Below are 72,089 nucleotides of genomic sequence, written 5' to 3'. Positions count from 1 at the left end.
GTTTAAGGTTGTGATGGTTTGGGTCACAGAGATCCCATTGAGACTGTCACCTGATGAATTTATCATGCCACTGAGCCCATCTGTCTGCCTTCTGGCATGCCCCACCACCTGTCCTGCTGAGCCAGAAGCTCTGATCTCCCCAAGCAAAGGCACAGAGTTGGGGTAACAGTCCCCAAGTGGAATAACACAGACACTGAGAACAATTCAGCTCTGGGAGGACTCCGTTATGGAGACTTGAGAGCATCCAAGTGTACAACCCCTATGGAACCAAACTCCCAAATAAATCCATCTTACTTTGTATAAAAGTTTTACACAGAAAAAACTCATAACGTTTGCCCCCTTTATCAATGAAAGAGAGATATGCACTGCTGTTGTCCCCTCCCTTCCAGGTAGCACTGTGTTTGATAATAGACAAAATATTATTTAATTAAGTATAAAAAGTGGGATTTAAGTGGTTGCAAGTGATGACAGATCAAAATAAGCTGCTAATCTAAAATAAAATAAAATAGGCCAGCTAAGCCTAATACACTAAGAGAAATCATAATATCTAATCCTAATTTTTTTCAGGACAGAGCTGATCTTTTCCCTGACTTGGATCTAGCAGCTTCTCCCCTTGTTAGAGTTCTTTTATTTCTGGGTGCTTTCACATGTCCTTTTCTGGTGAGGAGCAGTCTGTGAAGCCAGCACAAAATGATCATTGTTAATGTCCCATTCCCTAAATAGAATGCTAGATTTCATTGTTCCATTCCCCCGACCTCTGTGGAAAAATACAAAATTCAAGATGGATTCCAACATCAGGTGGCATGGGCACGTTATAGAACCTACTATAATTCAGGTTTACAGGAATAACAAAACTATTTACAGATCATTGTCTTGAGCACCAGGCCATTAAGGCCCTGAAGTACCACTAATGGTTTTCACTACAAGACCTAGATTAATAAACATGTTTACAGTTCATATTTCTAACTTCACGTACAAAGATACATGCACACAAATAGAGTACAGGCAGTCCCCGGGTTACGTACAAGATAGGGACTGTAGGTTTGTTCTTAAGTTGAATCTGTATGTAAGTCGGAACTGGCGTCCAGATTCAGACACTGCTGAAACTGACCGCCAGTTCTGACTTACATACAGAATCAACTAAGAACCCCAGGCGTCCCCAAGTCAGCTGCTGCTGAAACTGATCAGCAGCTGATTCCAGGAAGCCCGGGGCAGAGCAACTCTGCCTGGGGTTTCCTGTAGTCAGCGCTGGTCAGTTTCAGCAGAAGCTGACTTGGGGACGCCTGGGGCAGAGCAGCTGGGGTGCTGCTGGGTTGCTCCAGTAGCGCCGCTCCTCGGTGCTACTGGACCAACCCAGCAGCACCCCATCTGCTCTGCCCCAGGCGTCCTGATTCAGCTGCTGCTGAAACTGACCAGCAGCGGCTGAATCAGGACCTGGGGCAGAGCAGCTGGGGTGCTGCCAGGTTGGTCCAGTAGTGCCCAGAGCGGGCGCTGCAGGACCAATCGGCAGCGCCCCAGCTGCTCTGCCCCAGAGTCCAAAACAAAAGCCTAGTCTGCTGGGGGGGGGGGAGCACACTAGCTGCGCCCCCCCCCAGCAGACCAGGGACACGGGGAGCAGAGCCGCAGCGGCAGCGGCAGCGGGGTGCCGCGCCTCTGAGGCTTTGCTCTGGCAAAGCCTCAGAGGCGAGGGACCCCGCCGCGGCTGCGGCTTCAGTCCCGGTGCCTGTGGTCTGCTGGGGACGGTCCCCAGCAGACCACAGGCACCCAGACTGAAGCGGCAGCAGCGGCGGTTCCCCGTGCCTCTGAGGCTTTGCTCTGGCAAAGCCTCAGAAGCGCGGGAACCTGCCCGGTGCCCCTGGTCTGCTGAAGACGGTCTCCAGCCGACCAGGGGCACTGGAACAGCTTACGAACGGGTCTTTCTCGCCCCGACCTCCGGGGCGAGAAAGCCCCGTTCGTAAGTGCGGATCCGACATAAGTCGGATCCGCGTAAGTCGGGGACTGCCTGTATACACATTCAGGAGACTACAAGCTCTTCAATGATAGGTCACATGCTCTTATTTGCATAAAGCATATTTGATGTTATGCATATTCGTATTAAAACACATTTCCATAAAAATATGAGGTCCAGCATCACAAAGGTATTGGACCTTTAAAGCACTAAATGGTTGGGGTCTAGATGTCTGTCTGCGTGCAGTATTGCAGTAGATAAATTATCTGATAAACTAGTAGAAATGGGAAGAACTTTATCAAAGCCTGACTTCATTGAATTTCAGGACATTCTACTTGCTTGCTTGCGTTCCCATACTTTTTTGCAGTGGTGGAGGGGGTTTTGTAGAAGGACGAGGATGGCTGAGACAGAGGAATTAGTGGAGGGAGTTTGGAGTTCAGAGTATTTGAACAGGGAAGAAATCAGTGCAGGTCTTTCTTTTTTGGAATAACATGTGCTGTTGGTAACAATGGCTATCTGGCTTAAGTGCCCTGTTCAGGACTTTTTTGTATTGTTGTTTTCTGGTACAACTGGTACAGAATTCTAATGAATTTGTTTACAAGTGGATTTTAAATGTAGGAAAAGTGTGTAATATGCCAATTCATATTATTGTGGTGTATATCAAACAACTCATACTTGAATCAAAGTGCTTTTGAAATCTTTACATGTATCTTAAAGGGGACTTTCAAGTAAGGGACCAAGTCATATACATTTAACTTCAGTAAAATTCCAAGTGATGTCAAGAGATAGCAGAACCAGGAAGTTCTTTTTGAATGTGGCCTTCAAAGGCATTTGTATAGTGGATGAACAGTTGTATAAAGTTATTTTTGAATTACAAAAGAACTTGTCACAGTAATTTTAAAATGGAGCTTGAAAAAGACTAGATGATTGCATGGAAATATGCTTAATCTTACTCAAATACATGCAATATTCAAGAGGCACAGATACGAATTTTGATTAGATTTTAATCTTAAATTCATGAGGATTGTTGCTATCAAGATTGCTAGTTGCTCTAGTCTGAATGCGAGTGAAGTTCAGGTAGGCCTGTTTCTGCAACATTTATAATAACCTGTTTTATGGTTGTAAATTATTAGATAAATATTGTTTGCAAAAAATCAGACATCATAGGAATTACCTGTCTTTCCAGGTAACTATTAAATTAGACTAAGAGTTAAAGTGCCAAATTGACATTGGTAATGTCCTTCCAGGCTGAAGAGAGTATTAAGGCATTGTAGACTCATGCACATCAAGCTCTGACCATGCAAATGAATTAACAGAGGAAAATCTGCTCTTTATACCAGTTTGTTTTCCTATTGCAATGCACACATCTTCAAATATTGGGTGAGTGTCCAATCCTTAGGGGCACATATTCTATGCTTTGGTCCTGATTTAGAAGAGAAAATGAGCACATGTATAATATAATCTTAAGCCCCCTAATTTTCAATTGGATTTAGGCATGGGTTTATGTACTTTTTGAATTGGGCCCTTAATTTGCAAGTGTAAGCAAATGAGCTCTCCCCTGATATATAGTGATGAACTAGTGGGGGGAAGTCTTTAGGACCAGACTGTATTTACAAGAACACATTTACTCTGCCTCCACTGACTAACCTAGGTTGCCAAAGTAATCAATTTTGGCTGGTGTTGGGTTACAAATCTCTTTAGTGCTGAATGCAGGGATAGTGAAATATTGTTATTTCTATTGTATAAGTAAAAGGCATCAGAACAATAGTTACTCATGCCCTGATTGAGAGGATCACCCTTAACTGAACTGCTCTTGCTAAGCAGGGGGTGGGATGCCAAATCCTAGTAAAAGGAAATAGGGGATGGGGACAGGTGTTCCTGCCTGATGGTGTGAGCTCTGCCTCAGAATCTTAGAATCTCCCCCTCTCTATTGTTTAAAGACAAAGCTGAATACTCTCAACCCAGAGCCCTTTGATTTATTGTGATGGCTAGAGCTGACACCACTGATAACCAGGTTGAAGTGCTCAGTCTCACACCTGCTGTGGCACAGTGTTTCAGGGAAAGAGATTCCACAGCCTGCACTAGCAGTGAAGTTCCTCCACTCGCTGCTGAAATCACTGAGAGCTGAGTGGAACCTCCAGATGTGGCATTATGAAGGTGGCAATAGAGATGTAAGTGACAGCAGAGAACGTGACAATGCAGATGCCTATGACCTTCATAGTGAATGATGGTGCAGAGGTAGGCGGCAGCAACACGGAGGGAATGGCAGTGACTGTGAACCAGTTGTAGTGCAGTGATGGCAGCAACAGTTGAGATGGGTGATAAATTTACGTGCACACATCTCTGATCTTTTGGCCTTTGCTGGCCTAGGACAGCATCTGTGAGTTGGGTGCAATAGAGGGAGAAGGGAGTGGGGTGGGGTGTAAAAGATATGTTTGCTTGTTGGCCTTTCTCACAGCAAGGTGAGAAACTGAGGCAACGATACCACCCAACGCACTCTAGGGCTGTGTCTACACTGGCATGAATTTCCGGAACTGCTTAAAATGGAATACTATTCCGTTTTCAGTTTTTCCGGAAAAGGAGCGTCTACATTGGCAGGCTGCTTTTCCGGAAAAGCCCTTTTTCTGGAAAAGCGTCTGTGGCCAATGTAGACGCGCTTTTCCGGAAAGGAGCCCTGATCACCATTTTCGCGATTGGCGCTTTTTTCCAGAAAAGACTACTGGGCTATCTACACTGGCCCTTTTCCAGAACAGTGTTCCGGAATAAGGACTTATGCCCGAGCGGGAGCAGAATAGTTTTTCCGGAATAGCGGCTGATTTTGTACAGTAGAGCATCGTTGCTTTTCCGGAAATTCAAGGGCCAGTGTAGACAGCTCGCAGCTTATTCCGGAAAAGCGGCTGATTTTCCGGAATAAGTGGCCCAGTGTAGACACAGCCTTCGTGTTTTGCTTATGATCACATGTCTTTTGACCATAGTTGTGGTGTTTTCCCAAACTATTGTTTGGTTCCCTTGAAATAAAAGTTCTCATTTGTTATATGCAGACTCCAGGCTTGCAAGAGGGTACAACTACCTCTTAGTGGTACCCAGGGATTCTGTTACATTTTCAGATTAATGGCTGGGAGCTAGAGCCAGTTCTGTTTTGCAGTGCCAAGAGGACTCCCCGCCCCCCCAGTAGTGAACCTGGCCCTTGTTGCTACTGACTTCAGCTGGCAGAAATGTTTTGCAAGCAACTCTCCAATGTCTGTGGGAGAGCTGTGCAAGGATAAATTCTGATTCCACTGACAACAGCTTTACACCGATTTAACTCCTCTGAGCACTTGAGAATCTCTCCCACCTTTGCTGTTGCCTGAATGCACTGAGGTATGTAATTGAGGTATAGATTAAAAATTCTGTTTTTAAAACACTTCATTTTTGTTTCCAGCTCACCTTCCTCCTAAAGCATGGGTAAGCTTTGAGAATCAATAGTTCAATGTGTGCAGCGTTAATATGATTTTTCTATTAATCTGTGACAAGCCTTGAAATATAATTTTCAGGCATGACCACCCTATGATGTCTGCCAGCATTGAGCATAACTGACATGGGGCCAGAGCACGCAATTCCAAAAATTACCTCGATGTCTTAAAGTTATCTTACTCATTTGTGCAATCCTCTTGTTAGAGATGTTTCATTAAAGTGTCCTTTACACATGTTTGAAATGTTAATTTTAACAGAAAGGAATCTAATGGATTTATCCCATTAACTTACACACTTTTAATACGTTATTAATTAGATACTACCATTAGCAGGCCGGTTACAGAAATTACAGTATGTTCTATTAAAAATTCAAGAACTTGAACGTTATGGGTCACATCCTCTACTACACTCATTTGTGCTGATCATAGGGAAGGCAGTAGTGAGCTGTTTTTGACTTCCTCTTTCTCTCGCCCAGCCCTGACTCTAATACAAGCTAGAGCAATTTGAAGGCTTCTTTAATTAACATCAGAACTGTTCACCCATCCTCATGAATCCCATGTGCTTTTCAGCCCTTCTTGGAAATGTTTATTGCAAAAGGTACTAAAGAATTGATTGCTGAGGGCCACGCTGATTGCTCAGGGCTACACTGGTTCTTGAGCAGGAATTAGGGTTATGATACATCCCCTTATTGTCACAACCAGGTTTCCCATATCATACATCACAGTATGGGGGACAGAAGGCTCTGCTCAAGACTGATGAATGGGTGCCCATTTATAGGCTGTGGGGAAAGATTGGGAGGCCAGAGTACTGACACAGTTATTTTTGATGGGATTCACAGTGGAATGTAGGAAACTGACCTACATGAAGGAACCATAAATCTTGGTTGTGTTTTTTCCCCTCTTTGACAAATTGTACTCTAATTAAACACGACGATGCAGATGGTTTCATTTGGAAAATGCGGTGTATTTACAATTAAATGAGAAATTATGTTTGTTTCTAATTTGGCAGAAATGTTTTCTCTGCAATGCGGTTCATTTTCTAGATTGTAACTCTTGATTATTTGATGTGAAGAGTCTCTTAAATATGCTGAATGGGCTGCTGTGCAAGCGGAGGGAACAGAAGTAGCTGGTGGATTTTGGAAGTTTAAGTATAACTAGGTCTCCTTTGGTCATTCTGAATGTCACTACACTACAGTATGTCATGATGTATAGTTAACAAGTCTGTATCATTGAGCTTGTCATGCTCTCTAGAGACACTTATGACACGAGTGCCTACCTCAGGGCAAACTATCAAAAATTGGACAGACACCCCAAGCTGATGGGATGTTCTATAATTAGATTTCACCGACTCAGTAACAAATGTAAACGCATGGATCGCTCCAACTGTCTTACCATGGACTCACTGTCAGTTCCTTGAGTCTCTCCAGTCTAACTTGCATTCACACAAGCTGAGCTTAGTGATAGTCACTAAACCCATAAAATATTCAGGTTGCTCCCAGCCCCAAGAGACAAGCCATTTACCCCAGAACAATTGGTTCCCTAGATCTTACACCAAGGACAATGTCTGTAGACAATCCTGTAATAAACTATTGTGACAGACCCAGACCAGTTGTCTGCCATACATTAATAGAGGGAAGACATGTTGGAGCTTGGGGTCACCATCTTTCTCTTCCCTGGATAACAAAAAGACAAGTCTAAGTGCAGCATAATAAGGCAGGCACCTGGGGTCAATTAGACACCTGCAACCAACTAAGGCATGTGGTGCTGCTTTAAAAGGGCTTCCACCGGGCAAAAGACAGGAAGTGCTGTGTGGGTGTGAGCTGAGGACTGATGAGCAGGTACCAAAGGAAAGGTGCTGGGAGGGATTATTTGGTGAAGTGGTCCAGGGAAAAGTTGCTAGATTGAGTGGCAGTACCCCTGCCTGTGGCTGCTGCTTTAGGGTCCCTGGGCTGGAACACTGAGTAATAGGCAGGCCTGGGTTCCCCCAACCTTGCCAGGACATCACAAGAACCTGCCCCCAAGAAGGGAGATCAGGACTCCAGATTTTATCCCAATTTATGAACTAGCCTGTGGTGAGTGTGGCTTGTTAAGCTGTGGCTCCTGCCTCCAGTAGAGAGAAAGAGGCCATGTGGAGGGCCACAGCGAGCCTCTGAGGCTAACACAATCCACCAATAGTGAGAGATCCACTGGGAACAGCTGGAGCTTTGCCACACTATATAAAGGTTTACTAAGTAGGAAAGAGGCGTGAGAGTTGTTTACAGATTAAAGCAAGCATATAAACACACATGAGTTACTAGCTAAATCCTAAGTGACAGAATTGTGTGATGTCTCAAATTAAGATGTATTTCAGGGCAAAATGTGGGGGATCTCTCTTTTCAGTTTACAGTCTGTAGGCCCTTTGAAAGTTCAACAGCAAAGATGACAAATTTTCTTGTGTCCTATTTCATTATTTACAGTGGCTTTCCAGTTCATGAGGTGAGCTCCCTTGCACATAACATTTTCAAGGTGAGATAGGACCATACACTGATCTTTTGTATTGTTCCTTAATGTGGGGAGAAGGGAGCTGGGTGGAGAGGGGTGGACAATTCTCATGTCTGGGTTCATATATTTGGTGGAAACACTTCTACATTTTATGATGGGGCAGCTGCCCTGTCACTTGCCCTACCAAGGGTTAAATGCAGCACTGGGAGAGGTATGGGGCTGTGAAGCCAGCAGCGCTGCAGATAGCAGCCAATTAGAGCTCAGCTGGAGATGTATAATTAGGGGCTACTGGAGAGGAGGGAAACAGACATTCTTGCTCTAGCTGTGGGAAGCTACTGGGGAGCTCTGGCCTGACTCCACTCCCAGGCTGCAGGACCTGAGGCAAGGCCTAAGGGTCCAATGGCTGTGGGGAAGCAGCCATGGCAGGAGAAGGCAGCAGGTCCACCCCCTTGCCAATGATGAGAGGCCATTTCAGACTGCAGTTTGTCCTGAGTCAGGGGCTAGATGACTGGCAATGGGACATTGAGGCAAGGTGGCTATAGGGGGCTGGGGTTCCCTGGGAGGGGAGGACTACAGGGTGCAGAGGCATTGCAGTAGGGTAACACTGTGAGGAAAGGGCACTGAGAGCCAGTACAAGCAACAGATAACTGAAGGTGAGACTTTGGCCAGCAGAAGATACTCCAAAGCTGGAGCGCTGATTCCCTGAGTGAGCAGAAGGAGGTGCCGTGGCGGTGAGTTATGACCCATTACAAAGTTATAAAATAAAACCTATGTATTCCTTACAGTGTGGAATATAAATGTTACAAGTGAAATTAACAGACTCAGCAACTGATGAGCATTTCACAAAGCGTAAGCATTAAATACCTTCTTATAAGACCAATGCCTATTTTGAACAAAACTAGCCTACAGGTGAGCTGGTTTGTTTTCCAGCTATGAGTCTGTTCTTAGCTAACACCCAGGGCCTGGGCCAGAGCAGGCACTTGGCTTACCAGCATCCCATAGGTGTATTAGGAATGCCTGAAGGAGGATGCTTGGTTTGTAAGCATGTATGTAAAACTGGTAAATCCTTTGTGTCATAAATTGTGCTTAAGAACATAAGAACAGCCATACTGGGTCAGACTAACAGTCTATCCAGCCCAGTATTCTGTCTGCCAAGAGTGGCCAACACCAGATGCCCCAGAGGGAGGGAACACAACAGGTAATCCTCATGTAATCCCTCCCCTGTAACCCACCTCCAGAGAAACAGAGGCTAGGGACACCATTCCTACCCATTCTGGCTAATAGTCATTGATGGACCTAACCTCCATGAATCTATCTAGTTCTTCTTGAACCCTGATAAAGTCCTAGCTTTCACCAAATCCTCTAGCAAGGAGTTCCAGAGGTTGACTGTGTGCTGAGTGAGGAAAAACTTCATTTTGCTTGTTTTTAACCTTCTGCCTATTAATTTCATTTAGTGACGCTTAGTTCTTATATTTGGGAGTAAGTAAATACATTTTTCTTACTCATGTTTTCCACACGAGTCATGATTTGATAGACTTCTATCATATCCCCCCTTACTTTCATTGCATGAGAGTAAAGTGCATAGTACAGCCAACTTAGGAGAACTTAGGAAGTTTAATTCCCCAAGATGTATAGTACTATACTTATGCATTATGGGGGATTAATTCCATGAGTGGGTTTTAGTGACACACAAATGGAGCCTCTTTCTCATATCATTCAGATTTAGAACTCTCCTTTTTACCTACATGCATCTGACGAAGTGGGTCTTTGCCCACGAAAGCTTATGCTCCTACACTTCAGTTAGTCTATAAGGTGCCAAAGGACTCCTCGTCGTTTTTACCTACTGTTGCTTTCAGCACCTAATTGACCTTCCATTGATCTTCTCTTCATTTTGTTACAATCTCTTTTCACTCCTCTTTGTTGGTAGAGATACCCAGCACTGGTTAAAGATCTCCAATTTACTTTTTGAGGAGCAACAGCCATCTGTTTCAGTGGAAGCATCTGATCTTCTGCTCTCAGAGCAGATGGTCTTCTCTTATAATGGCCGCCTCCTACTGCTCCAGTTTCTCTTCATTTGTTGTCGCTGTAACACAACAAATGCTTGTGTTGGCTGGTTAAGTCTCCTTGTACATACCATAACACTGCATCTGTGAATTAAACATAGCTGTATACGGCAGTCTAAAATATTATATTCTGCTTACACTTGCCAGAATACTACAGTAATGTAGCACCTTAAACTTCTGAGTGAAGCTAGCAATTGAAGATATTCTTTGCCAATAAAGAGAAATGCTATTTCTGCTCCACTAGTTAACCCAAGAAGTGAGTCAGTCGCTCTCGGAAGAATTTTTTCCTATTTTGGCGTTGGAAGATAAGGCTTCAGACTCCTCTGGTATTTTTCCACTAAGACTTCTGGAACTCTGAGACATCCATTTGCGGATCATTTTACCAGAAAAGCTAACGTTATCATTTTTGAAGAGAAGTTATTTACTTTGACTACTGTATTAGCAGCAGCAGGGAACACGTTTCTGTGATAAGTTCTGTGGAAGAGTGCCATCTTCTGGTTTGTTCATTTTTGGGGAAATCTTACTTCTCTTGTATGACGAGGGAACCTTGACAGCAAATTTGCATAAGCCATCACATGAATTGCTGAGGAATTAATTTAAAAATATCCAGACTCTCCCCAAGGGCACGCAGTGCTTTGAGACTCCTTACCACCATATGCCCTGAAAGTGAAGTAGCCTTTTCTGTGCCTGCTGTAACTAAGCTCCCTGAAACCACCAGCACAAACGCTACCTTCCAGGACTTGCTCTCACTGTACAGATAAGGATAGGCCCACCACTTCAATCTCTCAGAAGTTCCACTAGTCAAATGTCAGTGCCCCTGTCTTTCAGTGGAGCTGAAGCCAGCTTTGATGGCCACTATTACCCTACTTGTGGAAATGAAGATGTGCCTGGTACGATGGCCACCAATTCCCAATGTTGTGAATAAGCTTGAAGTCAGGCTGTCCTCAGGAAGATGGCAGCCATTCTTGGTGAAGAAACTAGATTAGATGCCATAAGGAGCAGGATTGTGAGGGACAAAAGCCAGACAGAGGGGTACTTTGAGATTTGGTGTTGACAAGAGAGACTGAAATGTGTGGATGACTGAGGGAAGCAGAAACACTGCAGCAGGTGCATAGTAATGTGGGAAGTAGGGAGGAGACTGAGGAAGGAATGCAGGGGAGTGTGGAGAATAGTGTGTATATGTGTGTGGGGAGGAGGACGACTGAAGTGGCAAGGGAAAAAGCCTTAGCAGAGAGGAGGAACTTAATGAGTAGAAGGTAGAGTTACCAATTTTGGTTGGATATATTCCTAGAGGTTTCTTCAGTTGACAATCTTTAATTAAAGATTAAATTGTAATTGCTGAGACTCCAAGCCAGTCCTGGTGGGTTGACAACCCTAAGGCTGTCAGAGGAAAGGGAAAGAAATAATGTAGTCTATTGTGGGGCGGCAGGGGACAGGTGGAAGTTGGGCAACATGGAGGGAGATGAAAAGCTACTTATCCTTTCTCTTTAGGGGGAATGGCCATTCCCTACAACTCATGGGATAAGAGTGGTTAAGCAGAGTACTCTCCAAGCAGTAAGGGTGGGTTGGCTTGCAGTTTTCAGAATGTGTCTGAAGCTGAATTTTGAATCTGAGATGATCACAGAAATTGAGGGTGGGCATCTTCTCCCTAAAGGGGAAAACATAAAAGCTGGCGGAAAGCATGGGTGGTTCCAAGGGATGAGAGAGCCTGACTGAATGCTAGTGTCAGGAGCTCGCACCCTTCACACTCACCCATGAACACAGGCCTGCTTCTATGGTGAGACAGCAGGGTCCATCCACATTCCCTCCCAGCACTGATTCTTTAAACTCTAGGCTGCAGCTGGAGAAGAAGGCACTAATAGTGTGAGAGGAGCTGCAAGAGTCCCAAGCTATATAGCTGCAGCTAGGCACCTCCTCTTCTGTCCCCCCCCCCCTCCTCCTTCTCCTTAGGCACTGCTGGGGCAGTTGGCAGAGGGGGACAGTGCAGGGACTATGTGGTGCCTCTTGCATGTGGTCCTCATGATACTGCTAGAAGACACAAGGGGCTTCCCATGGCACATGACATCAGCTCAGTCCCATCCTCAAAGTGGGTTAAGGATGTTAATAAGCAGATTGGCCAGACCTGTGAATTTTTTGCTGTTGTTCCCTTCTTCTATCGCACACAATTGATTCCTGTGCAGCACTGTGTGCATGGCCAGCTTGTAGTATGGTGACTGGAAATGGGAAAGGCGGTTGAGATTTCAGGAAGGACATATATTAATGGGACACTGGAATCTGTTAAATGCAAGAGCTGCTACTTGTTCTGGTACCAAGGTTACCAGGAGAGCTGAAGGGTACAATCCTGGCCTCCCTGTGTGTATAATCAAGTGCAATCTCTTCGAACACAGCATGCTTGCTGCATCTCTAGCTACTGAACTAACACAGCCTGGGGACATTGAGGATGATGAGTGAGTTTACTCTTTGGGATACACCCCAAAACTTGCCATTTTTCATTCTACATTGAATGTGTGTGGTATAGGGGTAGCCCTCCCCTTTCTGTAGATGCAATAGAGCCCCGTAACTTGTTTCCAAGCAGCTGGTTCATATTTCCAGGACTGTCTGTGCAACTAGCCCCATGCTCTTTTTTTTTTTTTTTTTTTTTTTTGTCATTGAGAACTATGATTCTCCGACCTGTATCCCAGAGGGGATGGGAGGGTCATGGGAGCACCTGAGCTCTTCAAGGAGATAGAGGGGACTTTCAAATCCAAACTTATACAGCCCCTGGCCTTTTCTCTTTACTGCCAAGCTACTGGCTACACAGGAGCTAGTGAAGCCAGAGGGAGTGTTGCAGAGAGAGTGGCATCTGTAAGTCTGCTCCAAGTGTCCAGTGTGGTATTTGTGTCTCAAGAGGTGCAGCATTAGGAACAGCACTCATTAGACTCAGTTTTTGAGAACAGATTGATTGGTCAGGGGATGTGGAGTTTTAGTCCCGTTCCTGGTAACATCATTAACTCCTCCTGCAACTTGTCAAATAACAATACACTGGAGTCCCTGGCTGGAAAGCCCAGCAGCCAGACTTGAGACTAATAGTCTGACATCATTTGTCAGGATAAATTTGCAGTGAAAAATATTCTTACTGTATATCAACTCCGAGAGACCATCTGTGAATTATGCCAGCATAAATTAAAATAATAAGCAATTGGGCATAGCCTCGTGTGAATTGATAGTGTTTTTTCTGCAATGGGAGGATGCTCAGCTATTTTTCAGTGATAAAAATAAATTGCTGAAGTTTTATGCATCTTTTAGTACCAGTTGCCTCGTAAGCTCTGGTGGAAGTGGATTAATTCCCACAGACTTCAGTGGGAATTTTATCTATGGGCATCGGGTCTGAATTTAGTCCTATGTTATCAGTTTATTGACCAGTTCAGTGTCCTCTTCTAAAGGGAAGACTTCTGTTTTGACACAGATCTAAGCTCTGGATGTATGTCAGCTGGCATTGCACTCCAGCTACATTAACTGCAGCTCACCATCACACTGCAGGGACACTTGAATGTGCTCAGAGTGTCAGTGCTCATAGATGACAATAGTGCTTAAGAAGGAGGAAATAGGACCAATTTTTTGTTTCCTTGAGTCACAGCAGCTCATGATGATGTGGGGAGTCCTCAAACCCTGCCATGAAAGAGAAACGTAACCATTCCCATTAACAAGCCATCCCCATTATGAAAAAAGACTCATATGGCAGAGAAACTGGTTGTTTCCGCCCTTCACCAACATTCAAAGGCAGACTCTCCTATACACATCTGCATTTGGTTTAGGGAACAATGCGGCTTGCCTTTCCCGCATGTTAACAACCAGAGAGAGAGAGTTGAGCACTATTGTACACTCTTGACCATAATAAATGTAATGGCCGGCCCCAATAAAGCCAGGAAAAAAAACCCAGTGCTTTACAGGATTAAAAACAAGCAGAGGTGGGTGGGGGGAGAAAGATTGAGCCTTTCCACTCCCTTTGTCTACAGGGATGCACGTATGTTTTGACTGGAGATGTGTGCGCTTATAATCACTGGTGATTGCTGTAGCAACAGATGGGTGGTATGGATCCATCTATATACATGTGAACCATGGCTGAAACTCAAGGTATACAGGCCAAATCAGACCTGAGCAGAGAGCTAAAAATCAAACCCAGTGATGATACATGTTGGACCTGACTGGTCCCAGAGGAGGGTTTTTTTCCAGACCAAGGGAAGTCAGTGTTCCCCTGCTGACTGCCCCGCTCCTGGGCTACTCTCCCTAGGGCTCTCTTGCTGCCCACCCCATTAAAGCTGGACTGCCATGGCTCCCCACCTTGCTGCCCACCCACTACCTCAGTCACCCAGATTGAGGCCGTCCTGCTGCAGCGAGGCCTCCTGCCTCCGCCAGCCCCACTTCAGCAGGGGGAGCCCCAGCAGAGGATGCCCGATCACCCCACTGTCACCAGGGGTTTGCAGCTTTGCTGCAGCTGGGGGTTCCCCAGGTCGGGGGGAGCTCCCCGGCCACTGCCTGGCTCATTGATCCTGGGGGTTCCCACCAGGCCTGGGGATCCCCAGATGCTGCGTGGCCCAGCCAGAGCTCACCAGCCCCTGCATTGCTCCAGGGATCTTTGATCCAGCAACATCTGTGGCCCTGCCAGGCCATGAATGTTGCTGGACAAGTGAGTCCCAGATTTGGGAGGTTCAACCTGTAGTTGTTTTATGGCTGTTTGATGTATAATGAGTGAATGAGGAAAAGGAATCAGTCTACCTAACTGGTGTAGACACTGAATAAAAGGAAAAGTTTAAAAGACCTAATTCACTGAACGATGAATCTAGGAGACAGAAATATACATGATTAATCTGATGCTATAAAGTTGCTTAATGAAAATCCTTTCACATGTAATGGACATGAAAATCAGTGATGCAAAGTTAAACTGCATTTTTAATAGTGTAGCTTATACCTCTAAACAGGTTAGCCAACAGTAAGCTGTTTAAAACGAATACAGTTTACCGTGATTAATGCCTCTCAGTCTCACTTTTTGCACATGCAATGATGTATTTTTGGTTTTTATAATATCTACAACATTGGAAAAATATAATTAATTTGTAAAATTCATCTGTGCACAATTAATGATCTGGATACTTATTTCATGTACCAGATGTGGTTTCTTCTAACTGGCTCCTGAAAGACCTCATTAGGGTAGATCTCTTTAGAAACATACATATTCTAATTTTTGTTAATTAGATCTTCCACCTAATTAGTTTGTACATTTAGGATGTTTCAATTTGCATCTGAGCTGAGATTATAGTCTGATAAAGAAGCAAACTTCCTTTTATTGAAGGCAAAACATCTTACTTTAGTACCAAAACCCGGGATTGCTTACAATTTAATAAAGCATATACAAAAATTAAAATGAGGGCAGCAAGTCATAAACTGCATGTCATCTGATGAAGTGGCCTATGAAAGCTTATGTTCCAATAAATCTGTAAGTCTATAAGTGCCACAGGACTCCTCGTCACTTCTGCAGATTCAGACTAACACAGCTACCCCTCTGAAACTAACAACAATTCACCATCATGAGACCTGTCCAAGAAAAGCCATAGGATGTAATGCTAGTCGACAGTCATAAGAGGAATGGGTTATGTCAAGAATAGGGCAGGGTTTGTGGGCAAATGCAACAAGATAGCCTGAGAGGTAAGGTAACTCATGCACTCTCCAGCAACAGAGCACAATAATTACAGACTTAAGATTGTGCTTCCACTGAATTGTGTTAGCAGTATCACACTTCAGGTGCTGCAAAATACTATATCATGAAAATATCCCACCCCATCAAAGGATACAACAGCCCAGATCACTTCCTAATAACCCTTAGTTCTGTCATAATAGTTGGCATTCATGAATGCCACCAAATAAGTTTGACCTGAGGTAAAAAGACATCATAGCACACACACATCACTTTCATAAGTTAATAGCAGACCCATCTTTTAATCACTCTCCTGTTAAGGAATGTCAGAGTGAAATTTTTGGCCCAAACCTCTGGCATCACAGGCAATCCTGTTGACTTCAGTGTGGTTCTGCAGATATCCGTTAAACCAGAATTTGGTCCTTAAGTTCTGTGTTGCATTCCCTGTGCAGGTAGTTCTCTGACATGCATCACAAACAGTAAATGATCTGGATTATTTTTGCTACCTTGTAGCCTCCCAGTAGGAATTCATTCATACAAATTCAGCAATCACTAGGAACTGGGGGGTAAAATGAATTGTGGTGGCTTCTGTGGTGTTCTGCTGGTGGCCTGAGTTCCCTTTGGGTCAGATGGATGTCGGGGCCCAGCCCCTCAATGTCCTAAGAGCAAAAGCAAAGTTCACATACTGTTGGGTGCTTCCCAGTATCCTCAGAGGTCTGTCTCAGTAAGGTACACATAGTGCTGCTGTCTGCTTTGTAGCAAACCTCCCCTCAGAGAGAGAGAGAGAGAGAGAGAGAGAGAAAGCGCGAAACTTGAATTAAGCCAGGTTCTCTTCTTTTCTTCCCCCTCCATGTCTGGCATTGGTTGCATATATAGCAGGCTAACTGGGTTCACAGGCTCTCTTCAGCTGCCCCTCCCTTTTTTTCTTTTCTTTTTGCTGGTAGGGAGTTTCTCTGTGCTCTCACATGCTCCTTTGAGTCCAGAGTGCAGATATTCTTCTAGTATTACAAGCAGAGCTGAGTGAAATTTGTCAGATAAAGCATTGATACTAAAAAAAAAAAAAAGTTGTGTTGAACTGTTCACAGATTTGGATAGAATTTAATCATTCATTTTGCCTCTCCAAAAATGTTTGTTCATAAAGTATTTAACTTTTCACTTTGAAATTTAGCTAGACTTTTTTTTTTTTTTTTAAATTGGGTATAAAACACTCAGAAATGCAATGGGGAAAAAAAAGATGTCAGACCCAAGCTAGTTTTTTGGGAGTCTGTCACTGAGCCAAAAAAAAATTCACTCTGTCCTAATCACAGAGGTTGAGAGGAAGAAGATCATCCCCTTGTGTTTCACTCCCCTCCATTATGATGTTCAGCTATTACAGCACTAGAAATAGTCACACTGGCTGAAAATATTTACTGAGTAACTTTCCATTATATCTCATAGTCTTCTCTCTTTCCATCCTATTGGCAACCTCTCTAACACAATGTGTAATGACTCTATCATTCAGGAAACTGGATGCAAAATCTGTTACTCTTAGGACTTGTCTACACTACAGAGATGATTGAAGCCACCACAGTCAATCTTCAGGGGTTTGAATTAGTGGGTCTAGTGAAGACACACTAATTCAAATTGAGAGGGCACTCCCCTCGGCATCAGTAGTCCTGCTTCTATGAGGAGTAAAGGAAGTTGAAGGGAGAATGTGCTCCCATTGATCTCACACTGTGTGCATGCCAAAATGTAATTTAAGATACCTTAATTACGTAGCTGGAGTTGCAGTATCTGGAATTGTGAATCTTAACTCAAACTTATCCCCTAGTGTAGACCTAGCCTTATATAGTATATAAGCCATACATAGTCTTCTCTCACTTCTTGAAAGAGGATTTCCAAAAGAGAAAAAGGGACTTGGAAAAAAGTCTTTCAGCTGACACTTCTGAAGAGGAAGTTTTGCAGAGTAGGCGAAAACAAGTCTATGATAAATGGGATTAATGACTTGGTATGTCCCTTCTCTCCTGTTACGCATAGCAACTGTTTTTACAGACAGCAGATATCAAAAGTAGTTTGATTCTAGATAAGTATTAAGTCAATTGGTTTTTCAAGCTCCAATAAGATAAACTTGTCTGTGACCAAAGACAGCACCAGTTGATAGCAACAGAGACAAATGTAGCCATATGATCAGTTGGCATCCTTGAATATTGTAATGGCAGATCATAGCTCAGCAAGCCCAAGATACTCCTGTCCTTTGAAGAGGCATGGCTTTTAACATGATGAGGACACTTCATAGCATAATCCTAAAAGAAGAAGGGGAAAGGGACTTTCACTTAATAGATAATTGTAATTTGAATGGTGGCCTGGACTTTAGAAAAGATTTCAAATTGAATAACCGTTTTCAATTTCCTGAAACATTCAATACAAATGCCAGGAAAAGTGATACTTGAACGTGGAGACCATTTGTGATGTCAATGTTATGACTTCAATGGCTGTAGGCCAAAGCAGGCTAAGTCCATTTCAGTAATGTGATTTGTCATAAGTGCTCAAGACAGCAAGTTCAATTGCTAATCGTTATTGAATTCCACCTGTGAATTCATTTTTCTTCAGCTATTTTAGCATATGTATAAATATTCTCTTTTTGTCAAACATAGCATAAAGCTGTAAGCAGTATGAATTTAGTGCAGCTGGTTTGAAAGTGATATTAAAAAGGCAGTCAATTATCACAGTTGAAAGACTCACTCTGCAAACTGGAATAAGATTTATAGTGGAACAATTTAAAGAATAGATGAAATGATAGGTGCTTGCCCTTTCTTTTTTTTTTTTTTTGTTTTTTTTTTTTTCAAAATGCAATTTTGTGTGTGGCCTTTGGTTATGCAGACTCCTTATTGCATCGGTGTCACCAAAATGTGTTTTCATCAGTTGGGAATTACATGATCTACATAAGATACATCACTTACCAGTTTAGAAAACAAGTGATCCTGTAGCACTGTGGGATATGTCTACACTACAGTGTTATTTCAAAATATCTTATTTTGAAATAGTTAATACGAAATAAGTTTTTTTGAAATAATGCATCTACACACAAAATGCATTCTGAAATAGCATTTTGCTATTTCGAAATACTGTGTCCACACTGAGAGGACACTGATTTGGAGTTAAGGCAGGCCGGAACCAGGTTAGGGTTAGGGCATCAGGTAAGGAGTGTCTTTGTGTGGCTGTTTTGAGGCCTGTGCTTAAAGGGAAACCCCTGCTCCCTGGGCAGCTGGTTCTCAGGTGTCCCTCTTTGCTTGCCTGCCTTCCACTTACCCGTCCCTAGCCCCCCTTCCTGCTGTCAAAGCAAATACACATTTTCAAATATATAAACTCTCTTTAACAAAACTGGGGGGAGGGGAGATGAAACTCTGGGAAAAGGAGGTGAGAGAGGGTGGGAGAAAGGAGGGGGAAAACTGGGAGGAGGGAGCTGGAAGGGGGAAGCAAAGGGAACAAGGGGGAAGGGAAGCTCAGAGGTGGGGGTCTCGCTGGGCCAACTGTCTCCTGGCATGGCGGGTGCAGGGGCCTTGGTATCCCCAGGGGGATGGGGAGGAGGGTGTGGAGGTTGAGGTGGGGGGTGTGGAGACTGAGGGGGGGAGAGGGAGAAGGAGAAGGAGTAGGAGTGGGAGCTGCTGAGGCAGCAGGTGCTGGAACGGCACTAGGCAGCACGCTCTGCACCAGGGTCTGCAGATGGGCACAGATAGTCTGACCCTGGGCAAGCAGCTCCCTCTGGAACTCCCATTTGTCCTGCACTCATGGCTCAATGGTGTGGTGCAGGGCTCACAGGGCCCCCCAGCTGCTGGTCTTGTTACCCCTGCAGTGTTGCGGTGAACCTGCTGAGCCCTTGGGTGCAGGAGCATGTCCCAGGTGGGGTGGTGCGCCCTGCACATGCAGCTGGTGCGGCTGTGGAGAAAAGTGGTCAGTTCTCTGTGGGGACACAGTGGATAAAGCCCAGCCCCTCTCTGTGAGGTGAGGATGACAATGCCCTGCACCATCAGAGCCACTGTGCTTGCACAGAGGCCATGGTCAGAATGTCCAGCTATCCCCGGGAGTGGGAGCTGCCCTGAGACCGCACCCATGCCCCTGTGCTATGTATAGTGCGGGTGGGGTGGAGATGTCCCCTGCCTCTGTGTAGAGGGGCTTGTGAAGGGACGGCGTCCTGCTGTGTCCTGCCCTGGGGTCAGGAGCATGTCAGGTCTCTTCACACACACGTGTGGCTATCAGGCCACGGCCCCTGTGTGGCACGCAGCTGGAGCCACCTGCCAGGGGTGGCATGGCATGGCATGTGCTCACATATGCACAGGTTGCTGCGTGATCCATGGTAAGCAAGGCCCATGCGCGTGGTCTCTGGTCTCCCTTTCCCCTCCCCTGGGAAGGGAACAGTGATGACACCCACCTGGTGTGGCCTCCCTAGATGACCCTGGTGATTTTGCTGCTGGGACAACTCGGGAGTCCTGTTGGTGTGCCACCCTCTGTGGTGGCTCCTGTGGCTCCTCCGCTGCACCTGGTCAGGGCCCTCCACTCCCGGATCGCTGCCCCCAGGGGTGGAACAGACTGTCCTGCCCCCCATGATGCAGTCCAGGGTGTCAAAATAGGGGCAGGTGTCTGCCCCTTTTGAGGAGCTGCCCTGAGTTGCCCTGGAGTACACCTGCCACAGCTCTTTAATTTTCATGTGAACCTTCTCTTGGATGCTCATGTGGCCTTTCGTGGCCATGGTGGCAGCTATGCGGCCATACACGGTGGCGTTCCTCTCCAGTGCAGAGATCATGGACATTGGAGGCCTCCCCCCAAACCTCAATGAGGTCAATGATCTCCGCACTAGTCCAGGAGGGTGCCTGCCATTTCTGGCCCCTGGCTGACTCCTGGGAGCTGGGGGACTGGGCGGGGGATGGCTGGCTGGCTCTGGCTGCCCGGCTTATCCTGGGGCCACTGGGTTAGGGACAGCAACTGCTGGCAGGCCTGGATCTGGCACGTGCAGTGTGGCCAGAGTCTACCCCTTTAAGGGCTCCGGGGCTGGAGGAGAGGAGAGGAATTTTCCTGGTTTGGCCTGCAGTGGCCACCAGGGAAAACTGGGATGGGCTGGAGGCTCCCTATTTTGAAATAAGCGTCTACACAGCGCTTATTTCAAATTAGCTATTTCACATTTGGCATTATTCCTCATAGAATGAGGTTTAACTAATTCGAATTAAGCGCCCCACTATTTTGATTTTATTTTGAAATAGCGATTTGCCTGTAAAGACGCTATTAAAGTTAATTTGAAATAACGGCTGTTATTTCAAATTAGCTTTGATGTGTAGACATACGCTTAGAGATTAACAAAAACAATATATAGTATCACGAGCTTTCATGGGCACAACCTATACTCATCTGAAGAAGTGAGGTGTGCCCCCGAAAGCTCATGATATTATATCTAAATTTTTGTTAGCTTTCAAGGTGCTAGAAGACCACTCATTTTTCAAGTATTTTTAAGTTACAGACTAACACACCAACCCCTCTGAGACTTACCAGTTTAGGTTAGTATACAGCACACATCCCTTAATAGATAAGCTGATTATGCCAAATGTCTGTGTAGTTCAGGAAACATCCATGTCATGGTAGAGGTATTCATCTTGCCTCCCCCCCCCACTCTCTTTTGATAAAATCTACTTAGCTAGGACACCATGGTGGATGGCCTTTTATGAGAGTTAAGTAGGAATTTAATATAACACAAGCAACAGAGACAGGTGAGTGTTTTGCTGCTGACTTCTATGAAACCAGGAATTACGTACTGTGATTGAAAAATAGTGTATTCTCTCTGGTCAGGAGTGCTAAGTCAGCATGTCAGAAGAAGTCATTGGCACCAGGTACAAAGGCTGATGTAGATTACTTTCACTTAAAGTAAAGACATTGGAACCATAAGCCAATTGACTCACAATCGGTTCCAAAGCTGCTCCTGGGACAGAGAACCAATGTGTTCTACTGTTTCCTGTTATTTCCCACCAATTGTTTCCTGTCTAATTCTTATATTGTAAACTCTTTTAGGCAGGGACTATTTGTTTTGTGTTTGTAAAGTACACAGCAGAATGAGGTACTTCCTCATTACCAGCACCTATAAGCAATAAACAAAAGGGCCTTCTTGTAACCATGATGGAGGTGGGAGGCAAACAACACACAACAAAATATTTGTTTACATGAACATTGATAGAAATGTTGCTGTTTTGTTTCCTGTAATGTGATTTCTATGTTTGGCCTGTACATAATTCTGCTTGCATATTTGCTGTGGGGCAGGGAGTGAGTGAGAGAGACTGAGTGTTTGCTCACAAAATCCACCTGACTTTCTTGGTGAGCAAACACTCAGTCTCTCTCACTCACTCCCTGCCCCACAGCAAATATGCAAGCAGAATTATGTACAGGCCAAACATAGAAATCACATTACAGGAAACAAAACAGCAACATTTCTATCAATGTTCATGTAAACAAATATTTTGTTGTGTGTTGTTTGCCTCCCACCTCCATCATGGTTACAAGAAGGCCCTTTTGTTTATTGCTTATAGGTGCTGGTAATGAGGAAGTACCTCATTCTGCTGTGTACTTTACAAACACAAAACAAATAGTCCCTGCCTAAAAGAGTTTACAATATAAGAATTAGACAGGAAACAATTGGTGGGAAATAACAGGAAACAGTAGAACACATTGGTTCTCTGTCCCAGGAGCAGCTTTGGAACCGATTGTGAGTCAATTGTAGCCGCGCTACACGGGGTTCGAACCAGCAGGGATTTAAAAATGGCGGCTCCCCGCTTATGCAAATAAAGCCCGGGAAATTCAAATCCCGGGCTTCATTTGCACGTTCGGTATGCATACATTACCCCGCTAGTTCGAACTAGCGGGGTAGTGTAGACATACCCTTTGTGGATCCTGCACAGAGAGACCAGCTGATTTGCCCAAGATCACACAGGAAGTCTGAGGTAGAGCAGAGACATGGACTCGGTCTTCTGTTTCCCAGGCTACCATTAGACAATCCTTCCTTAACACCACTGTTCAGTGGGAGGAATTATTTAGCAGAATCTGGAGCAGAATTACCTATACACAAAACAGAAAACACCAAGTTTTCTCCAATTGTGTGATTGAATGTCAACAAAGGATTCCCATGAAACCACAAAACTCCTATTCTCCCACCTTGGTCATCATAACTAATATTGGCCCATGAGTATGGAAATGCCTTATCAGTAATTCTCAACTATGCAAGTGTAAGTGCTTGTCTTATGCACATGGTCCTCAAAATACTCTTGGCAAAGCATTCCTAAGGTAATAGGGCACTTTTCAAGCTGATAAAGTCTCTTTTCTGTCATCCTTATAAGACCAACTGAAGCGCATCAACATCAACAAGGACATGCTGTGTAAGTATAGCTTAAAGAATAAAGCATTTCATCTGTTTCTTAGGTGCTGATTGCTTTGTGACACATCATACCACTCTCAGCAACACAAGTCTCATACTTTCACCTCATCTGACACACACCCCTGTCAGGGACATCCATAAAATCTCATTTTACAGATGAAGTATGCTACCCTGGAAACATGAGGGGGGAGGAGGGGGGAATGACACTGTTCCTGAAATATCAAGCAGAGAAATTATCTCTAACAGATATAGGTTAAGCCTTCAGTGTCAAGATCTTCAAAGGCTTGATAATCAAGCATGCCATTTGTTCAGATTTTAGTTTTTTGGGGGATTTGTGTTTGGAGGATCTGCTCATTTTTTCAATTTTAAAGAGAGGGATTGCCTTTCCTGAGCTTCCTGTTCTTTAAGGGTCTGTACCATGATTTATTGACAGGTTACTATTGACCAGTGAACTTTGGATAAAGCCCAAAGAGAGGGGATGTATTCCCATAGCTATAAGGTTTGCTTACTGATAATTGTTTCCCTCTTAAGATAGCATATCCATCAGAAGGCATGTCTACAATTACACCTCTCCAGAGCAATGAGGATTCTGTAATCTTTTTTTATTTATTTTAATTGGTTTGTATTGAGTTTCTTATACCAAAGGGAAGTTGACCACAGGGATGTTCTGTGAGGACATGTAGGAACATTTTATGAGTCTGAAACCAGAAAGGAAATTCTGAACTATTATTTCACCAGCAAGCATTGCATGGCTTTCTTGCAAGTTACCAACAGCACTCACTAGTATCAATCAGGTCCAAGGGTAATGGTAAAGCACAGATATATCTATAACAAAATAAAAGATTAGAAAACCTTCAGTGTGCACTGGTTGAGTATCTGTTCTGATAGGCAGCTGCTTTTGCGGAAAAACTTGCCAGCTGTCAACACTGGCCGCTTGAATTTCCGCAAGAACACTGACTTGCTACTGTCTGAAATCCGTGCTTCTTGCGGAAATACTATGCTGCTCCCGTTCGGGCAAAAGTCCTTTTGCGCAAAGCTTTTGCGCAAAAGGGCCAGGGTAGACAGCTCCGACTTGTTTTGTGCAAAAAAGCCCCGATTGCGAAAATGGTGCAAAATTGTTGCGCAAAAGCGCATCTAGATTGGCACAGACGCTTTTCTGCAAAAAGGGTTTTTGCGGAAAAGCGTCTGTGACAATCTAGATGCTCTTTTCCACAAATGCTTTTAACGGAAAACTTTTCTGTTAAAAGCATTTGTGGAAAATCATGCCAGTCTAGACATAGCCATATAGCATAGAATACAAAACTTATGGATAACTATTATTTATCAGGGAAAATATTTTTTCTGGATAATCAGTGCAATACTTTTCACTGAAGTTTTATATAATTCCAAAATCCCAACCTTTTCTTTTCCTGAAATTTCAGGAGACTAAACATCTTTATCCCTTGATACTGAATGAAGTCTGGTTTTGAGTTGTAACCCTTTTGCACTGAGACATCAATTTGTGTAAATATTTAACACTCTGCATTTGCTCTCACAAAGGCTATGTCTACGCAGCATAACTGACATTATTCCGAAATACTATAGTGCGCCTCTACACAGCAAGCAGTTGTTTTGACATAATGTCAAGCTAGAAGACTTCTTACGCTGACTCCTGTAACTCTCATTTTATGAAGAGTAAGGGAAGTCAGAGGAAGAGTGCTCTAACTCGGACTTCCTGCTGTGTAGACAGCCCCAAAAGCTGAAATAGCTATTTCTACTTGATCTGTGTCAATTATGTAGCTTAAGTTGTGTAGCTTATTTTGGCTTTAGCCCTGCAACGTAGATGTGTCCAAATTGGGCAATAAGTTGTTTGGGACAAAGTTTTGAAGCTGTTTCATATTCTATCAAGATGGTGGCCCATCCAACAAAACTCTTTCAGTATGGAAGAACAAAGATTCTTTATCAGTTTTAACTTTTAAATGCTACACTCCACACTAGTAACAAACTGGAAGAGTCAAGAGATCAAGGACACTGAAGTAGAATACTATTTATGTTAAATTAAAAGATAAATTAATCAAAATTATGAAACTGTAATGCTATGGGACAATAGAGCATGTAGCTGTCTATTGAAACATTTTCTAATGAGTTACTACACATGTGATGACATCATAGTAACATAAATCTGGTACACTTTAAACTTATTTCATCATTACAATGTTCATTTAAAGGCTTTACTCTGTATCCGTAATAGTCTACAATAAATACACAACCTTAATCCTACATATACTTGTGAATCTCCTTTTACAGTCTTGTTAAAACTTCTTACCAAATTTTTCAAGTCCAACGTCATACACATTCTTTGTAGGCACAGCATCCTCAGGCTCACAGTTCACAACATGTCAGAACATATGTTGGCGGTTGCTGACCGGCCTTCAGTAAGTGGCAAGCAACACTGACTCAGCTGCATGACTGGGCTACTGAGAATGACCTAACTGCCAGACCTTGCTCTCAGGCAACAAACCCAGGACCTGCTTTTTTGAAGAGCTGCCATGACACATTTTACCTGAATTTACACACACAGCCATGCTCCACAATGGGAAATAAACAATATAACTCAGCTTCTGACTTGGCAATGTTGCACTCCTTTACAAGTACGATATTTGATACTTTCATTTATAAGATATAACGTATCTCTTCCATCTACTTCACTCCCATCTAATTTGGCACCTCTTAAAGACTGACACCCTAGGTGACTACCTAGCTTACCTTGTCGGGCTGAATCTGCCTATGAGTGAATTAATGACTCTGTATTATAACCAGCCAGCTCTGCCAGTGCCTCCCTCTGCTGACCTTCTACACACAGGCTAGTCCACTCCTCACTCTCTGTAGAGCAGAGACAGCTAATTATGCTAAATTGTTTGCTAGTTTCATGAGAAGAATCAGGAACACAATTAGCAGGAATACAACAGTCATATTTATTGGAGACCTTGGCATAATTTGAACGACAGTTATCCAGTAGTATACATTACCTGACAAGCAAAGTTTTACAAAGTTCAGGCTCAGTGTCAGCATCTACGAAGACCAGAAAAAGATACAAAAGAAGGAATCTGAGGTAAGTATAAAATGAAATCAAATAGGCTACATCTAGACAGCGGAGCTATTTCGAGATACTGGCCGTATCCCGAAATAGCAGTTCTGTGTCTTTAAACGTGCCCATTATTTCAAAATATATTCTGAAATAATGGGTGTGCAGTTCTGGCATCCCTATAACCCTCGGTTAAGGGATTTGTCAAAATAGCACTTTATTTTGAAATTTGGCGCTGTCTAGACAGCGTCAAATTACGAAATAAGTTATTTCAAGGGAAGGGTGCTGTGTAGACGCACCCTTAGAGTACTTTAGTCCCACTTCATGCATTTTTCTTGTGAGTCACTGCAAAATAATGTTTTGTATCCTGAAATTGCAGCAAGGTATTGCAAAAAGTTGCTTGGAGATATGCAATTTGTTCTCAGGTGGACCTATAGTACCCCCCTGCTCTGCAAGTATCCATTTAGCAAAAGGCAAACTCTGTACTAGCCTGGAGTTGGGGAGGAAACAGTTTGTTGTGATGTTTATTTTATTTTCTGAAGGAAAAGTTACTAGGATAATAATATGTATCATAATCCTTGGAATATAACTTCTCAAAAAATAGAAAGCTGGGCATGTCCCTCTCTTTTACTGAAAATACAGTAAGACCTTCCAAACATGAATTCTCAGTAAAAAAAAATTAAAAGCCAAAGAAGTGGCCATAGCTTGTTTTCATGCGGGCAAAGATTGAGATACTGAGGGCTTCTCTGTTCTGGTAATTTCTCTGCTTGAAATGTCAGGAAAACAGTGCTTGTTCCATGTTTCCAAGGTAGCGCAAATGGTAAAATCAGCTTTGATGCATTTCCCTGGTGGGATGATATGTCAGATGTGGTGGAGGGATGTGATTGATGTTGGCTAGACTGGTACAGTGTGTCACAAAGCAATCAGCACTTAGGGAACTGATAAAATATATTGTGTTGTTTAAGAAAGAGTAATAAAACATGTACCTGCTTGATGCTAGCACACTTCAGGATATTGTCACAAGGCTGACAGAGAAGAGGCTATCAACTGTACAAGTGCCATGTTACCTTAGAAATGTTTTGCCAGGAGTGTCTAAACAACATGAGGATGAATTCAAACACACAATAAGGCAAACACTTAAACTTGCTTATTGGTTGACATTTATTGGGAAGGGCACACCATCACAAACAATGGAAATAATGATGATCTAACCATGTGAATTAAAATTAAAAGGTACAGTGCCAAAAGTAAAATTCCTGCAAGCTGCATGAAAACTTTTCAAAGACACCATAATAGAGGCCCAACTTAAATGTATATCCCAAATTTAAAAACACAGTAAGAAAAAAAGTTCCACTGTGGCTTGGCTTAACCAAGTAAAAGAAGCAGTGATGAAAAGGCATCATTTAAAATGTGGAAGTTAAATTCAAGTGAGGAAAATAGAAAGGAGCATAAATTCTGTCAAGTTAAGGTTTAAACATATAATAAGAAAAGCCCAAAAAGGAGTCTGAAGAACAGCTAGCCAAGAACTCAAAAGTATTAGAAAAAGGTTTAAGTACTTCAGAAGCAGGAAGCCAGCTAAACAACCAGTGGGGCCACTGTACGATTGAGATGCTAAAGGAGCACTCAAAAATGATAAGGTCATTGCGGAGAAACTAAGTGAATTCTTTGCTTCTGTCTTCATGGCTGAAGATGTTGGGGAGATTCCAAACCTGAGTCATTTTTTTTTTAGGTGACAACCATGTGAGCAATTGTACCAGACTGAGGTGTCATTAGAGGAGGTTTTGGAACAAGTTGATAAACTTAACAACAAGCCACAGGGACCAGATAGAATTTACCCAAGAGTTTTGAAAGAGCTCAAATGTGAAATTGTGGAACTATTAACCGTGGTTTGTAATCTATCCTTTAAACCAGCTTCTGTGTCTAATGACTGGAAGATAGCTAACATGACGCCAATATTTAAAAAGGGTTCTAGAGGTGATCCTGGCAAATTACAGACCTATAAGTCTGTCAGTATTGGGCAAGTTAGTTGAAACTATAGTAAAGAATAAAACTGTCAGACACATTGATTAACATAATTTGTTGGGGAAAAGTCAACATGGTTTCTGTAAAGGGAAATCATGCCTTACCAACCTACTAGAGTTCTTTGTGGGGGGTCAACAAGCATGTGGACAAGGGGATCTAATGGATATAGTGTACTTAGATTTCCAGAAAAGACTTTGACAAGGTCCCTCTTAAGTAAAGTAATTTGTCATGGGATAAGAGGGAAGGTCCACTCAAGGATTGATAACTGGTTAAAATACAGGAAACAAAGGGTAAGAATAAATGGTAAGTTTTCAGAATGGAGAGAGGTAACTAGTGGTGTTCTCCCACCAAGGGTCCATACTGGGAAAAATCCTATTCAACCTATTTATAAATGATCTGGAGAAAGGGGTAAAAAGTGAGGTGACAATTTGCAGATGATACTGAACTGCTCAAGATAGCTAAGATCAAAGCAGACTGTGAAGAGCTTAAGAAAGATCTCCCAAAACTAAGTGCTTGGGCAACAAAATGGCAAATGAAACTAAACGTTGATAAATATAAAGTAATACACATTGGACAAAATAATCCCAACTATACATACAATATGATGGGGACTAATTTAGCTACAACTACTCGAGAGAGCTCTTGGAGTCATTGTGGATAGTTCTCTGAAAACATCCACTCAATATGCAGCAGCAGTCAAAAAAGCAAATAGAATATTAGGAATCATTTTAAAAAGGACAGAGAATATCTTATTGCCTCTATATAAATCCATGGTATACCATATCTTGAATACTACATACAGTATTTAGACAGTGCCAAATGACAAAATAAGCAATTTTGAAATAGCATCAAAATAAGATACACAATTTGAGCTACACGCATTGTTTCTTATTTCAAGTAACAGTGCAGTGTAGACACACCCCAAGACAACTGAAAACACCAAATTAAGCTTGTGAGTGTGAATTTTCATATGTGCATTATGATAGAGACTTAATTAGGATACTCTTTTTTTTTTTTTTTTTTTTTTTTCTACAGGACTCCTACCTGTTTGCTCAGGTTAGTAAATGAGTTGGGAGTTTGAAAGGACGCCTGCCTCATTCTCATTGATCGCATGCCGCAACCTTGGGAATAAAAATCTATTGAAATTGAATAGCTTCCTTCTCTGTTTAATCTGTACATTGTGGGAGGCAGTGGTCCTAAATTTAAAACAGTATGATTAGGTAGTTGAAAAGGGTGCGCATTTGACTTTTGATTGCTTCCCTTTCCATCTTTAACATTCTTTGAACAGATTTCCTTTTGGAAGACAATTATCCACAGCCTATTAAATTATATTTGTATTCATTTCCTTTTATTGTTATCTGAAGAGTTCAGTAGCTCAAACACTCATTTCATGTGGATTATTAAATTAATTCTTTGCATTGGTCTTCACGGCTAATGATGTGAGGGAAATTACCAAACCTAAGCCATTCTTTTTAGGTGACAAATATGAGGAACTGTCCCAGATTGAGGTGTCTTCAGAGTAAGTTTTGGAATAAATTGATAAATTTAACAAGTCACAGGGACCAGATGGTATTCACCCAAGAGTTTTGAAGGAACCTAATTGTAAAACTAATAACTGTGGTTTGTAACTTGTCATTTAAATCAGCTTCTGGAGGATAGTTAATGTGACCATAACTTTTTAAAAAGGTTCAAGAGGTAATTCTGGCAATTACAGGCTGGTAAGCCTAACTTCAGAGACAGGTTTGAAACTATAGTAAAGAACAAAATTTTCAGACACATAGTTGAACACAACTCGCTGGGAAAAGTCAACATGGCTTTTGTAAACAAATCATGCCTCACCAATCTACTAGAATTCTCTGAGGGGTGTCAACGAACATGTGGACAAATGTGATTCAGTGGATATAGTCTACTTAGATTTTCAGAAAATCTTTGTCTAGGTCCCCCACCCAAGACTCTTAAGCATTGTGAGCTGTCATGGGAAGAGAGGGGAAGGTCCTCTCATGGATCAGTAACTAGTTATAGGAAACAAAGGGTAGGAATAAATGGCCAGTTTTCAGAATGGAGAGTGGTGTCTCTCATGGGTTCATACTGGGTTCTATTCAACATGTTCATAAATGATCTGGAAAAAGGGGTACACAGTGAGGTTGCAAAATTTACAGATGACACAAAACTTCTCAAGATCGTGAACTCCAAAGCAGACTGCAATGAGCTACAAAGGGATCTCGTAAAACTGGGTGACTGCATATCAAAAGGGCAGATGAAATTCAATGTTGATAAATGCAAAGTAATGCACTTTGGAAAATATAATCCTTGTTATACATGTAAAATGATGGGGTTTAAATTAGCTGTTAGCATTCATGAGAGAGAACTTGGAGTCATTGTAGATAGTTCTCTGAGAATCTGAGAACACCACTCTGTGTGCAGCAGCAGTCTGTTAAAAAGGTTAACAGGATATTGGGAATTATTAGAAAAAGAACGGGTAATAAAACAGGAAATATCATATTGCCTCTAAGTCAGTGGGGTACTCCCACAGCTTGAATACTGCCTGCAGATCTGGTTGCCCCATCTCAAAAAAGATATATTGGAAAAGGTACAGAGAAGGACATCAGAAATGATAATGCCAAAAAGCAAGTGAAGACAAAGGCACACATGACCTGGAAGTTAAGAGGATGGTGGGAGGAGAGCTCATTTTTTGATGAGCACTTCTGGAAGATGACACTAGACAATTTCAGGCTGGAAATAAGATACGCATATTTAATAGTGAAAGGGTATGTCTACACTACCCCGCTAGTTCGAACTAGTGGGGTAATGTAGGCATACCGCACTTGCAAATGAAACCCGGGATTTGAATTTCCCGGGCTTCATTTGCATAAGCCGGCCGGCACCATTTTTAAATGCCGGCTTGTTCGAACCCCGTGCCGCGCGGCTACACGCGGCACAGGCTAGATAGTTCGAACTAGCAAGCCATTCCGAACTATCTAGCCCGTGCCGCGTGTAGCCGCGCGGCACGGGGTTCGAACAAGCCGGCATTTAAAAATGGCGCCGGCCGGCTTATGCAAATGAAGCCCAGGAAATTCAAATCCCGGGCTTCATTTGCAAGTGCGGTATGCCTACATTACCACCCTAGTTCGAACTAGGGTGGTAGTGTAGACATACCCAAGGAAATTAACCAGAGGAACAACTTTTCTAGAGTCATGATAGATTCTCCATCACATTGAAGTCTTGTCTTTCTAAAATATATGCTCTATTTCAGGGGTGGGCAATAAGCTGGATGCACCGGCACTTTATTTACCTATGCTTCCACCATTATGGATACTTGAAGCTTCCATTGGCTTCCGATTGCTGTTCCCAGCCAAAAAGGAGCTTTGGGAAACAGTGTCCCTGTTTGTGCCTCTTCCCACAGTGCCCATTGACCAGAAGCGGCAATCTGTGGAGAATGGGAACTTCAAGCAGCTGTACCTGAAGAAACCAACAGAACACCACTGGCCATCACCTATAGTCCCCAGCTAAAACCTCTCCAACGCATCATTAGTGATCTTCAGCCCATCCTGGACAATGATCCCTCGCTCTCACAGGCCTTGGGAGGTAGGCCGGTCCTTGCCCACAGACAACCCGCCAACCTGAAGCATATTCTCACCAGCAACTACACACCACACCATAATAACTCGAACTCAGGAACCAATCCTTGCAACAAACCTCGGTGCCAACTCTGCCCACATATATACACCAGCAACACCATCACAGGACCTAACCAGATCAGCCATACTGTCACTGGTACATTCTCCTGCACATCCACCAACGTAATATATGCCATCATGTGCCAACAATGCCCCACTGCTATATACATTGGCCAAACAGGACAGTCCCTACGTAAAAGAATCAATGGACACAAATCTGATATTAGGAATGGCAACATACAAAAACCTGTAGGGGAACACTTCAATCTTCCTGGACACACAATTGCAGATCTAAAAGTAGCCATCCTGCAGCAAAAAAACTTCAGGACCAGACTTCAAAGAGAAACTGCTGAGCTACAGTTCATCTTTAAGTTTGACACAATCAACTCTGGATTAAACAAAGACTGTGAATGGCTTGCTAACTACAAAAGCAGCTTCTATTCTCTTGGAATTCACACCTCCAGATCAGCTGCTAGAAGTGGGCCTCATCCTCCTTGATTGGATCCACCTGGTCATCTCCAGCCTGATCCTGGCCTGCATATTTATTCCTGCCTCTGGAAATTTCCACTACATGCATCTGACGAAGTGGGTCTTTGCCCACGAAAGCTTATGCTCCTACACTTCAGTTAGTCTATAAGGTGCCACAGGACTCCTCGTCGCTTTTGCAGATTCAGACTAACACGGCTACCCCTCTGATACTTGTACCTGAAGAGGTGCAGGTAAATAATGTGCCGGCAGCAACTGCATCCAGTCCATAGTCTAGTTATCACCCACTGCTGTTCTAACTCAACCAGAAAAGTGATTGATGCAGGAATTATTGTATGAATGCTACGAGCTATGTTATGCAGGAGATCAGATTAAAAGAGCACAGTGGTCCCTTTCTGAATTTAAATCTAACACCACGAATAAGCTTACTAAGCATCCACAAAGCTCAGGTTGCAAACTACAAAAGTATTACCTACAGCATGGTAGAAAAGGTTCATTTCCTTCTCTCAGCTGTGAGAGAAGGCTGTGTCTGGCACATCTGTCAGCTCAGTCCATTGGGTATATGAAGTACCAGCCATTTGATTTTTAAAAACATACCATTGCTTGCCTTCTCAGTTTGTTAAACTATTTCTTCCATTCCCCATGAGTATTTAAAATTTCCTTTGTCAACCACTCCTCTCAAGTTTTAACTCACATCCCCCTTTGGCCAAGTGCTAGTGATCTCAGTCTAGGTGCAAACTCAGCAGAATCGCAAGAACTCTTTTTGTTCTGTCAGAGAAGTGTTCTCAGAACTTGTCCCAAGATAATAGTAAATAGTTTCAAATGCTTTTCAGTATAACAGGACCGATTTTATTCAAGTTAGGAAACATAGATAATTAAATGTAACCAGAGTTAAGCAAAATATATCCTACGTATTCTAGAACTCTAACAAACTTTGCTTGATTAGATACTTCCATTTGCATTGTCTGATATAAAGAAAAAAATGCACTCAGTGTATCTTCCAGTTTACAGTAATACCTTGTGTAAGTAAAGCCCTTTTGATATTTAGGGAAGCCAAGGCCCATTTATCATTTAGACATGATCAATTATATTTATTTTTATTATAATATATTAGAATACACCTATGCTGTGTTTTCTTCCATACAGTTTGCCATTGTATCTGTATTTACTGAGGTTCACATTACTGGACAGGTTTTCAACTTCCCTCCAGCTAACTTGCAGTAGTTCAAAAAACCAAAAACAAAAGAACCTTTTTGAACATGCATGGCAGTTTGGTAGATATACTGTTTGCATACCACTTTAGGTAACAGCCAACAAAATCATCCACATGACTAGGCCATTGTGGTCATCTTTCCGTCAATTGCTCTTTCCCTCGGGAAATGCATTGGTTCCTTTTCCCAAAAGACAACTTACCATATTTCGTCTAAATACAGATTTAGCAACACATTTCATATGCTCTAAAACAGGCTACTCAACACGCGGGTCCCGTGTGGCCCACGGCCTATTTGTTTGTGGCCCGCAGTGCGGTTTGGGTTTACGCGGGGCTCAACACATGGCCTCCACAGGGAACACGCTCCACAACAGTGAGGCATCTCCCAGCAAGGGTGAGCACTGAAAGACGCAAGCGGACAGGCTGTCTGGAACAGATGGGTACAGGGTGTCAGCATTTCTACCCTGAGGGAGGAGGTCCTGGGAGTGCCAGGGCATTGTGGGAAGTGCTGGCTGCTTAGCCTTGTGGGCAGAGTCTGAGAGCTGCTGACTGGCTTACACTGGCTATATTTGGGTCTGCCACTGCAGCTTAATCTTTGTATTCAGGCCAGTCGGTGTGAAAAATGCTATTTGCATATATATATTTGCATGTATATGCAACCACACTTAAGTTGCAGCTCTCGGCATGTGCTGTGAGTATCATTGTAGCTCCTGGGGCTTCCAAAGTTGAGTAGTCCTGCTCTGGAATTAAGAGTACTAATATATATATAGCAAAAACCATGGTAATACTGAGTTATGGTTGCTTAATGGTATGGCATACCCTTGCAGAATTCTGAGTTGAGCAAAACTCAATGCTCTGAAAACTAGGAAATTCATAGTTGAGGGTGCCCACACAAACTTAACTCTGGCCTCTTTCAGCAGTACTTCAACATGTCCCGTTGACACACATCTATCCTGCCAACCTCACAGTTCATTAAATGTATAAGGTCTTTGCCTCCTTTTAGAATCCATTCATACTCATAGAATCATAGAATACTACAACTGGAAGGGACCTCCAGAGATCATCAAGTCCAGATCCCTGCCCTCATGAAAGGACCAACTGCCATATAGATCATCCCTGCTAGATGTTTATCTAATCTGCTTGTAAATATCTCCTGTGATGAAGATTCTACAACCTTCCTAGGCAATTTATTCTGGTATTTCACCACCCTGACAGATAGAAAATGTTTCCTAATGTCCAACTGAAACCTCCCCTGCTGCAGTTTAAGCCCATTGCTTCTTGTCCTATCCTTAGAGGCCAAGGAGAACAATTTCCCTCCTCCCTGTGATGCCCTTTTAGATACTCACCTACAGGATTTCCTCTAAATCTACTAAAGAACAAAAATAGAAGAGTTGTCCCCTTCACTTTCCCTTTGCTAAATTAATTGGATTGAGCTTACAGAGTCTACAACTACAAGGTACAGTTTCTAACCTTTAACCATTCTCATGGCTCTTCTCTGAACCCTCTCCATCCAGTTTATCAACATTCTTCTTGAATTATGGACACCAGAACTACCCACAGTATTCCAGCAGTCATCACACCCACATGAAATTCCTTGGTGTATTTATCCAAAGATTGTACTAGCCACTTTGGACACAGCTTTGGACTTGCAACTTATGTTCAGCTGATTATCTGCCATGAATAAACAACTTTTTTTCCCAGTTACTGCTTATTGGACTGAATCTCCCATACTGCAAATATGGCCTATATCTTTGTTCTTAGATGTTCCTAGATTTACATTTAACCATATTAAAATGCATATTGTTTGCTTGTCTCTAACTTACCAAATGATTTATATTGCTCTTTATCAGTAACCTGTCATCTTTGTTATTTACAGATTGATAGACATTGATGTGTGTCTAGACTACAGGTTGTTTTTTTTTTTTAAGTGGCCTTTTTTTGAAAAAACTTCCTGAGTCTAGACTGCTGCCACTTTCTTTTGAAAGTAAATGGAGAGAATGCGGCAGTTTTTCGACCGCAGAAAACCTCATTTTACGAGGAATAACACCTTTTTTTGAAAGTGCCCTTTCAAAAAAAAAAGGCGCTATTCCGAAAGAGCATCCAGATTTCCTGGGTGCTCTTTTGAAAAAGCGTCTTGCTTTTTCGAAAGTACCGGTTATAGTCTAGACACAGTTTTTCCAAAGAGGCTTTTTCGAAAGTATCTTTTGAAAAAGCCTCTTTCGAAAGAGGCTTGCAGTCTAGATGTAGCCTCAGAGGTGTAGTTTAAAATTATCCTAAATAGGTAGCACATGAAAATATATACAGGCAGTCCCCGGGTTACGTACAAGATAGGGACTGTAGGTTTGTTCTTAAGTTGAATTTGTATGTAAGTCGGAACTGGTACATATTGTAGGGGAAACTCTAGCCAAACATTTCTCCAGAGCTCAGTTTTATTCTCCCACACCTCACTTCCCTCAGTCCTTTATTCTCAAGCTGAGGTGTCTGCTGAGAAAAGCTGCTCTGCGTCTTCCTGGTCTGTTGGGGGGGGGACACTAGCTTCGCGTCTCCCTGGTCGTCTGGGGGGAAGCAGCTAGTGCGGGGTTGCCTCACCCCGTTTGTAAGTAGGGATCTGATGTAAGTTGGATCCATGTAACCCGGGGACTGCCTGTAATTAGACTGGTTCTGCTAAAACATAGGCAGTGTCAAGGTAAGTAGCTGCAACAAAGAGCAACATGGACATAGCCTATATTATCCCCCAATGATATTCATAACTAAATATAATATAAATAAAGAGTGAGGCTGAAGCATCTGTTCCCATGGCCTCCGAATGGTGATGTGCTCTCTATGGCAGTCTTCTAATGAGATTAATTTAGGCTGCTTTGTTTACATCAGGGGCCAAGACAGTCCCGGGTTTGGGAAGGCAGAAAAGTGGATTCCCTACTGCAACCTTTAGCTTAGCTGCAGTTGGGGATCTAGCTCCAAGCAAGAAAGATGTTCGTTTTCATACATCATTCAGTCTTAACTTAAATTTGAAGCCTGATATGCTTGGCAATCATATAATTTATAGGAGAGGTGTTAATTCTTTAGTCTTTGACCAAATGAGTCCTACAGAGCTGAAGTGTTGCATCTTGCGGGTTTGGAGATTTTATTAATAAAAATGTCTCTTGATAAATGTTTAATCTTACTCTTACTACCAATAGCAAGGTGAAAACTTATGCACTTGCAGCAGTGCTGATAATGTGCCTGGTATGCTTTTTACTGTATATTCTCTTCACTAAGTTTCATATCATCAGATAATGTTAATTGGTTTCTGCCAGCTGAAGAGAGAGGCCATTAGGTGTGTGTATGGAGAAAAAGAGAGAGAGAGAGAGACCACAGAAGATTTATGTATCGGGAAGGAGTTAAATGGCCCAGGGAGATGTGCATTCCCCTTGCATGTGAGTGACTGCTGCCAAATAAACCAGTCAGTAGCCCCATAGATAAGCCCAATAGTAAATGCTTAATTATTGTTTTGGAATGTTAAATGATTACCTGGCATGAGACTCACATGAACAGATTTTTAAAAAAATGCTCAAATGTAATTGTAGCTGAGTATGAGAGCGATAAGAAAAGATGTCTGAATAGTTCATTTATAGCTCCATTAAAGCATGTGTGCTATTACATTTCTCATATCACCCACAGCAACAACAGATTAGTGTTGGTCAATTTATGACCTTGTAATATAACCTGTGAAGCCTCTTTGGAAACACTTGAGGATTTTCTTCAACTTGTTTTCATCTCCTAACAAGGACATTAGTTATTAATCCAAACTTGTACAACCATTGCATAACATTCCATGCAACTGAACTTGCCTCTTCAACCTTTGCTGTCTCCGGAACTTCGAGTTTCTTAGAATACCAGATGTTGAATACCAGTTTAAACCTTCCATAAATTTCTAAAGCAATAATATGAAGTATTGCATTTCCACGCCACTTCTGGCTGTACCATGCATGCCCTCCAGGGTAGCACACTATCATTGTCATTCAATAGTTTGAATTATTATTCTGTATTGTTAATGTTCTCATTTAACATGTGGATTGTGACAAGCCTGTCATTTTCCAATAATGTAGTACTGTCACACAACAAGGTGATTTTTCTTGAGAGTGCATTGTTTTCACAGCTTCCTAGGAGTCCTCTTTCACATGCTCTGACTTCCCTTTTTGAAGAAATCCATCTGCAGTGACCTTGCAGACCTAACTTTCACATTCAACTTGAAAGGGCTTAAACCTGGGGAGGAAGTGTAACTAGGAGTAATGGGAAGTGATTAAGAAAAGAGAAACAGGTTGAATATTAGGTTATGTCTCCATTGGGTAGTTTGGTGACAAAAGTGCTGTTGACATGCAAAAGTCACCAACAACCAGTTTTTCTGCCTCCTATTGTTGACATTTCATGGCCACATGGCTACTTCCCTGTTGACATAGCAAAGCAATGTGGGTAGGCATCTCACAGTGCAGTGTTGTGGGAAGGCAGAGCTGATGTCTGCTTCTTGGGATTGTGAACTCTCTCTCCCTGCTAAGGAACGTCAAAGCAGCACAGCAGTCTCTTCAGCCCTCCCCCTGCAGAAACAGAACAGAATCACTCCAATTCTTTGTTCTTTGTTTGTTCTCCAAATGGAGCAGCTTGCTCAGCTGTCAGATCATTCCCAGAGCTTTGAAAGAGCAGAGGGTGCATGCCTTCAGAGCAACAGAGATCACAAAACACTTAGCAGAGCCATCAGGAAAGGCATTATGGGATACTGGCGAACGCCAGTTCTCTAGATAAAACAGACAGCAGAGTCTACATTGACTCCTTGTTGACAAGAAAGGGAAGAAAAAAGACACAAGTCTCTCATAGGAGTGGAATTTTGGGGGTGTTTTTACCAACAAAAGAAACATTGCAGTGTACACGTTCTCACTATTTTGCTACCAAAAGAGAGTTTGGGGTGATGAAATGTACCAGTGCAGACAAGCCCCAGCAGAACACTTCCCAGTACACATTTCAACTGACAGGAGGTGGAGAAAATTGTCTAATAGATCTTTTCCACCTTGAAATATCGGAATGTCACCTTACAATTGCTTTTCTAAAGTTCCGGCAGAAACCTTTCTTGCTGTGCACAGAGCAAATGCTGAGCTTTCATCCCACCCACCCTCTATTTTTTTTAGAAAAGTATTTGGAAATGGTGTTGACTCCAAGCATCTATGGAGTTTGTGCTCTTCTGCCTGGTCTCCTAGAAGACCTTTTAAAATATCTGTTCAGGGAGGCATGTGGGAAACTGCCTAAACAATAGGATTTTATAAAACTGTCTACTTCTAGAATGGACACAATCTTGAAGGTTCTTAGCATACCAAATCCCAGTGAGATTGGCATTTACATTTAAAAAACAGTGGAATGTTTTTTTCTGAGTCAAAGACTGTTTCAAACTCTGAATATACCTACTAGGTATGATCTGGGCTGGTCCCATGAGTGCTCATTCCATCCACCACTCAGACCCCAAAGCCAGGCAGGAAACATTCTAGCCTTGTTTCACTCTTACCTGCCTTTCTGAAGTCATGTGCACAACTGCCCCTAACCCCAATCAATGGAGTACCACTACTGCCACCAAGGACATCACCATGAAGGTGGATTGGGTGCAGTGAGAGATCAGGCTGATCAGATGGACCAAGTAATGTTGGGATGAGTAGCCCCGAAATATGTCCCAAGGGAGTTCAAGTCCTTCCTACATCAGTGCTTGACTTCAGCCATCTTTATCTGGATCTAGCATAGTAAATATAGAAGTGAAGCTGCAGCAGCATGAGTGGCTGGTGGGGCTAGTCACCCCAAGTACTAGCCTAACAGCTCAGATGATATGCACTTGGAGCAGCTACCTTCTCCCATGGCTCCTGTCACTGAAATTGCATGTTTTTCACATGCTAGCTTGAGCACAGCTAAGACAGATATGTCCCCTCCAGCTGAGTCTCATACCCCCATCTCTAAGTGTGAGCTGACCCTGAGGGCTTGAGCAGTGGCTGTTATCCTAATTTTTACATGCAGGGAAATTGAGGGGTAGAAATTCAGAATTAAGCCAAAGTGACTTGTCCAGACTCACATAATCAAATGGACTGTTTCTCGAGTTAGATGCTATTCACTGTCATTAAGAGTAATAGGCCCACAGTGTGACCCAGTGGTGCACCCAGATCTGACTGTAAAGCTGCAACTACTAGACAACTCTGTCACCCCATATTCATGGGTAGAAATGAAAGCTGAAGGATAAAAACATAGAATTACTGAGACAATAAAAGCACATTTTATCAAGCTACAGTAATTGGGGAATATAAAATTACTCTCTAAGAATATGTGAAATGCTATCAGGAGTAAAACATTTACTGTAGAACTCTGAGGGAAACAAGTTTACTTTAATAAATGGTGGGAAATGTCATGTAGTGCTATAGCGTAGGTCTTAATAGGAAACAACCTTATCATAAAGTGGGTGTTGGAGTATGAGATGGCCCACGCCCTTCCTGACAACTCAAAAAGCAGGCTAAATGGTACAGAGAGTGCTAAAAGGCCTTTACGGGTTTAGAAAATGAATTAACAGATTTTTAGATGATCAGTAGTAAGGTTATCATAAATGACCTAAATGTTAACTGCTAGTCAGCTGAAATAACATCTGAGACCTAAACTGGACTGACCTTAAACCAGAAAGTCTGAATCAGAGATACTAATTATAAATGATTTCTTAACAGATTTAATCCAACTATGGAAGCAGCACTGTGGCTCTATTGTCAGAGCATTTATATAATCACTGGAGCATGGTGCCAATTCATTTTCAATTTGGGAAGCTTTCTGGAGCCTAGCTAACAGCTATCAAAAGACATGCTGCATTTTTCTTAAGGTTGAAAAGGCAAAAATCCTTGCGAATAGGAAATTATGAGTAAGTTCTTAGAACTAAGAGTCCAGTGATGAAGAACTTATCTTTGCTACTGATCTTGGGTTTTGCTTACCTCTGGAAATCTTACCTAGGGTTCTGGAAGTTACTTTAAAGTGTTTCGCCATTTTCATTGCCAGTTGTTGTGTTATTACTTTCCGAAGTTGAAATGATTAATGCAGTAAATGTGTTTGTAAAAGTTAAGAGCTAAACTCTCTTGCTCAGATCTGTGGAAAATAGTCAATGAAATTCTTGAGGAAACCAGAACTCTGGCAGAGCAATAAAGAAGGTAAAACAATGACTCTCAAACAGTGATTCTCAAACTAGGGAGGTGCATCCCTGGACTTGGAATTTACATTTGTGAACCATCCCTTAATTTTGTTCCTCTGATGGTGCTTAAATTTGCTACTTAAATGACTAGAAAATGCTGCAAATAGTGAAATACCTGATGTTCCCTATGAATCTCTTTGGCAGTACAATATCTGGTGTTTTATTAAGCCTGTTCTCCCTGCAGACAGATCTAATTGCTTTAAAAATGAGTAAGCACTGAAGATTCAAGTTGAAAAATCAACTGGAGGAAATTAGGCTTACAGTGTTATTAATGGAAAACAGGGAAAATCCTGCAGTGACTTAAATTGCTTATTTTTAAATGATTGAAAGAGATTAATAAAACCTAAGAAGAAGAATGATCCTCCAGTTGTTACAAACTTAAGTCCATTGTAAACCAAAATTTGGATTCTAGGATCATTGTAAAGAAGATTATTTTTAATGATATCAGTGCAGACAAGTACAGTACCACACACATGAAATGAACCATCTCGAGATAGGGATGCAAATGTAGTGTACCAAAATTGCTAATGAAGGGCGGGATTTAAATATCCCGTGCTTAATTAGCATAATCTCGTCTGGCTGCCATTTTGAAATCGCATTATTGCGAAATAAAACAACCTGTGTAGCAGCATTATTTCAAGAGAAAACCCTTCTCTTGAAATAACTGTTACTCCTCATCCAATGAGGTTTAACTGTTCCTTTCTAAAAAGGCCAGTTAAAATACACACACCCCAGCTATCCATTCACCACCTCACACAGAGAACTAGGCAGTAGCTAGATGTCCATTATCCCCCCTGAATGTGGAACACGCACTTGTCAGGGAGGCCTGACTGATACAGACCTATTTAGTCCTCCAATCCTGCTTCCCTGTGGCCTCCCAAAGTGAGATCTCAAATATTCATCAGTCATCATCACAATAAAAAATACCAGAGGAAGAAATAATCCCAGCAGGAACAATTATTTCATTACAATGGTGAAAGTTTCTGGAGAATATTAGCTTTAGGCTGTATTTGTGCTGAACACTCTGGCAGGCTTGAGTCTCTCAGGGTACGTCTACACAGCAGGGCTAAAGTCAAATTAATTACGCAGCTTCAGCTACATCAATTGTGCAGCTTAAGTCAAAATAGCTTAATTTGTCTTTTGGGCCTGTCTACACCAGGAAGTTGAAGGGAGAACACACTTCCCTCGATTTCCCTTACTCCTTGTGAAATGAGGGCTATAGAAGTCGGAGGAAGAAGTCTTCCAGCTCCACATTATTTTGGAATAAAGGCTTATAGTGTAGACGCACATTTTGTTATTTCAGGATTAACGTCAGTTATTCCAAAATAACACTGCATTGTAGACATACCATCATTGGTTAATTATCTATAATTTTGGTAAGAATGGGTGCTGCTACTGATGGCTCTAATCTACTCTGGCTCCTATAGTCCATTGTAAATGGCTCATGACTACTGGAAATACAAGCTCCCTTAAGCAAAATGGTTGGAGTAATTCAATTTAATGAGAGAAACTGCATAACATGAATACACAGTTCCAAACTCCAGAGTACTGTGGAATATCTGTAATTACTGGGTCCTTGGCAGCTGATGACCAAGTGACAGTGTTTGTGTTCATTAGCTTCAGAGCTCCCTGCTGCTTTCTTCACACCAGCTGTGAATGAAAAACACATTAGCCTCCACCCTGGAAAAAAAAAGTTAAAACCCAGTAAACAAGTCAGTCAAGATAAATAAATGCTAATGGCTACATTGACCCTGGTTAATTCCATACTGGACAAATAGATACAAAAAAGAGGCCAACAGCAGGACACTAAAATAAGTGACAAAGTTTTCAGTCAGGAATGGAAATTTCTGGAGGCTGTCTGTTTTATTCTTGGCAGAGTTTATATTGTCTGCTTTTGCCTTTCTATTTTCGTTTCTATTTTCCTTTGTGATTGCTGAAAAAAAATCTTGAACAGAAGACGTATGCAGTAGCACCATCTACTGGTCAAATCTAGTACTGTGTCAACAGAGGAAAATTCAAGTTGTTCTTTAAACTTGTATAACCATCTAGACAATTTCATGCAGTAAAGTCGTTGAGCCTGATTCTTGAATCCACTTATGGCCCTGTTACAGGGTGTGGCTCCTCTCCTGCCAAAACTGCATAGACTTTCACAGTGGTGCTTTCACCATGTCCTTGCAATCCCTTGTTCAGGAGCCTATTTACAATGGCAGCCAAACATTTGGCCCTTGCACCTGGCATGAGGGGAACAGTGGCCCCCCTATTCTGTGCCTCTGTGTACCAGACTCAGCTAGCCCTGCCCATACCCTTCTGCCCCCCTCACTTTCATCCTGTCTCTTTATAAGAGAGAGAGCCTGCTGGCTAGCCTGCTTGAGTAATTGACCCTGTCAGCTTTCTCAAGGAGCTACAGCTAAGTAATCAGCATGCAGGCTATCCTGTTGCACCATGCACTCTGTCACAGGCACCTTGGTATATGTCTGGTGCTGCAGAGGGGCCCATACTAGCTATCTAAGCTGACAGCTGAGGAGCCTCATGTGTGTACAGCCATTTGCTTCCTCAGCATCACTTCCACAGTGCTGTCTGCTGGGAGTGCATAGCTATCCCTCCTTGCTGGAATGGCTTCTTAGAGCCATTGGTATGTGGATTCACCAGGATCCAGGCTCACCTACCTGGCTGTGCTCCCTCATGGACATGGGGACTTGCCCTACTCTGCCCAGTGCTCCAGTCAGGCCTTGGGAGTGGAGTCGCGGGCTAGGCCTGCTCTGCTTGCCCAGCATTTGTGCCAGGGAGCAGAGTTGGGGGCTTGTTAGCCCCTGAGCCCGCTTCCCAGCAGGAGCACAAGGTGGGTAGGGTCAGCAGGGTCAACTCCTGATCCTGCTTTGCAGCAGGAGCACCGTGGCAGACGGGCAGAGCACGGCAAGTCCTACCCAGCCCCACTCTGGTAGCACCAGGCCAGGGGAAACAGGGCAAGTCCTGGCACCCCAACCTTGCACCCCACTTGGAGTAGCGGGCTAAGTGATCAGAGCCTTAATAAAAAGTATGTTTGGGGGTTTTTTTAAAGGGGAGAGGGGTTTCATGGACAGCACATTGTCTATTTGTTTCCACCAAGAACTGTTTAATAAAGAAAAATGTATCTATTTTAAAAGAATGAAACAATAATTTGTATATTTATTTAATTAATATAAATGTTCTAAGAAAAACTGAAATCTTCAAGAGAGATCCAGCTCCCACACAGCTTCAGGGGACAAAACATCTGCTTCAGCTCTTATCACAGCATTCTTCAGAAATTTTAAAGGAAAAGTACTGTGGTTATAAAAGTCCCAGGATTCAGACAGGATTCCAGATTATGATGAGAGTGTGTCTACTATTAATAAAGTTGTTAGATCCCTGTTACAAGCCAGAGTAACAGATCTCAACCTAGAACTCCAGAATATTAATCATAATACAGAATAGGTGCTCTAAATAAAAATGAAAAACAGAATATAAACATTCTGAGTAAACATCATAAACAATAGTGGGTTGAATATTCATGTTAAAAACTGCTGAAGTAGAATCCTTTAACAAAATAGCAGCCTAGAATCTACAAAAAATATATTCATAACAGACTTTCAAACACTAAGTGGCATTGGCATGATTTCAAGTTTGTAAACAGCTCCACATTTCATTACGTTTACATTATAACTTCAAAGACATCTATGCATAAAGCTGTAATCCATCAGTTTCAATCATGAATGGTTTAAAAATAAATACATAAATATACTGAGATGATTCAAAATGAGCACAGGGAATTCATCCTAATCATACTAGATAAAAAGAATCAGGTAAACAGAACCAAGCTATTAAATTGTCAAAAGATAAACAGACCTAAAAAAACCCACTCATCACCTGATATGACTGAACATCTCAGAATATTAGCTTAGTCCTATAAACACACTGAGGTCACAAAATCAGAAGCTTAAAAGAAAGTGGCAAAACTGTTGAAAAAAATTAACTACCACTTCTGATTCTAAAATTTGGAGAGCTGAATTTTCAATTTTAAAATGTGGGTATTTTAGAACGTGATCCAACTCTCATTAAAATAAATGGAAGTACTTTTGACTTAATGTGATCAAGTCCTTAAGTAGGGTATCTATATCCTGCAGCTGTATGCCTAGCCCAGGTAGGGATGTAAATGCTTGTTTGATATACCAAAGACCAAATAAGAGCATACAGTTGTGGAATTCGGACATCCTATTAAAGTTCCCATGTTTGTCAACTACGTAACCATAGAGGTGTATTGGAAACATTTTAAACAAGAAGCTCTATTTTGAAAACTGTGTGCCCTTCATTTCTATACTAAGGACTCTCTATTTCCTCCTGCAGAAGTTGCTGACATCACCAGCACTGAATACAAAGCATGTTCCTTCATTCTGCATATTAGAAATGCAGTCAGCTTTTATTTGCGAAACACAACCATAGTGAGGTCCTAGCAATTGCAAAAAGAAGAGGATAGTTCAATGGTTTGAGAACTGGCCTACTAAGCCCAGAGTTAACAAAAAATGTAGATGGTATCATGAGCTTTCATGGGCACAGTCCACTGGGCTGTGACCACGAAAGCTCATAATACCATCTACCTGTTTTGTTAGTCTATGAAGTGCTACCAGACCATTTGTTGTGTTTTTTTTTTGTAATAGACTAACTCAGCTACCCCCTGAAGCTTCTAAACCCAGGGTTGTGAGTTCAATCCTTGAGCGAGCCATTTAGGGATCTGGGGCAAATCTGTTAGGGATGGTATTGGTCCAGTCGTGACGGCAGAGGACTGGACTCAATGACCTCTCCAGGTCCCTTCCAGTTCTATGAGATAGGTATATCTCCATATATAAGAAACATTTTGAAAATGTTATTTAATGAATTATAGCATTTGAGTCTACATGTGTATTTTTTAAGAACACCCAAATGGTATGGAGCTACCCAGAAGAATATACATCTGAATTATTAATGCTTTTAGTAAGTACTGTATAGTAGGAACATGATTCAGAAGTAGAGATGAGAATGAGCTAGAAAGTTTGCCCTCAGATCCTGATCTAGACTTCCCCAAACACAGGGTATGCAGTTCTGGGGTTTTGCTTCAAATCCATCTCTATTCAGACTCAAACATTCTATGAACAGAGTCAATGCAGAGAGCTGCATGAAGAGAGGGAGGGTAATTGAAATAACTTTTTCCACTCAAAAGAGCACACTCGCAACTCAAAGAGCTTGTAGGACAGTTATGAATAAATCTAAAATTGGTTATTGATGGATGAAATCCTGGCACCACCAATGTCAATAGGAGTTTTGCAATTGACTTCAGTGGAGTCAGAATTTATACCTTTGTGTTTGGTTAACCAACATCCAAATTAATGTAGAAAGAGAAAAGGGGGGAGGGCACTTTATCATTGTCCTAATTTTATTTTTTAGTTAGCCTGAAAAAGAACCAGTGTTTTCAAAATATTTGTTTTCATTATTTAGTATTCTGCACCAAAGATAATTGTTTCTTTCTTTCTCAAGTAGGAAATGTTAAGAAAGAGGTAGAATGTTTTCCAAGAATGCTTTTTTTTATTTCACCCTTCACATGAACTCTTTGGTAACCTTTTTGTATAAGAAAAAAACAAAGCTATCCTTTCTGATGACCTGCTGAAAAATCCTTAGGAATTTTCTCTTTGCAAAAAGCAGAAGAACATTCATTACCTGACAACAAGTGGTAACCTGTATTCTTGAAAAATTTATCCTTAAGGGAGAAATTATACTGAAATAGGAGATTATTAAGTCTCAAAATACATCAATGGATAAGTGTGTTTAATGGCTGATCAAAAATAATTTTCCTACTGTTTTCCCGCTGCAGGAAGATACTCTCAACAATGACCTATCTGCTAACAACAACAATGTAAACTCCTAAAAGATTCAGATGCAGGTCAAAATAAATTGTTACTGGCTGGGACTCATCTATAGCACTGTTGGGTATTCTGAAAACACAGAATATTCTTTAAGAACTGGCTAATATGTTCGTGTTTAAAACATTAAAGGCAGAAATAACCTAACTCTAAAATAATTGACATTCACTGTCTTTCCTATACTTTTCATTCTAAGGAAGAAATTGTCAGCAAATTCTTTGATCATTTTTAAAAGAGTGGAATTACTACTGCAAAAGATTAACTAATTTTTCCCATGCCAAATCCCCCCACTTGCTTTTCAGGGTTAAAATAGGCTCCATATCCTTATACCGATACGTAAGGGCCAAAAAGTGCAGAACATTTTCCATAGCCTGCATGGGCCTCTTAGGTTATTGCTGGTTAAAGCAAGACTTCAGACATCCTCCTTAGTTAGTAAATCTGAGATATTGTTTATACTGCACTATGACCAACTCCAAGCCTTCAAAAATCAAGCCTCAAAGAATCATAAGATTAGCTAAAAATAATTTTCTTTAAAAAATGATAAATTTGGTCCTCATGTTACTTGCTTTCTGAGTTGTCACATTATCAAGCTTTTCTCCAGAACTAAGAGAGCTAAAATTTCACTTTTTTTTAAGAAAACTGAGAGTCTCATCTAAACACATGACTCAAGCAACTGGGGCTCTTGGAGAAACATCAAATGCCACAAAACACACAATAAAATTGCAAGAATAGTCTGTTTCCATTACAAATCTCACCTTATTTTTATTGGTCTGGTTTTCAACAAAACATGTTTAAATGTGGAGGAGAAAATGTTTCAGCTCATCCGGAAGCAGAAGTCCAGTTATTTTGTCACGTTGTTTGTGTCCGAAGCACTTCCTAATGTATAGGCGGCACAGTTGCATCAAGGACAGGGGCCCTGGAGAAAGACACCACAAGACAAGTTTATAAAATATGATTTTATTGACCCAAGATCAGCTGGCACAGAACTTAAACTGTAACTATGGAACAAGGCCAACTTTTGTGTAGTTCAGTCTACACCAGCTTTACTTAAGGGCATCATTCCCAAGTTCTCAGCTCCTGCTGGCTCCTAAAAGCTCAACACACTGGAAATTCTTTACTGAATCATTTTAGTTATAAGGTGTTTGGAGTAGTTAGCTCTTTAAGGTAGATCAGAAGTGGAGCTAGCCCTATGGGTGCCCTAAGCAAGAATAATATGTGGGGTCCCCATAGCACATACTCTGTTTGTGTTTTAAACACTGACAAATGAGAAAGTGCCTCTCACTTACCCCGGTAGAAGCAATATACCCCCATGTTGCACAGGTGTAAATGACCATATAAGATGCAAGCCCACAAGGTAAATGTACTGTCTTGGAACCACAGTCATTCTTAATCCTTTTACAGGTATGATTAATAGCTGTATTATTTTCCTACAAGTTATAAGATAAATGTTAAATACTTTATGTTGCTTGAAAATATGAGATGATTAATGTTTCCTTCAAAATCCTTTCCCTTGAGTGAGATTCAGGTTTGCAGCCCACTGATTTTTGCACACGTATTCCTAACAGTATAACAGTGATAAACACATAGCAAGAGATGCAATATATAATCCCTTGTTTAAAGCTTCAAGATTATTTAGTCTCATGCTGATAATGCAAGCCCTAGTGAAAGAATCCATGTCTTTTATTTAAATGTAATAGCACAACATGCTGAATGGAGGATGTATCCTTCTTGTTAAGCGGTAGTTACTATCATGTATTTAGAAACAAAACAGTGGGGTCATATAACCTGTCATTTATATGGCTATTGCACCATACACAGCAGTTATAACAACAGAACAGTTATTGACAGAGTAGATAAGGAGCACAAACAAATGGGAGGCACTATTGGGGGGTGGGAGGCAGGATTGGGTTGGGTTGAAGCAGTGTAAGAGGAGATGAGCTTTATGAGACAGTTAAGAAAGTAAGAGGGAATCAGAGAGGCAGAGACAATGATATTAGGTAAAAGCAAGTCCCAGGTCAGATTTTCTAAAAGAAGGCAGTTGTGGTCACTAGAGAAGCTGAGCTGGTAGTCGCTATGGGTAAGAGAGTGGAAGCAACTGATGGAAGCAGCTGGTATTGCTTTTGGCTAACAGCTTTGAAAAGCAGCTGTTTACAGTGTCTCTCTACAGTCCAACTACCACTTTTTCAGCCGCTCTTCACAGCTGGCTGGGTTCCCTTAAAGACTGCTTTGCTGTTCAAGTGGCTGTATCAAGAGCACTGTCAACCCACAGCACTAATGAGACATGAACGTGGTAAATACACCAGCCTTAATTCTCCACTGCTTTGCATCTTATCCCATTTATACCTGCCAAACTGTTCCAAGTCAGCACACTAGTATTTTACACCCATATTACACAAGTTTAGAAGACTGTATAGTGCAAGGAAGTGATGAATCTAGACCAGAATAATTTCATGCTTCAAGGTCTGCTCCTGCTGAAACTGGCAGAATTGCAATTAAACAGAGAAGGTGGATGAGGTATCATCTTTTATTGGACCAGCTCCTGTTGGTGAGAGAGCACAGAGCTCTTCTTCATGTCTGGGAAAGGTATTCCAAGCATTGCAGCTAAATGTAAAGAGGAACAGATTGTGTAGCATAAATAGCACATATTCTAAGATCCCATTTAAGTCAGAGTGGCCCATTAACATATCATCAGTCGTGGAACAAAAAAGAGGGGGTTATAGTGAGTTACAGCTTGTTGTAATAAGCCATAAATCCAGTGTCACACTGTCCAGTCAGTGATTTTTCATGTTAGCAAAGTTATGAATTTAAGCTCCCAGCTCAGCTTTTGAAACTGCAGTTGACAGCAATGGGAACAGGAGGGACAACTGCAGTATTACAGTGTTCCATTTTGTCCATTTTATTTTACTCCACCAAAAATAGACGACACTTTGGGTGCTTCATAAAAGTTTTAAAACACCCCATAAAAGCAGAAAATGTTTCACTGAAAAAGAGAACAGTTTTAAAAAATATTTAAAAAATTAATTTCACTTTTCCTGAAAAATAACCAAAACATGCAAAGTAATTCTTTCAGGAATGTAATGCTGATTTGTTTACTAGAAAATGTACCCACCAGTGTTGCTCGGGTCCTCAACTCAATTAACTTTTGTTTTTTGGAAAATAAAACGAAAATGTTCATGCTTCATTGGAAGCATTGCTCAGGGTAGGGCTAGGGATGAGGGTTCAATGTGCAGGCTGCCCCGGGAAGAGAGGACTACCCCAGCCCTCTGTCACAGCAGCAGCTTGGGGCCAGGTAAAAAGTACCTCTCCATGGCTACTGCAGCTGGGGGAGGGGTGCATGTCTGCTCCTCAGCCAGAGTGAGGAATGCAGCAAACTTTGCACTTTCCGCTCACTCCCTGATGAAGGAGAACAGCCAGCAGTGTCCTTGTATGAATTGAGGGAGTGAGAGGAGCTTCAGACCCCCCTCTGCCCGCCCCCCCACACACTCCCTAAAGGATGGGGGGGGCAGAGACTCAGGACTGGGGTAGTCCTGGATTGGGAAGCCCCTTTCACCTGCCTGCAGATTCTCTTTTCTATATGGTTTTATGGGAAGCAATCCCATTTCAGGCACATCCAACATCCTGACCTTGCTTTAAATTAGGATAAGAGGAAACTGCATATCAAATGCAGTGGTCCTAGCTCTTACTGTTTAAGAGGAGTTCTTGGACAAACAGACGGGTGGACAGGCAGACAAACTGGCAGGTGGACAGACAAACTCTCAGATATATAGTAGATTGAGTTAGGTAACCGGAACAGGCACAACTGTCTCTTTCATTCAGGCAGAAAATGTATGCAATGAAACATTTCAGTAACTATTCATACTGATGACATGGGCTGGTAAATTGGTCAATAATAGTCTACTGAAACAAACCCCCAGAGATGCTGTCATTTCCTGCACATTTATAGGAAGAGCCTTCCAAGCATTTATCAAATGGAGGAAAAGAAAAGAAAATGGAAAACAATTCTGATTAGCAGTTGAATCTACTGGAATAATGGAGACTGCACAAGATTGTGGGAATTATTAAAGCTGCTGCCTGTGTCAAAAATCATAGTGCTCACAGAATGAATCTGAATGAAAACAAAGAGAAGTAACACTACAGACAGGGAACTTGAATGTTAAAGAAGAGGGTGTACAGGGCTGGCCTTACCATGAGGCAAACTGATGTGGCCGCCTTAGGTGCCAGACAGTGGGGGAGGGGAAGAGGGGTGCCACTAGGACCCAGAGTGTAGAAAGTTATGTCTGCTGCTGGTGCATATGTATTTTCTCTGCACCACAGAGATGGTGGAGTGCTGTGCTGGAGGAAGGAGGGTACAAGAGACATAACAGCCAGACAGGAGAAAAGGGGGTATGGGGGCATCATTTGAGCTCCTCACCTCAGGTGCCAAAATGTCATGGGCTGGCCCTGAGGGTGTATGTTTTTACAAGTGTGTTTTCAATTGCTTCAGTCCTACAGACCAGACAATTTAGAAGCCAGCTGCTAGCAAACCTGGAACTTAGTCCCCTAAAAGGACTTTTGAAGAACTTTTGCGAAACACTACTCAATAGCAAAAAGATCTCCTGGATTTTATAAGTACCTACTTCAATTATTGCATTTCTTTAGAAATATTAATTATTGTCCAGCCTTCTCAGCTCAGTCCTTCCAATGTTACATGTAGATCTGTGGCTGTTCTCTAGGGACATATTCCTTTATCTCAGATAAACACATGTAATGCAAATCAGAATTCTATCAGAAAGAGGTTTTGAGAGCTGTAACATTACACCTGTGTGTAGGGCAGAATGTATTGAAAGGCCAAATATCTGTGCCATGCAGCATCAGGTGATTGTTTTCATAATATTATCAACTTCACACACAGGCCCTCATTTATCACTGTATTATTCCAGTTTTACACTGGTAACTCCACTGATCTCAACAGAGTCACATTGGCATAAAACTGGAGTAATATAATGATGGATCATATCAGCAGTACCTTGTTTTAACATAATGGAAGTCCAGATTATCAACAACTGTGATACTGTTTATTGTCTGCATAGGAAGTTCTAAATGGATGCATTATAAGAATATAACTCTGTTGACCAAAAGCTTGGTTCACATTTCCCTGGTTTTCCCCCAGAATTCATGAATGTAATATAGCCAGTTAAAACAAAATGGACTTGAAACCATTTTGATTTGCAGTTAAATAATATCGAACCTAAAGATTGGAAAAAGGGCTGGATTCTGTAGGACATAACATAGGAGCTTAATAAACATATATCATATATACTTATGTATTGGGATGTGTTTTACAACCTTTTTCAAAAATGCATAACAGAGAAATTAATTTTCAGAGAGACGTGTTGCTACTTTTTAAGATTTGATCATCCCCTCCAAAAAAAAAAAAAAAAAAAAAAAGCAAAAGGCAAGGAAATAGATCAGAGTTACAGTCCATTTGCCATTTTATACAATATGAATTAAAAGCTACCCAGCAGAACTTTAACACAGATTTTCCTGGCATTTGCTGGATTTATACCCCAAAAATTACATGATTAAAACTCAGTGGGTAAATTTTGCCCTCTGGTAACTGGTCTCATCTCTTACTGGATGATTTGAGGTTACTTTTTATTCCTTTCAAATTTGCTAACATGCTCCAAGGAGCACCACTGGCTCTAACAGAACTCAGGCTGTGTCAAGACTGCATCCCTCTGTCGACAGAAGGATGCAAATCAAGCATGTTGAAATTGCTAATGAAGCAGGGATTTTAATATCCCATGCTTCATTAGCATAAACATGGCCACCACTTTCTTCCAAAATAGAACTTTAAAAAAAAAAAAAACAGAAGTCTAGACGCAGATCTGTCGAAAATAAACCCTTTTTTCCTGTAAACCTCATTTTTTGAGGAATACAGGATCTGTCGAAAAAGGGTTTCTTTTCGACAGAACCGCATCTAGACTGCCGTTTTTTTTTAAACTGTTTCGAAAAAAAGTGGTAGCCATGTTTATGCTAATGAAGCATAGGATATTTAAATCCCTGCTTCATTAGCAATTTCGACGTGTCTAATCTACATCTCTCTATCGACAAAAAGGTGTAGTCTAGACCCAGCCTCAGGAATTATCCAGAACCCACTGATGTCAATGACAATTTTCCAATTGACTATTGTGGATTTAGAATCAGTCCCAAGAACGCAGTTTGTCAGAGAGAGGAAATTTCCCAGTTGATTTGTAAGTGTTGTTCTTCATCTCCTAAGCTAATTTCTGTGCTACATTACAAGCTCCCAATCTGTTTATGGATGACTTTCAGGACAAATATGAGGGGTTACAGATGCTTAGGATCTAAATAATATTCTATCATATTTGTGATGACTGGAAATTCCTTTTTACTGAGGCTGGAATCTCCTTAAAGTTTAATAAATAATAATAATAATTAATAATAACTCTGATGCTGATAGACATTGTTTAAATATCTGAGGGCAGAACTGAGCCCAGCTACTTTCAGTTTTGTTCCATGATACATGGCCATTTGCAAAGTTAATAACATGAAATGCAGCACAGTCAATAATATGCCCTTTTGTCAATCACTTACACAAGCCTCCTTATGAATTATGAGTGTGAATAAAGCAAATATTAAAGGACACCTTCTTTCTGCACAAATATTTGTGTTAAAGTGCTGCTTGGTGGAGCCAGCTCCACTGGCCTTTTGCCTTCTGCATTCTTAGCTCGCACATCTGCTCCAAAGTCAATCAGCAAGTGCACCAGGTCAGCGTTGGAATTCCTGGCTGCTACGTGGAGAGGAGAGTCCAGACCTTTGCCACCATTTGCACTTGCCCCTGAAAATAAGGTGGGACCAAAAATATGTTCACAGTTACCAAAAAATCATTGCTGGGCCATCCCATTTCCTTGGCCACCTGCTAGGCTTCTGACCAATCTGCACTAATAGAGGTTCCCTTTACCCTCCTGGAATCCTGGGCTATGTCTAGACTGCAAGGCTCTTTTGAAAGAGGCTTTTTTGAAAGATACTTTTGAAAAAGAGCATCTAGACTACAACCAGTAGTTTCGAAAAAGCAAGCTGCTTTTTTGGAAAGAGAGTACCCAGGCAGTCTGGATGCTCTCTTTCAAAAAAGCACAGTTTGCATTACATGGCGCCTTTTTTCGAACGAGCACTTTCGAAAAAAGGCATTATTCCTCGTGAAACAAAGTTTTCCGCAGTTGAAAAAGCTGCCACGTTCTTTCGATTTACTTTCAAAAGAACGCAGCAGCAGTCTAGACGCAGGGGAAGTCTTTTTGAAAAAAGGCCAGTTTTTTCGAAAAAACCCTGTAGTCTAGACACACCCCTGGAGATGAAAGTTAAAAGAGGCTAGATTATGGTTTTAAACCACACCTGTTGTGGGATGAGGAGGACCTGGGAATCACTGAAATCTCCCTGAGACATTCTGCCTAAGGCTGTGCCTCTGCTGTGGGGGACCACACACAGCAGAGTTACCTGCTGTACTCTCTTACAAGCCACAGACTAGTTTGCTGGATGTTGCAGAGCAGGGGAGAGAGACAGCTTCATTTTCAGCCCCCACATCACCGTTCCTAGTGCCTATGGAGTTGCTAGCACTACATGCAGTGCTTCGGTATCCCAGTGTTTGCACAATGCGATTGCACATGCCCAGATCCCAGTTCAGTAGAGTACTGAGGCACATGCCTAACTTTACACTTATGAAGAGTCCCATTGACCTGAGCAGGACTACTTATGCTGCAAGTGAGGCACATACATAAGCATCTTGCTGAATTAGTGAGCACATTTGTGTCTGGCCCTTGCTTAGGTGTACAAAGGATCCATGAATGCAGGGCGAAGTGCACATGTAGTGCTTGAGCTGGACACAACCTAGTTCCTAGGTGGGAATTAAATCTTTAGCCTCATTGACTCACCTGCTCTCCTGGCAACCTCACTTTTCCTTACTAAGACTGTTTTCCAGGTATGGATTCAGGTCTCAGATCCTGGACCAGGCCCAATGCCCCTGGACCATAACAAGGGCGAGTCGAGTGAGGCATTTGCCTCAGGCGCACAGCTGAAGGAGCGCAGAAAAGACAGCTAATACGCTCTCTTCACTCATGCCTCAAGCTACATCACCATCACCACCCCCACCCGTGCTGAGGATGGTCTTGCCTCAGGAGCCAAATTAGCTAGTTAATACAATGAACTACGCTATGAGAGACTTGTGATTAGTGCCCAGTTGCAGTCAGGAGCTGTCAGGGTGGGGAAGATAGCATGTCAGCCTCTGGAATAGATGGGTCCTGTATTGCTCATCAGTTATAGCTCTGGCTAGCTGAGAAGAGGCAGCCTTTCCATGGGTGGAAGTATAGCTCCTGCAGCACACAATCTCCAAGGTAGGAAGTGTAAAGCAGGAAATTATCAAGGCTGCAATAGGGATATGGAGATACCTCCCCTCCCCTCCCCGCGCACACACACCCTCACTCCAGCTCCACCACCAGTAAAAATGTCAAGAAGAACAGAGAGGAAGTTCAAGTGCTAATTCTGTCTCACTGATTTTCCTTGAACTTGAAAATTCCACATGAATCTTTTGTTCATCTCTCTGCCTTCCCAGCACCAGTGTTACAAAATATGTATGTCATGTTTCTGCCTTGTAAACCCTGAAGATTTAAATCAGATAGAATTTCAAAATTTATTCCAAATTACCCAACTAATTCCAGCCAACCATTTTGTCCTTTTGGGCAGATAACATTAAGGTTGTAGAAGTTCTACAGGACCCTCTGCAGAAGAAAAGGGGAATCTTCTAGACCACAAGAGGTGGCCAGAATCAACCATACAAATGAGCCTTAAGCCTCAATACTATTTTGTCTGACACAAAAAATGTCTCTAGTGCTGCAGGACCATGAGGGTTTTTTTTTTTAAATTCTAGTATAATGTTACTCTAATTTTCTTCTGTTTTGCAGCTGGTTGAAATTGTGATGCATTGTGTATAAAAATGGCTTCTCTTAGACCGAAAGGCTACCTTCGGGTAAAGTGTGAGAAAAGCAGAGTTCTGCTTTTGTTTCCTCCTGCTCTCCTCAAATGACTTAGACAAAATATTGTGATAAGTTTTGTAAATGTCACATTGTAACTGATAGTGCTTGGGCTGAGACCCACTAGTAAAATGCAGTACTGATTCATTGTACTAGACTAAATGGGAGGTGTGTGTCTAAATTCCTTCTAGTCAATTTAAAATTCCATCATGATATACAAAGCCACTTATATAATTCAAGTGTTCCAGAACTCCCTTGTGTAAACATCCCTAAAATATGGATGCGGTCAGAGTATAAAGAGATCTTACACAAAATAAAATAACAATTTTATTTTATTTTTTACCTGATTCAAGTAACTTCTTGGCACAGTATACCTGCTCATTCTCACAAGCCACATAAAGCGGAGTACCTAGATGTTTGATGTTGTGGTCTATATTTACTCCATTGGATGTGAGGAATTCAACACATTCAGTATGTCCTTAGAAAGGATAAAGGAAGGCCAAATAATAAAAATAAAAGCGGCGCAGATACACCTCCCTCCTCCCAAGTGTAGATCAGCATTGCTCCATTGATTTGACAAGCGATTTTAGATTTTCTTTTTGATCCTCTCCCTGGACCCCAGTATTTGGATATACTCAACATGCCTTTGTCTACCTATCCTGTAATGAATCATTTGGATGAGATGGAGGTGAGAACCAGCAAGTGACTCAGCTCATGGACAACAATAGTCTCAAAGATGCTCATCCAAATAGTCATCTCTGCCATTTTTTATTTCCTGTCCATAATGTAATGTAATGTTATCATGTAATGGAGTAGAGTTTACATTACACATGTGACCAAATTATGCCATGACATCTTCAAAGGAATGCATTTTACTTGTTGGATAGTCTCTACACTGAAAAACAGGAACAGCCAAGCCAAATAAGGGAAGGTTTGTGCAAGAAAGCCCACTTGCTTCCTAGGTTCTTCTCTTTCATTTATTAGCTGAAATATTTTGCTCTCAATGGGGATCTCATTTTAGTATTCCTTTTGCTAGCTAATATGAGATCATTATCTATTCTTAATGGAAAATAGTAGCTGGCCTTTGTTCACCATGAAAGCATTAAAGCAGTCTTTTTTGTCTATAAGACTAAAACAGTAGTAGAAACAGGACTCCTTGCTTCATGAAGTTCTTACAAGGGAATGGAAGTGTCTGTGGAAATTGGTTTTGATTTCCAGCGCTTTCAGAAAATTCTCAGTAATTCTCTCTTCACTGAATTCGCTACGTTTGACAAGCATGTTAATTTAGGAGATGAGAAGTTCAAGTTCAGCTTCCACCAGTGGTAAAACTTGTTACATTGTTTGGTAGAAGGCATGGCAGTAATGTCAGGGCTATGATAGGTAGAGGCCAGAGCTGTGCTGTTGGTGGGACATTTTCCTCTTTGATGAACACCGCCATTTTGGGGATCAAAGTACCAGATAAAGAAATTCCTGCACCCTTCCCTCCACACCAAATGAGAACAGTTAAGCTGTGGGAAGACAACCCCCTCCTCCCACAGCAGTACTGGTTGGTGTGATGGCTTGGGAGCTAGATTGTATGGTGGAGGAAGTTAAGAGAGATCACAGCACACATATCCAGGACCACAGGAGCTTATTAGGAACTCCCGGGGAGAGTGTCACCAATGAAGACAGGATGTCAGGAACTGAGATACCAGTACTGAGAACAAATATTATGGTTTTGTCAATGATATATTTTACATGGATTCAGTATACATGGATGTATTTTACATGAATTCAGTATACTGACTGATCTTTCTTATATCTAGCTAACTTCAGCTGAAAGCTTTTGGTAACAGGAAAAGGAATTCTAATTCTTGACTGAATCACCTACCTCGTTTAGAAGCTTCATGGATAGGAGAAGCCAAGTCAGATGCTACATGTGGACTGGCTCCATGCTGCAATAATAGATTCAAACAGCCCACGTTGCCACTGACACAGGCATTGAACAAAGGAGTGTGCCAATCAATAGTAACTCCATTTACCTGAAGGGAAAATGACAGGCAAGTTGTTTCTTTAAAAACAGTAGAGGTCTGGGAATATTTTGACAAGGGCTGGTTGAATATTTTCATCAAAACTGTTTTTTTTCTATGAAAAATTAAGTATTCAATTAAAATATTTTGTTAAGTGATTACCTTTTGTTAAAAATATCAACTTTTCATTGGAAAAAACCTACCCTGTCAAAACTGAAAAACTATTTGAGTCTGAAATACCACTATGCTGCTCAAAGGAGCTGTCTTTGATTATCATGCCTGTATGGGCCAGATTCTCCAACTGGACCACATCTCCCATAATGTACCATGGCTCAGGGCTTCCAGAATATAGCATGGTTGCTTAGCAACGGGGGATATCATAGTGCATTATGGGAGATGTAGTCCAACCACAGAGCACGGCCGATTGAGGAAAACATTAGCAGGAAGCACTTAACTTAGAACTCCCAGGATGCAATATTGAGGTGACGTGTGAATTAACATTTTTTGGTTTTCTATCCAAAATATTCAGTTTTCAATTTGTCACTGAAATGTCAATACTTCCTGCTGGGAAAATAATTTAAAAATATATTTTATATTAGCTCAGATTTTACCATTTGCTTGACTACCAGAAATTACATGAGATTTGCACTCATCACCATTCTGGGCACTTATACATTGTCTCTATTCCTCTCCATTTTATGTGCTTCTTGTGGGGGGTTTTTAGGTGCTTCTCCTGCATACTTACACCCATACTGCATTTTTGCATGTGATTTATCCCACTCACATCAGCAAAACTAATTACATTTCTAAAGTTAAGCATGCACATATGTTTTTGCAGGATTATAAACTCTTTGGGAGAGGGACCATGTCTTCTTATTTGTTTGCTAAGTGCCTAAAACATGCTGAATGTTACAACCAAGATTGGACTAAAGGAGCTCAATATAGTAAACTTCCGATAATCCGGCACCTTTGGGACCCAGGGGGTGCCGGATTATCAGATATGCCGGACTATCGGAAGGGGGGGCTATGAGAGGTCTGGGGTGGGGGGGTGCCACCCCAGACCCCTCATAGCCCCCCCTTCCGATAGTCCGGCTCTGCCCCAGGCATCCCTGATTCAGCCGCTGCTGAAACTAACCAGCAGCGGCTGAATCGGAGATGCCTCGGGCAGAGCAGCTGGAGTGCTGCCGGGTTGGTCGGGGTAACGCTGACCCTTGGCACGGCGAGACCAACCAGGCAGCACCCCAGCTGCTCTTGGGGACGCCTGGGGCAGAGCAGCTGGGGTGCTGCTGGGTTGGTCCCGCAGCGCAGCTCCTTGGCACTTCTGGATCAACCCAGCAGCACCCCAGCTGCTCTGCCTCAGGCGTCCCCAAGTCAGACGTTGCTGATACTGATCAGCAGCTGACTCCAGGAAGCCCGAAGCAGAGCTGCTCTGCCCCGGGCTTCCTGGAGTCAGCTCTTGGTCAATTTCAGCAGCGGCTGAATCAGGATGCCTGGGGTGCTGCCGGGTTGGTCCCGCAGGCCCCAGGGGCAGCACTAGGGGACCTACCCGGCAGCGCCCCAGCTGCTCTGCCTCCAGCTTCCCCGATTCAGCAGCTGGTCAGTTTTAGCAGCAGCTGAATAGGGGAAGCTGGGGGCAGAGCAGCTCCAATGGTCTGACTGCCCGGAGCACTTCTGGGTTCCTGATGGTGCCAGACCATCAGGAGTGCCGGACCGTCAGATGCCGGACCAATGGAGTTTTACTGTATATAGGCTCAGGGGTAATACTATCACTATGCATAAGTGCCTACATGAGGAACAAATATTTGATAATGGGCTTGTCAACCTACCAGGGAAGGGTATAACATGATCCAATGCCTGGAAGCTGAAGCTAGACAAATCCAGTCTGGAAATAAGGTGTAAAGTTTTAAAAGTCAGGGTAATTAACCATTGGGGAAATTTATCCAGGATTACGGTGGATTCTCCACCAGTGGCAGTTTTTGAAGCAATAGTGGATATTTTTTTCTAGAAGATGTGCTCTAGGAATTTGTTCAGGGATATTCTATGACATGTGTTACACAGATTAGATGATCAGAGTAGTCCCTTCTGGCCTTAAAATATATAAAACTGCACCACCAAAATATAAATAATAATAATAAAAATGGCAGAGGTTGCCTATATCTGTAACATTTTTATTATTTTATTAAAAAAATTATTTTGTGTAAAAATGTGGCTCCCAAATATCTGTGTTCTACTTACTTGAGCCCCGTGTTTTAATAGGACACTGGCACATGCAGAATGGCCCCCTAAGCAGGCTTCATGGAGAGGAGACACATGATCTGCTGTAATAAGGTTAACACTGCTTCCCTTGTGAAATAACAGAAATTATTATTGAATGCAAAAACAGTAATTCTTACCACTTATATAGTGCTCTACATATTTTACATGTCTTGGAATGATCTTGGCTCCCAGTCATTTACATCACCTAGGTCTACACTATAGCCTTTCTTCGGAAAAAGCAATGCAAATTGCTCTCTGCAATTTGCGTAGCTTTTTCTGATTGCTTTTCCGGAAGAGGCTTTTCCACCATTTGGCCCATTCTAGACAGGGCCAAATGGTGGAAAAGTCTCCTCTTTCAGAGGAGCCCTTATTCCTCGTAGAACGAGATATACAGGGCTCCCCGAAAGAGCACGTTTGTTCTTCCACACAAAAAAAAAGCAGAAGAGCAAACATGTTTCCTGGATGTGGTGGAATTTTTCCGGGTTACCTCCAGTATCCTGGGAAAATCCCACAGTCTAGACATACCTCCCACTATGCCATATGACCTTTTTCCTTCAGGATTTAGAATTCTGACTTTTCAAAATAAGTGACCTTTTGATTTTTGCAAATATTATATATGCAATATTATCAAGACATTCTGGAATCTTATCAAGTTGTTTTCCAGACACCTCCATGATTTCAGGACCAAGTTTTGATGGAAAAGCAAGCCTTGAATTAGAAATGTTTTATTTAGCTCTACTGCAAATCTTTCAGTTATGAAATTCTCATGAGATTTGCAAGGTCAAACACAGGGCATTTCCAGCCAAAGTCTTGACAGGAGATGAGGATACAGCTCATGTAGACCCTACTCTTGCAAACACTAACACATATGCTTAACTTGAAGTATATAAGTAATCCCATGGACTTCAGTGAGGCTACTTGTGCAAGAATTGATCATATACATAATTTCTTGAAGAGTCCAGACTTTCATTTATATGGCTTTGCATAGATAATAAGTTGGCTATAATAAAACCATCTATCATAAGTGGAGTTCACTGTACTAACCTCAGATCTCTTACAAAATAAAATACACCCTCTATTCAACAACAGGATCAATGAGCATTCATATCCCCCAATAAAATGATACCTGATTAATGAGTTTCTTCAGAGCAAGAAGATGCCCATGGATAGAGGCATCATGTAAGGGAGACCAATCTGAAACAAAATCTGCAAATAGAGACAGACAAGAGAAGAGTCAAGAATTTCAAGAACTATATCATTGACTTACTTTATCTAAACTTCTGCTTCCTTCACATGAGGTTCTTAAGTATTCTCCAGTTTCCACTCATTTAAACATTGCATGGGCAAGCAGAAGCTGAAGGAATGCTTCCATTACAAGTAGCTGGAATGGGAGAGAAACCCTTTGTGTATCTATGTAAATACAGGGAAAAAATTTATATAACAAATAGTCTAGTAGCACTTGAAAGACTAACAAAGCATGTAGATGGCATCATGAGCTTTCATGGGCGCAGCCCACTTCTTCAGATGACCGGAGTGTTGGAAGTCCAAGACTAAATAAGGGAAGGAGGGAGGGGGGAGAAGGAAAAAAATTGAAGGGGAGGAAGAAAAAAAGACAGTGAGTAGATAAGCTTCAGAGGGATAGTTCAGTGAGTCTGTAATAGGAACAACTTAAAAAACAATTAGTCTAGTAGCATCTCAAAGAGTCTTGATGCTCACTTACTTTTTTTAATCTTTCCTCTTCTTTCAAAAGGATTCCCTCTTCCCTGTCCACAAACACCTTTTTGCAAAAGAGCTCTTTTGAAAAAAGCCTTCTTCCTCATAGAAAGAGGATTACCAATGCCGGAAAAACCACTCCGTTCTTTTGATTTTCTTACAGAAGAATATGATTGCAGTGTGGACATAAGTGAAGTTTTCCCAACAAAACTCTGTAGTGTAGACATACCCTCAGAGGTGCCCAGGGGTGATGTGTGAATTTCCCAGGTTACTGGGTGGGGACTCAAACAGTTCTGTGTTGGATGGATGGAGAGAAACCCCTAAATATTGAACCTGGCGCTGGCTACTGGTGGCTCCACCTGGCAGGAGATTTACATTTGTGCTGCTGCTGCATTTAGTTCTGGTTAAGATGTTTTATTACCTGAGCTACCAGCCTTAACTCATTTGGAGGGAGTAAGAAAACAAGATACATTTTATGAGGAATTAAATTGTGTTTTAAACAAATACCAGTAAACTAATTCCCCAGTGAAGGACACAAGAATAATTTATACAGCATAGCCTTGTTCTTACTTAGCCTGCCACTTGCTCTGATTTTTTTGTAATGCCTTTGGGTTTTTTTTAAGCTCAGCATGCTTTGCCAATTATTATAAATGAAGCTATTTTGAAAAAATTGCAGCTGCTAAATTATTTACTAATAGCCAGAAATGGATTAGAATTAACAACAATCAATTGTGGTTGGTGCCAAATTATCCAGGAGTAATTGTGTTACCCACTGATGTTGTACCTCAAGTTTTGGTGGTCAGAATTCTTGTAATGACAGTAGGAATTAAATATCCACTGTGTGCTCTGTACCATTAAAACCACAAAATTAGATACAAAATGTACAGGGGAGACCTGGAGGAAGACACTTTTCTAGCATGTTGTTTGCTTATTTGTACCATTTAATGAACAGATCAGAGGGCTTTGGATTAGCCTTGATAAAATTTCTGAGGAAAGTAAGTTTTAATTTCAAGAGGGTTGGCTCTCCCAAAGAGCAAAAGCTATGTGATTTCTTACTGCTTTACTGCCTTGAAACAACATTAAACCACCATAACATTGGCTCATTGAATTTTATCCTGTCTCAGCCACTTTAAAAACAAACAAAGACCATAGCCCCAGTCTTTCAAAGGGCTCTGCCAATGCTAACTAAAATGCCTTGGTTGGGAGTTCATTTGTGTTTTCTACTCCCCCTGGATTCCTTTGCATGATTTCAGACCTTAAGCAAAACACTGTAATGCAAACAACTTTTAGCAACAATCCTGGGAACCAGCTTGCTGCAGTAGTCGGAGTCAGGAGTTAAATTTCATCCAAGGGCATAAGGAGATATCCCTACTACTGTAAGAACTACTCTGAGGTCACTCATGTCCACATGCAGGAAACAGATCTTTGGCTTTAAAATCTTGTCTAAAAAAGTCTGCATACAGTAAAACAGATGGAAGTCAATTTATCTACCTTTGAAAGTTGAAGTCCTAAGTCAAGCTAAGATTTGAACTACCAGTTCCAGAAAATCTAGGCATTTAAAAATTGATATGTCTCACAGCATTTCCAAAGTAGTACATGGTCTGTAAAAACACTGACATTGGAAGGTTTTAATGGAAAACTGTTACCCAGAACTTTGTCAGCATGGATGGCCGTGATAGGATCTGAAAGAGTCTTTTATATTGGGGAAATTGTTATGGTTAAAATATGATAAAAAAAACCTTGCCAGTTATTGTAAGAGAAAGAAAGAAATTGATTTGGTATTTGTGAGGCAAAAGGACAATTTGATACATTTCATAAGGCTTTTCAGTCAATTCTGGAGTTGGTAGATTTACACAAATATGTAGGCACTTGTACAAATACTGAAATATCAGCAAAAGGATCAATATCCTTAACACAAAAGGCTTTGTGGCATGAGCCATCTGACAGTACTATTCAGTCAATACCACAAAAAGAACATTTAACCATGAACAGTCTCTAATGAGGAATCTAATGCCCACTCTATGCACGACGACATGCATTCCATCACCAAGGTGAGGGATGAACACATGCCACAGTACTGGCTCTCTAGCTGGTGCCAGGCCACCTTCCTTTGGGTATGTTTACACTACAAAGTTAGTTCGAACTAACGGACGTTAGTTCGAACTAACTTTCATAGGCGCTACACTAGCGCTCCGTTAGTTCAAATTTAATTTGAACTAACGGAGCGCTTAGTTCGAACTAGGTAATCCTCATTCCACGAGGATTAAGCCTAGTTCGAACTAGCTAGTTCGAATTAAAGGGTGTGTAGCCCCTTAATTCGAACTAGTGGGAGGCTAGCCCTCCCCAGGTTTCCCTGGTGGCCACTCTGGCCAACACCAGGGAAACTCGTCTGCCCCCCTCCCGGCCCCAGACCCCTTAAAGGGGCACGGGCTGGTTACGGTGCCCGTGCCAGGTGCAAGCCTGCCAGCACATAGCCAGCAGACCCTGCCCCTGGCACGGATCAAGCCACCCACCCAATGCCCTCCAGCCCTCCCCCTCTTCCCGGGACCAGGCTGGCGGCTCCCGGGAGCTTGCCCGGGACCACAAGGGGCGGGCACCCACCTGGGCTAGTGCAGACATCGTGGACCTTGTCCACGATCTCCGCACTAGGCACAGGAAAGTGGCCGGCTAGGGCAGGAGAGCTGCCAGCCTGGCCACCCAGGAGCAGGTGTGCAAGAGAATCAAGGGGGTCCACTGAGACCCCTGACCCTGAGCCCTGAGCTTACTATGGCCGTCCTGGGTCAGACCAAAGGTCCATCTAGCCCAGTAGACTGTCTGCTGACAGCGGCCAACCCTAGGGACCCTGGAGGGGATGGACCGAAGACAGTGACCAAGCCATTTGTCTCGTGCCATCCCTCTCCAGCCTTCCACAAACCTTCGGCAGGGACACCACTCCTACCCCCTGGCTAATACCACTCCATGGACCCAACCTCCATCACTTGATCTCACTTCCCTTTAAACTCTGTTCCAGTTCTAGCCTTCACAGCCTCCTGCAGCAAGGAGTTCCACAGGTTGACTCTTTGCTTTGTGAAGAAGAACTTTCTGTTACTAGTTTGAAGCCTGCTACCCATTCCTTTCCTTTGGTGTCCTCTAGTCCTTCTTTATGGGAACTAATGAAGAACTTTTCTGTATGCACCATCTCCACCCAACTCCTGCTTTTAGAGACCTCTATCCTGTCCCCCCTCCGTCTCCTCTTTTCTAAGCTGAAAAGTCCCAGTCTCTTTAGCCTCTCTTCATATGGGACCTGTTCCCAACCCCTGATCATTTTAGTTGCCCTCCCCTCTCCCACCCTCTCTCTTCCCCTCTCCCACCTCCTTTTCCCAGTCTCCCCCAGTTTTGTTCAATAAAGACAGATTCCATTTTTGAACACAATTGTCCTTTATTTTGTACATCAAGAAGAGGGGCTAGGGAAGGGTAAGTGGAAGGAGGTGAGGGAGGAATGGGGCACGAGCCCCCGATGGGGAGGACTGGGCTGGCTCTGCGGGCTTCTGGGGGTGGAAGCTCTCCTGCAGTCCCCCAATTGTCCCCTCTCCCCAGATGGCAGCCTGCGGCAAGTGCAGCCGGGCTGATGGCCGAGTGGTGTGATGTGCCCAGTGTGGGTACTCCGGGCACTCCAAGCCAGGACTGCTTTGCAAGCGGGGCACCCCTGAGAACTGTCTGTCCGGGGTGGGGGTCGGGACCCTTTAAGCACAGCCCTCGGCTAGCCTGAGACAGCATCTCCACGCTCTAAGTCCTCCTCTGATGCCCTGCCGGCACTGCTTCCGGCCATCCTTAAGCCCGCTTCAGGGTCCACTTAATGTGGACATGCTAGTTCGAATTAGCAAAACGCTAATTCGAACTAGTTTTTTAGTCTGGATCCGTTAGTTCGAATTAGCTTAGTTCAAATTAACTAATTCGAACTAAGTTAGTTCGAATTAACATTGTAGTGTAGACGTACCCTCTGTTCCCAGTGAGCCCAGTGCTCTTCCCAGTCAGCCCAATGCTCCTCCCGCTTAGTCTGGTGCTTCTCTGGTTAAGCAGCCCACTCTTAGTGCTTTTCCTTGAGTTCCAAGATGAGAGATTGCAGGCAGGCCATCGGCTTCCTCAGGAAGTTCTCATGAGTGTGTTTCCTCCTGCAAATCCCACAGAGTTAGATAGATGACTTGGGAGGTGGGGGGTGCACCAAGCCAGCAGCTGGCCCAGCCGTGAAGAAAAATGACATGGGCAGTCATCCCAGTAGACACTGTGTATGAACTCTAGCCCTAATCTCTGAGCTGACACTGAAGGTCTCAGTTCAGACTATGGTGATGAGTTTCGAGCAAGGCCATATGTTGCCTAGACAGCAGGCACTTTTCGAAAGGAGCATAAACATCCCAGGGGAGCATTGCTACACCCACAGCCAGGGGACAAGCAAGCATGGAAAGGTGACAGCCAGGCCAGGAGCCTACAGGCAGGAGAGGGAGATGGGACAACTCAGCTTACTACTGAGTCCGACACACACCAGGTCCAGCACTGGTGACTTCTCACAGAGAGAGAACATCTATCCCTGCCCGCTGGAGGGGGGAGTGCGGAGGAAGGTGTGTGTCAGTGACAGACACCACTTGCCAGACAGAGTGCTGATGGGGTCCCCTTCTCTTCCTCCCCCTAGCAGGTTCCCATGCATGAAATTGGTCTCCTCCACATCATTGTGTTTGATTGGGAGCAGATGCTGCCTGAGTGTGGGCATGACTTTGTGATATGTGCAGCGCTGCTGTGTCTTTGACCCCACACTCCTTAGTGGTGGCTTGTTGTGGGAAGGTGTCCCACCACGGAGGCCGGAGTAAGACAGGCCTCTCCAGGAACCTTGTGTGAAGGGGCGAGGGGTTCCTGTGTGAAAATGTCATGGAGCTAAAGGCTCTGGACTAGTGATCCAATTGCACTCAAGTGCACAGGCTGTCATGTGATGCCCTCCCCCCCAGGCTGAGTAGGCCAATAGAGGAGCACACAGCCCCCCACAGTCTGCTACCTGCCCCTTTGTGTAGCTATGGAAAGTTATAGAATTCACCTGCAGTGCCTTCCCTGGGATCATCCAAAATGTGGGAGACATCCTGGGAATTGGGTACTGGCTCTAGAGTAAGGAGCAGGTCCTGGCTGGTGGGCATGGTTGCCTGGCTGGCCTCCTCCTCCACCTTGGCATCATCGCCTGCCACTCTACCCTCCTAGAAGCTGACACCGGGCATGTCCTGGCCAGACTCCACAACAACGATGGGGGAGGTGACGGCCCCTCCCTCCCAGGATGGCATCCAGCTGGTCATACTAGCAGCAGCTGTATGGTGCTTTCCTGGAGCATCCATTCTGCGTCCTGGCCTTGCAGTAGGCCTGCTGGAGCTCTTTGATTTTCATCCAGCACTGGTTCTGTGTCCAGATGTGCCCTTTCTTGGCCCGGCTGGTGGCAATCTGGCCATAGATGTCAGCATTCCACTTTGTGGTGCGATAATTCTGAAGGTTGGTCTCTTCCCCTCAGAATGAGGTCCAGGATCTCCGCACCAGTCCAGGCCTGAGCTTTCTCTTGTGTCCCTGGCCAGTGGCAGCTGAGGGAGCAGCAGGAGTGCTGGCAGCCATGGGAGGGTCTGCTGGGGCATTAAGAGTCACTCATGGCTGCCTTGCTGGCTGCTGTCTCAAATGGGATTCCCAAGCTGGCCTCGTGCAAGAAGCCCTTCTCCTGCTGCCAGGAGTTTTATGCTCTGCAGGAGGAGGGGAGCAGTGGATATGCCTAGTGATCAGAAGTGTACCTGAGAGAGGCCTCTGGAGGCCAATTATTTTGAATTAGCAGCACCAGACCAGCCACACTAACGCTATTTTGAAATAACAATTTCAAAATTAGCGTTATTCCCTGAGGAAATCAGGAGTACAGATTTCGAAATAACTAGCCCATTATTATTTTGAAATCATGGTCTTGGTAGTGTGGATGCTCTGCTTATAAATTTGACCTAAGGAGGGATTATTTCAAAATAACTCCCTGATGTAGACCAGGGCTTCGCTCTAATGGACCAAGAGAGGAAACAAATATGTTTGAGAGTTATGGATCTAACACGTAAAATACTATGCTAGTAGTCACTACCTTTAAGCCAGTTAGCTATCTCCACTGATTTAGGTAGCTGGGAACCCCTCCCCCTGATTACTCCTCTTTTCTTTCCAATTATAACTACTGAAAGATATTTCATAGACACAAGACATAGACAAGAGATTGAAAGAAGTTTGGACATGAAGGCTATGTCTAGACTACAAGCCTCCTTCAAAAGAGGCTTTTTTGAAAGTATCCTTCAAAAAAGCCTCCTTCGAAAAAGAGTATCTAGACAACTAGATTTTTTGAAAAAGTGGCTGGCTTTTTCGAAAGAGAGTCTAGACACTCTCTCTCTCTCAAAAAAAAGCCCTGTTTTCATGCAATAGCAGCTTTTTTTGAAAGATGACTTTTGAAAAAAGGCGTCACTCCTTGTAGAATGAGGTTTACTGCCGTCAACAAAACCGCCGCGTTCTTTCGATTTACTGTCGACAGAATATGGCGGTAGTTTAGATGCAGGTACAGTTTTTTTCGAAAAAGGCCACTTTTTTCGAAAAAACCTTGTAGTCTAGACACACCCATACTAGTGTAATGTTTGTGATGTAGAAAGTTCTATGGAAGGTAAATCATGCAGAGTAATCTTTTAGGGATGGTGCTACTGGCATTGGTTAATTTTGCTTTTGTTCTGTCTAAAATAATAAGTTTTTTAAAGGTACAAAAATTAGGCAAATTTTAATGCATTTCACACTTTCCCACACTGAAAGCCTCTGGAAAGTTTATCAACTGACAACAGTAGCACACATCTGACAACAGTATTCCAATCTGCAAGGCTTATTATATTATTCAAATAAAGTAAATTGAAAGGAATTTGGTGTGTGTAGTCAAGCCTCTGTAACTTCGGTGGGATAAGAATTCAACAGTATTTGTTCTAAAGGAATTGTCATCCTGGGGCTAAGAAAGATGGAGCAATTCTAATGGCACCTTGATTGTTATCCCAAGTGAAGAGTTCAGAGCAGGTTTAGGCCAGAATGAAATACCTTTACTGGTACCTGCTACAGCATGTTGACAGACAGGTCTGGACTAACTTCTGAAGGTGGAATGAAGCCTTTATAAGAAGGGTTATCATCACAGATGGACAAACTAGTAGGCCAGTGATTTCATAGAGCCCAACATTTCTTTTATCTTCTATGGTGTCTCAGAAGAAGGCACAATGAAACCAGCACTGTAGAGGAAAGAAAGAAAGACTGGGAAGCAGACAATGATCACTAATTCAAAGGGGCAGAAAAACTCACCCCTCTCTTTGAAAAATAAAATAAAATTTCAAAAAAGATTACTCAGATCTGTAAAATGTAGAGGAGTCAAAGGGCCAAGTGGGAGGCATGGCCTGCCTTAAATGCATCCTTACTGGTAGTAGTCAGTGCATGGAGTACAGACCTTCATGAAGTAAGTCTTTTTGTGTAACCTATTTTGTGGTATTTCTTTAGAAAATTAGATTTTAAAAAAATGTTAGTTTTGTAGCATTTCACTTCTTTTCGCAAGCAAGGTGGCAAAGTTCCATCGGCTGCACTGAAACTACAGCAACATACTGTGTCCCTAAAGATCTATCCCCAGAGGGATAGAGCAACAGTGAGCCCACGCCATATTATATTGTTTGGTGAAGGCTATTGTGCTATTCATAACTACCAGTATATGGATTTTGCTTTAAAAGCAATTTGAGTAGAATATTGTTTATTAAATCACATTCATCCATGAACAATGTGGGGTAGTTTTACAGACTGAAAAATGGGATCATCTAAAGAATAAGGAAACAATCAAGTTGTTACAGTAATGTGGATAGCTGCCTCTGCTTCTTTGCGGTACATGTTCAGGTGTACTGATAGGGAAAATGTAGGACTAGGTTATGTTCTACTTGCCCTGTTTTCTACTCAGTACTGTAGATGTAGTAGCAGCTGTGCAGTAAATTATTAATATTTTGTGGATTTGCAACATAGACCCTAATTATTGAGATAAACACAGCCGATAGCCAATGCTAACCAACCACTGAGTTTTTTTAATTCCAGATGTTGGCTTCAATCAATATTTAAACTCCATTCTGCACATGAATAGTAACTGCAAGGGAGGTGAGCCTGCTTACGCCAGTAGCGAATTCGGAGAAGCAAACATATTTTTAAAAATTCCCTCACCAGAACTGCCTAGTGTGCTTGTAACATTTTGAAATCTACCCAAGAACTTTAACCATAGGCACTGACCAAAATAAAATAGTAGGTGCTAAGCACTTACTGACTACTGGCCCCACCCCCAGCCCCTGCTCCTGCCCTGGCCCCCAGCACCTCCTATCCACGGTGTGCCCTGCTGGTCAGCAGAAGGCAGGTCTGGGGCTTGAACACTCTCAGGCAAATCAGAAAGTTGGTGCCTCTGCCTTTAGTCCATAGATATTATAAATAGGAACTGAAATCTTCTGTAGTAGTCTAAAGCTGAGATATTCAAAGGGACCTAAAAGTTAGGAGTCAAACTCCCACTGACTTTCAGGGTGAGTTGGGTGTCTAATTTCTTAAGTTCATTGAAAAAAATCCTGTCCACATATTATTTTGAATCCTTAAATTAGTGGCACCAATCTTTGCCTCACAATAGGCTTTTTTATGTTACCATAGTGCCTGTGAGCCTAGTCATGTACCTGGTTCTCATTGTGCAGGCTCTGTACAAACACAGCCTTTCCTCCTTCCTTCCAAATGCTGGAAACCTGTCGGCCATTTAGTAAGAATCCACTTCAAATCCAGACTCATTCTGGATTGTTATCACTGTTCTGCCCTCCTCCCTCACAAAAAAAAACCCAAAACCCAAATCAACCTAGAGAGCAAGACACCAAGGTCACTTCTGCGCTGCAGCTGGCCTTGTAGTTCTCATATCCTAACTGCACCAGTCTTTTTTCTTTATGTAACAAAGGAAAAATCTCCAGAGTTCTCATGAAGAAAAGAAGAATATTGCAATGTTACAGCATGTTGTCTTCATTTTTCCTCCCCCAGCACACTGGCCATAAACTGAAAGCTTAGACTCCCCAAGGACATGGACTGAAGTGAAACACCACTAACCAAGCTGTATGTGAAAAGAGATTGTCTTGTGACACTGCATCAGATTGTTCACATGCTTGGGAGCAAACTGAGATTCTTACTCAAAGGGGTGAGCAAAAAGGGGGCAAATTGGATGCAGAACTGCTCCTCGGTGACAGAAAGGGGTTCGCACCCTGGCCTGCTGGGACTAAGCCACAAATGTGGCAATGTCACCAGCAAAGATTTTTGTAGCGTATCTTTCGAAACAAAAGAGGAACTTGTTCCGCTGAGCAAGCAGTGAGCATTCAGCTGGCAATAATGCAAACCAAACATGCCCACAGTGCAATTTCTTTTGCAGTTATGTCCAGGTCAGATTGTAATGCTTATTTTTCTTTACACAGATTCCTAATATCTGTGAAGTGTTTAAAAATAAATTTTGGTTTTACTGCCATGTACCCCGATGTCTACCTAAGAACTGCATGTAAACAAGCCTTCAGGGAGAATATGCCTCCAGAGCTCTGAATAGATATCATCCATAGCCCTTCCATGACCACCAGAAGGCTCTCGGGAAGACCGTTTGGATAGATACAGTTGTATTACTTACCGCTCATCAGTGCATTTGACGGAGAAGTTGCAAGTGACTGTCCTTCCACTCCCTGGGATATACTGGCATTTTCCTTTGCTCCAGCACCATCCATTGCACACTGGGCAGTCAAATTTCTGTTATTTCACTTCACAGTTGCTCCTGAGAGTTCAAATTCCATCCTCCCTGATGAAAATCTTAGTTATGCAAGTAATCTATTAAGCAAACACCGTGTGTGTGAGACAAGCCGACTTCTCAGCAGACTGGAACTTGGTGCCGGCAGCAGTTTCAAATAACTTGAGTACCTGTGTGCACTGCCGATTTAATGAAACGCCTCCTCATTCACTTGGTGTACAGAGATCAGACAGGCTACACTGTACAAAGTGAGGGATGTGGCTGATGTCATATCCTTTCAAAAGCCACGTCCAATCAGCAAGTCTGCCTTCTGTTTTTATCAGGAAGGAACTTCTCAGTTTTTGCCAACAAACCAAGAGAGAGCCAGCTCAACTAGTTGAGCAAATTCTGCTTTTAGGGATTTGTAAAAGTATCTCAGGAAGATAACTGTGCTCAATGCTTTGCTTTCAAGAGAAGGATCAAATTAGGTTGTTTTGAGACAACACCTTTTTCCTGTATCTAGTGTGCCTCCAGTTTTCAAACACTGACATTATCTGAAAAGCTCATGACTGCATGCAAAGAATGGAATACTGAATTCCTTTTACACAGCAGCAGTCACTACATGCCATGATAATATTGAAACCACATGTTCCCAAAGCTGTGCTTTCCCATGGAAGTGCTTCATTGTCTC

At 42.5% G+C, this 72,089-nt stretch overlaps 1 protein-coding gene across 11 annotated transcripts; it reads right to left on the bottom strand.

Annotated features, from left to right (window-relative positions):
• Nucleotides 1-31,226: 31,226 nt before the first annotated feature.
• ASB9 (ankyrin repeat and SOCS box containing 9) lies at nucleotides 31,227-71,704 on the bottom strand. 11 transcript variants are annotated; one of them, XR_012898633.1, is made up of 9 exons: nucleotides 71,306-71,703; nucleotides 61,010-61,089; nucleotides 59,863-59,970; nucleotides 57,489-57,639; nucleotides 55,962-56,096; nucleotides 53,304-53,436; nucleotides 47,354-47,514; nucleotides 32,471-38,035; nucleotides 31,228-31,547 (listed from the first exon to the last, which is right to left on the bottom strand). XR_012898633.1 is itself a non-coding variant. In XM_025184497.2 (8 exons), exons 1-7 carry the CDS (start codon nucleotides 71,397-71,399, stop codon nucleotides 47,390-47,392), a joined length of 885 nt encoding a protein of 294 aa, XP_025040282.2. In that variant the 5' UTR covers nucleotides 71,400-71,704; the 3' UTR covers nucleotides 31,227-38,035; nucleotides 47,354-47,389. The 11 variants fall into 11 exon arrangements, 6 of the variants coding, with proteins under 6 accessions (XP_025040282.2, XP_006122880.2, XP_006122879.2 ...); XR_012898619.1 differs by having other exon boundaries at nucleotides 31,231-31,547; nucleotides 53,245-53,436; nucleotides 71,306-71,704; XM_025184497.2 differs by having other exon boundaries at nucleotides 31,227-38,035; nucleotides 53,245-53,436; nucleotides 71,306-71,704.
• Between the last annotated feature and the right edge of the window lie 385 nt (nucleotides 71,705-72,089).

This window comes from Pelodiscus sinensis, chromosome 1, assembly GCF_049634645.1.
Source record: "Pelodiscus sinensis isolate JC-2024 chromosome 1, ASM4963464v1, whole genome shotgun sequence".
NCBI classification, from domain to species: domain Eukaryota; kingdom Metazoa; phylum Chordata; order Testudines; family Trionychidae; genus Pelodiscus; species Pelodiscus sinensis.
The sequence above is the reverse complement of the archived record's forward strand: the minus strand, read 5'-3'. Positions and strand labels throughout refer to the sequence as shown.

Coding starts and splice junctions, on each gene's coding strand:
- ASB9 (XM_025184497.2), bottom strand. CDS start 71,399: ATGGATGGTGCTGGAGCAAAGGAAAATGCCAGTATATCCCAGGGAGTG. Junction 61,090..71,305: donor GTCAAATGCACTGATGAGCG/GTAAGTAATACA, acceptor CTCTATTTGCAG/ATTTTGTTTCAGATTGGTCT. Junction 59,971..61,009: donor TGAAGAAACTCATTAATCAG/GTATCATTTTAT, acceptor TTATTTCACAAG/GGAAGCAGTGTTAACCTTAT.